General features: G+C 37.7%; 2 protein-coding genes, 2 long non-coding RNA genes and 1 other non-coding gene across 6 annotated transcripts in view; 3 read left to right on the forward strand and 2 right to left on the reverse strand.

Annotated features, from left to right (window-relative positions):
* LOC125138619 overlaps window positions 1-2,055 on the forward strand; it is a 2,650-nt gene extending 595 nt beyond the window's left edge. The window contains exons 2-5 of the long non-coding RNA XR_007137867.1: window positions 920-1,021; window positions 1,240-1,354; window positions 1,558-1,608; window positions 1,915-2,055. This is a non-coding gene — a long non-coding RNA (uncharacterized LOC125138619). The remainder of the gene's footprint in view (window positions 1-919; window positions 1,022-1,239; window positions 1,355-1,557; window positions 1,609-1,914) is intronic.
* A 10,499-nt stretch (window positions 2,056-12,554) lies between these two features.
* On the forward strand, window positions 12,555-28,532 carry crlf3 (cytokine receptor-like factor 3). The gene is made up of 9 exons (XM_027171926.2): window positions 12,555-12,709; window positions 17,735-17,852; window positions 23,913-24,120; window positions 24,798-24,885; window positions 24,998-25,175; window positions 25,272-25,494; window positions 26,061-26,202; window positions 26,643-26,755; window positions 28,122-28,532. Exons 2-9 carry the CDS (start codon window positions 17,736-17,738, stop codon window positions 28,385-28,387), a joined length of 1,335 nt encoding a protein of 444 aa, XP_027027727.1. The 5' UTR covers window positions 12,555-12,709; window position 17,735; the 3' UTR covers window positions 28,388-28,532.
* A 2,531-nt stretch (window positions 28,533-31,063) lies between these two features.
* Window positions 31,064-47,314, reverse strand: suz12a (SUZ12 polycomb repressive complex 2 subunit a). 2 transcript variants are annotated; one of them, XM_027171925.2, is made up of 16 exons: window positions 46,740-47,314; window positions 42,787-42,833; window positions 42,617-42,681; window positions 41,270-41,338; window positions 41,126-41,175; window positions 40,830-40,912; window positions 39,950-40,151; window positions 39,434-39,533; window positions 39,219-39,324; window positions 38,861-39,041; window positions 38,638-38,723; window positions 38,248-38,391; window positions 36,870-37,027; window positions 36,445-36,643; window positions 35,621-35,700; window positions 31,064-35,045 (listed from the first exon to the last, which is right to left on the reverse strand). In XM_027171925.2, the coding sequence occupies exons 1-16, from the start codon at window positions 46,876-46,878 to the stop codon at window positions 34,817-34,819; spliced, it is 1,938 nt and encodes a 645-aa protein (XP_027027726.1). In that variant the 5' UTR covers window positions 46,879-47,314; the 3' UTR covers window positions 31,064-34,816. The 2 variants fall into 2 exon arrangements, with proteins under 2 accessions (XP_027027726.1, XP_027027725.1); XM_027171924.2 differs by having other exon boundaries at window positions 38,638-38,726.
* Window positions 47,315-49,790: 2,476 nt separating this feature from the next.
* On the reverse strand, window positions 49,791-50,693 carry LOC113659244. Its single transcript, XR_003444605.2, has 2 exons — window positions 50,226-50,693; window positions 49,791-49,967 (listed from the first exon to the last, which is right to left on the reverse strand). It is a non-coding gene; the product is annotated as an uncharacterized LOC113659244 (long non-coding RNA).
* On the forward strand, window positions 50,535-50,606 carry trnat-cgu. Its single transcript has one exon. It is a non-coding gene; the product is annotated as a tRNA-Thr (tRNA).
* Window positions 50,694-72,089: the final 21,396 nt, after the last annotated feature.

Consider the following 72,089-nt stretch of genomic DNA (forward strand, 5'->3'; position numbering starts at 1 on the left):
ACTGTACTATCATCAAACTCAGAACACACATCACTGATGTCATAATACATGTACTAAAACACTTATTTGGGAGAAATGTCTTTTTTTATTTTTTATGATTTTTCAAAAAATTAAAAAATCGATAGCTTTACTGTAATACACTGTACTGTCATCAAACTCAGATCACACATCACTGATGTCATAATACATGTACTAAAACACTTATTTGGGAGAAATGTCTTTTTCTTGATTTTTTATGATTTTTCAAAAAATTTAAAAATCAATAGCTTTACTGTAATACACTGTACTGTCATCAAACTCATAACACACATCACTGATGTCATAATACATGTAGAGAATGTGACTTTGATTTAATAGTGTTTTTACAATAAAGCAGGTTTAAATGACACCGTGTTACAGTCTAATGTTTTCTATCTAAGCAAGATCCTCTTTTTACGTGAATTAGCACAATGCTACTTACCGTGCTAGCGAACTTGGACACAGGTATAAATGACAGTAAAAATACTGAACCGATGAACTTGACTTAAGAATCTATTTTATTTTCACAACATATTTCTTCTGTTGTTTGGTGACTTTTCACAATCCTCGCTACAGGTGTTACAGTAAACCAGGTGTAACATAGTGATTAGACACATACACGATTAGCTCCGGACTTTTAGTTACAATGTGTTTTCTACCTGTAGAATGTACCTAATAATTTCATTTACACAACAGCACAGTGAGGGTCATATTGTATTTAAGGATTAATAACTAACATTACAGGCTTTTTTTAATTATAGTTTATTATCATTATACTCTCTCTCTCTCTCTCTCTCTCTCTCTCTCTCTCTCTCTCTCTCTCTCTCTCTCTCTCTCTCTCCCCCCCCAAAATAAAATGTATTTTAACTTAAATTGTATTATTATGTTTTTCTGTCTACAGGCTCCTTCATCTCCCAGTCTGCTGTTCCTGCACCAGCTCAGAAGCAGCTGACAATCTACATGTTGGAGTCAGCTGATCTGGACAAACAGATCAGGATGCTGTGTGAGTCTCACAGTCATATACAAACTTACACACAAATGCAGCTCAAATACACTTCCTCACAGCATGAGAAGTGTTTCCTTAAATACAACAGTGTATACAGTCTACTTTACACTCCTCTTGCTTTTGGAATATGGAACCAAACAAAACCAAACAAAAGACAGAGCAGCATCTCTCCATCTCACTCATCTTTTTTCTCTCTCTCTCACGTCTCTCTGCAGATGATTTAAAATCTACCCGACTAGGGCCAAACATATAACCAGGTTGGTTATCGAAGGAGAGAACAACTACGACCTGGTCAACTTGATTGCAGAGCCCAACCGTCTGCATGCCCATGTACGTGTACACATACACACACTCATACACACACTCATACATAAACACACACACAGGGGGGGTTGAGTTAGGAAGGGCTTCAGACATAAAACCTGTGCCAAATCAAAACATGTGGATCGGACGATCTGCTGTGGTGACCCTGAACAGGGAGCAGCCAAAGATGAAACACTGTAATTTACCGACATATTCATATGTGTGTGCAGGTTGAGCAGATTGCTGCTGTGCTTCGGGCGAGGGAAGCTGGCCAGGACGTGGTAAGTACTCTGATGCACACAATAATTCTTAGACAAAGGCTAAACAATTTTATTCTGCAGTTATTACTCACACTTTGCAATGATTGAATTTCTTCAATCTGCTTAATAGAAATCTGCTGAATAGAATGAGGAATGACAATTTTGTGGAATGACAATTTTGGAATATCATAATTATTAAAGACCAGAGCAATAACAGTATAATTGTTATAACATAATAAGCTGTAATTAAAATTTCGTAATTATCATTCTATATAAAAGAAATATAACAATATAATAATCAGTGCATGTCTACTTTTCTTTTTTCAGCATTTTCCTTCACTCAAGAAGAAGAGAATGAGGAGAAAGAACATCTAATATTTTCAATAAACTGTATATATTGTACATATTGTATATTATATTTTGTTAATTTATATGTAATGTTTTAATATTAAAAACTTTGAATTAAAATATTAATGACTGTGTTTGTTTAATAATAGTAATAATTGTGTAAGGGATAATTCAAACAATTTTACACTTTTTTCCTGAATAATGTTAATCTCCAAAATCAACAAAATTTGTACAACAAAACTAAAAACTTATTTTTGTAATGGGAAGTGTTGAGAAAAATCTGAGAGAAGGAGAGTGTGTGATAAAGTGTAAAAATATAATAACTCAATCTAACTACCTGAATCTAAATAGTATTAAACTCAGACTTTATAGCACATAATCAATTAAGCCTAAGTGCCTTAGCTGTAGTAGATAAGCTAATTAAAATGAAATAATCACTTAGAGAAACATGGATCAAAAGAAGTTTATTGATGAAAGGCCTAGTCAATATAAGTATAAGAACATCCTGAGAGGGAGAAGTAGGTGGGAGCAAGGAGGCATAAGGAAAGCTGCCTAAAATGGTGAAGATGCCAGGAGTGCTGAGAAGCTTGGGATGACGTAGAACTACTTTATATAGAAGCAAAAAGATGAGAAGGTTGAGGACAAATAATCCACGGAGACTGTTGTTAAAATCCACACACGTGTTCTCTTGGAATCCAGAGAGGAATGTGCTGGTTTCAGGAATTGTCAGGCTTAAGTAGTATATGTATACTCAGAAACAAGGTCGAAAATATTGGGAAATCAGAAATCGTAAATCCATAAAAGGAATAAATAAGTAGGCGGTATGAGCTAAAAGCCATAATAGGAAATTAGGAGGAGGTATGTAAAATAGATAGTAGGAGATGAAATCTTAAACTTGATAATAATGGGAAATCTGATAGAGCATGCAAATTAAGAGAAGGATAATAGAGACAGCCTGACTGAGACTTTATGCACTCGACTGCACAACACCTGGCCAAATGGACTGGCATTACTTATGAAAAAGGATCATTATTACGCATATGCGTTTCGCATTTATAGACTGCAATTGCTCTTGGAAGTAGGACTGCATTCTGGAGGTCAACTGTCAGGCCATAGTGAGTGAAAGGAGGCCAAAAACCCCTGATGTTGTCACAATGTACCAAAGTCATGTGTGACGTCGAAGGCGTACCTGCTATCAGTGTATACAGTCACAGTCTCAACCTCTCCCAACTTGCAGGCTTCTATAAGGGCAGTAAGTTCTGCTGCCTCTGCTGAGTAATGAGATGAGAGCTTACCTGAAAGTAAAATTTCATTCTGGGTAATTGGTGGTGGCACATCCGACAGGGGATGGGTGAATAATGGACAACTAATAGGTCTGTCATTTTCGGATGCAGAGCCATGCTCAACGTTACAAAAAACAAAGTGCACACCACTCCACACACTCCACACACTCCACACTGGTGTGTTATCTTATCAGCGTATGACATCTAATTACCATGTGAGCAGACAGTTTGATTGGCTCTAAAATTGCTCTCACGGTACTTTGATCCCATATACAAATCAGTGTTGACAGCCCCACCTCAAGATGAACACACCTAATGTCTGTTAGGGTGGCTGGGTGTTTAGTTTAGTTTAGTTTATTAATTTATAAAGCACATTTAAAAAAAACAGCCGTTGCAGCCAAAGTGGTGTACATCGAGTAAAAACAAACAAGAACAGTGCAAAAATAAAAACACAATCCAAAAAAACCCATCAAACAGAGTTAAAACATACAGAGTAAAAGTGGGTTTTTAAAGCAGATTTAAACAATGAGACAGTGGTAGCATATCTTAAATGAAGAGGGAGATTGTTCCACAACTTTGGAGCTGCGGTAGCAAAAGCCCGATCGCCCTTAGTTTTAAAATGTGCACGAGGTACTGAGAGAAGGAATTGATTAGAGGACCGAAGAGATCTAGGGGTAGGGTACGGAGTGAGGAGGTCACAAATATACTGGGGTAAAGCTTTAAAAACATAAAGTAAAATCTTAAAATCAATACGGAACTTAACCGGGAGCCAGTGTAATGAGGCAAGTACTGGGGTAATGTGCTCACGTATTCTGGTGCCAGTCAGTAATCTCGCTGCCGCATTTTGTACCAGTTGTAGATGGTCGAGAGATGATTTAGGCAAGCCAAAATAAAGAGAGTTACAGTAATCCAATCTCGAGGATATAAAAGCATGAATTACAGTTTGTAGGTCCTTCATAGAAAGCATCTTCTTGATTTTAGCAATTGATCTTAGTTGAAAAAACTGCTTTTCACAACAGTGCTAATCTGTTTATCAAAAGACAGCAGAGGATCAAAAACAACACCAAGGTTTCTAATATGATTACGTACATATGCAGACAAAGGGCCAAGCTGCTTTATAAGACCAGAAGACACAGTTGTTGGACCAAAAACTATTATTTCGGTTTTGTCATTATTTAACTGTAAAAAATTCAGATCCAGCCAGCACTTAATGTCCTGAAGACAATCAAACAGAGTGGACATAGAACAGTTATTGTTTTTAACAGGAAAATAGAATTGAGTATCGTCAGCATAAAGATGATATGATAAATTGTGTTTCTGAAAAATATAACCAAGTTGGTGGGGGAAGAATAAGGTGTAACACAAGCAGTTACTTGTACCATGGACTGTCAATGTAAAAAGCACAAATGTGCTGTTTGTAATATAATTTATCTTTAAAATGTATTTGTTTTTGCAGAGATCAATGCCCTGATGTTGAAGGTCAACCAGCAAGAAGCTGAGAAGGCACTGTCAAAATGGCTCACTGTGGCAAGAGACAGAGGAGGACAGAGTGCATCAAGAATGCACCAAAGGATGTCTGTTTACGGTTTTCTGAAAGGTTGGAAGTGGAATTGTTGCTTCTGACTGTGGTAGATCTTTTATTTTGTTCTTACTTTAATTTGCAAACTTAATTGAACTTGCAAATTTAATTGAACTCTAAATGTATTTTTTTTCCCAAATACACTTTTTTGTATTTTTTTTCCAATACACTTCTTATTGAAGTATATTTAAAGCTTTTCAAAACACTCTAGATTGCTTCTAAAAAAGATGTAAATATTAGAATGTTTTTCATAACTTATTTCCAATACTTCACCACATGAGTGGATAAAAGCTACAAAAAATAAATTACCTTGTTGAATAAATCATTTAGTATATTTCATGCATCAGTGTTCTCTTTTCTGTGCATTGTTTCATATATACAACTAAAAGATATGGTTAGAATGTATTGCTAAGTCACAATTGCCTTAAAATATTACTTGTCAAAGTACCACTAACTTTATATTTAAATCTAAAAAGAATGATCAATACATACAATGTTTTTCTTAAATAGTTTCAGTTTTCTTAAATATCAACAGTTATGACTAGACTGATGTACAAATGTTAAATTCATAAAAATATCACATTGCATTTAATATAATAAATGCCTCTGCAAGAGCTTTTGGTATATTTATGTCCATTTTATTAAAGAAATTATAAAAAAACAAGAAATGGCTTTGATAATTAATTGTCTTCACAATAAGATTTCTTTTCAACCTGCCTAAGTTCTCCATACCACCCCACTGCTGCAATCCCCCCACTGGCTCCTGTAGCTGCACGCATCAGATTCAAAACATTGATGCTGGCCTACAAAGCCAAAAATGAACCAGCTCCCTCTTACCTCAAAGCCCTCATGACTCCTTGCACTGCACGCCGCACCCTCCGATCTACCAGCACTGTTCGACTGGTTCCACCATCTCTCAGGGTAAGAGGCAAGTATACTACAAGACTCTTTTCTGTTCTGGCACCAAGGTGGTGGAATGAAGTTCCCCTAGAGGTTCTGACAGCTTAGTCACTGGATAGCTTCAAACGGCAGTTGAAGACCTACGGTACTTATTCAGGAAACACTTCAACAAGCACTTCTTTCCTTATCTTTTGCATTAAAAAAAATAAAAAACACAACCTTTGACACTTTTTCATTGTTTTAAACTCATGGTATCTTAAGTATGTAACCTAGTGAGCCAGCATTAATGTATCTAATGATAGATGTGTCACTCTGGATAAGGGCCTCTGCCAAATGCTGTAAATGTAAATTACATTAATAGTGTTACAACTTCAGATACCTGTCCTGATCTCAGGTTTTTCATGTCAAATTACATTAATATGCATTGTAAGAAGATAATAGGTAGCAGAGGGTAACACTTTACAATAAGGTCTCATTTAATAACAGTTAAAGCATTAACTAACAGTGAGCAATACATTTATTTATTCATGCAGTGCCTGTCCCATAATGTTCTGTTTTTCTTTCATTTTTAATTTTAATTGTATTTTTCCTCATAACAGGTCTGATGACAGTCACAAAAAAAAACAGAAAGTCAAGTCAAGTCAAGAAGCTTTTTATTGTCATTTCAACCATATATAGCTGTTGCAGTACACAGTGAAATGAGACAACGTTTCTCCAGGATCAAAGTGACACCACAATGTCTATTCAGAACATGTCCCACTCTCTGTGAAAAGATATATGCTTGTCAGCATGTAAAGAACTACAAGAAGACACCCACAAAAGATGATTTGGTATGTATTGCTACACATTTTGTTCACCACACTGGTTATGAATTCCATGCGGAGGGTGAGTAAGCGACAGAAATTTCATTTTTGAGTGAACTACTGTAACCCTTTAGTGCCAAAGATGTTTAAAAGTACACTATGTAATTTTTGCCACTCTAGTGGGTTATTTTCAAAAAGAAAATAAACAACCAAAAACGTTTTTGTATAGCCTATGCATCTTTCCACAGTTAAGTTATAGTAGTTATAACTATAACATAGTTATAACTTCAGAAAACTGTCCTGATGACAGTCACAAAAAACAGAAAATGGCACCACAATGTCTATGGAAAGTAGAAGACTATTCAGAACATGGAAAATAAAATAAAATAATAATAAATAAAATTTTATGCATCTAGCGGAAGAACATTGCAGCTAGAGCTACTCCACAGCAATTGGTGTCTCACTTGGTCTTAAATAGTATAATATGAATACGTAAACACTTAAAAGATTACAGGTGTACAGTACTGATTCAGGACAAAAGACAAAAACATGTTTGAGTACAACATGAACACCTCTTCCAAACCATTATATAAATATTGTAAAAAAGATATATAGTGTGCCTTTAAAATGTAAAATCATATATTTGCACAGTTTATATTTGTCTACATAACTAATTTGTACCAATTGAGCATAAAACATTCAATCTTTTTTTTAATGCAGGGAAACAGGGTTTCTGCAGTCATTCAACGAATTTATATACAGTGCCCTTCATAAGTATTGGAACAGTAAAGACAAAATTCTTCTGTTACCTGTGGTGTCAAGACATATATTAATATGAGGCAGAAGTACAGAATGTCACTATGTAGTACAGCACTTTCAGCACTTTTCATCAAAATTTCATCCCTCTGCCTAATGTGAGGATTGTATTGGGACGGTTTAAGTAAATGTAAAAGCTAATATTTAATTGTAAATCCCTTGTAAGCAATCACAGGAGCGAGTCTGTGACCCATAGACATCACCAGACTCTTGGTTTCACACTTTGAAATGCTTTGCCAGGCCTTTAATACAGCTATTTTCAACTGTGCTTGTCTGGGGAGTTTCTGCGTTGTCTCCTCTTCAACTGGTGAAGCTCTCCCGCAGAGTGAAGAAGAGGTGGAGTTATGAGATTTCTCAGACACTGTCCAATGGAGTTAAGAGATTTGTGCTCAAGCTATTTTCAAGACTTTAGATTGGTTAATAACTTGTAAAAATATCAGAACTATGTGGGGACTGGCCAATAGCATCGATATGTGAAAAAATATGAAACTGACAAAATTTGGACATAGGAGGTTTCCGCCCGACAGCAACGATATCCTATAAAATATTAAATATACTATAAAAAAACAGCTAAAAAATAAAAAATAAATCAGTCTGTCACTGTCTGAATATTTACGGACTGGCTATGTGTTTATCATTGTTAATAATCCCTCTACATGTCATCGAGAGGAGACAATGACAGTCCCTTAATTGTGAAAAGATGGATCTCAACATCATATAATTGTTGTTGGAAGTGATAAATATGCAGAAGATGCTGGAAAAGTAAAGAATGTGCAGGATGTGGAAGATTTTTCTGAAGAACATTGGGTTTAACGGCTCAGGACAAACAAGAAGCTCATGAAAAACTCTCACAAAAAAAATAAAAAGAGTTGATCATCCAGGTAACAACACACAGTACTAAGAGTCAAATATGTGTAAACATTTAAACTGGTTCCTTTCTGTAAATTCAGTTATTATTGGGACTGTATGGAAACATCTGCTATGTGAAATGGCTTATTTGGGACAGAACTAAATAAGAAATCTACTGCTCTGATTTACATGAACTTAATCCTTTTAGTTGTCACAAAGCGGTCATATTTCATGTGATCATAAACTGTAAACAAAAACCCCTGTGTCTAACTGTACTGTACCTACAATGTACAATGCTTCTTCAAATATTTCTCATTCTTGTGGCAAGAGCTTGGATGAACACAGACCTATAATTAAGTTTCCTGCATAGTTGTCAAATTAGAGGATTAAGTCACAGCATAATTACTAACAAGCAGAGGAACCGGGAAGGGAAAGACAAATTCAATTCTCTAAACAGCAGAAATGTTTAATTTGAGTCACTTTTTTTAACAAAGACGTAGACTTACCAGTTCATGCTCGTGCTCTTTAAATTTCTTAAATATTGTTATAATGTCTGTCTCTATATTCAAGCTCTCTGTGAGCTCATATCCTCATATGGGCCTTCATACCACAGCTATGCAGATAATACTCAAATGATCTTCTCCATTCTTCCTATAGACAGGTTTCTACAGGATGTATAACAGACATCTGATCAGATTATACGTAATCCCCGAGCTGCAGAACATCCTTGGAGATGTTTCCACACATCAGCAGGATCTTGGGATCTCCCTGAAGAACTTTTAGATCTCACCATATGTCACTACACACAACCTTGGGGTAACTGTGGGCAATCAGCTGTCCTTCTCACTTCACATTGCTATACTGACACTCTGGTGCCTCTTGCTCCATCAGGAGGATTTTTGTAGTTCTATCCGCAGAGACCACTCAGGTGCTTGTTTACTACATCATTTCCAGACCTGTCTTCTGCAACTCCATCTTGGCAGGTCTGCCTCTGCACACTATTTTGCTTTTGACTGCACAACATGTTTTCAACCTTCCCAACTTCTCCCACACAACTCTATTGCTACGGTCCTTCCTCTGGCTTCCTGTAGCTTTTGATCAGATCAGCATCAGATTTTAAAACAAAAAACAGACCACCTACACCTGCTGTGGGTCCTCTGATTGACTGGACCCACAACTTCTCAGGGTACAAGGAAGGCATGCATCAAGACTCTGTTCTGGCGACTATGTGGTGGAATTAACTTCTCTTGGATGTCTGAACAGCTGAGTCTTCCATAAATAAAGACCAACCTCCTTATGAAGTAGCATGGAAAAAGGTCCCTGTTTTTTTTCATACAATACAAACTCTCCCATTTCCTCAGAACCCTAAAATCCGTGAAGTAGTGAACAAGCATGAGAATCTACTTATGTATAGAGACTTCAAAGCACTTCTGTAAGTCACACTGGATTAGGGCATTTGCCAAAAGCTTATAAAATGAAAATCTGAGTGATGATAAGATTTAATTTGTTATACAATATTAAATGTAAACATAAACTGATCAACATTAAAATGTGTCATTCTTTATTTAATAAAAAATGGTTGGCAAGTTGCTTTGCAGTGGGCTGCATGACATCACCCTGTTATTGATTATTTTCCCATAACAGCATTGAACATAATTAAATGCTGTAGAGCTGTTTACAGACAGATTTACAGAGAGATTAGTACTGTAATTAAATAGAGGAAATTTGTGGTAAGAAGAAAACTCAAAAACATATCACTGAACCAAATTTTGCTTTTGTATACATAACTTGCATATGAAATAAAATTATTAGTATTATTTAAGAAATATTAATTTATTATTAAGAATAGTGAATCATTGAACCTCCCAATATACACAATATGGCGAACAGTATGTGGACACCTGACAATCCCATTCCAAAATCATGGTCTGTTACCTGTGCAGGCCCTCTGTGTGCAGCTATAACAGCCTCTGCTCTTCTGGGAAGGTTTTCTACAAAAATGTGGAGTGTCTTTGTGGGAATTTGTGCCCATTTGGTCATAAGAAAACATGAGGTTAGGCACTGAAGTTTGGAATAAGGAGGCCAAAAGATTCATCCCAAAGATGTTCAATGGGGTTGAGGTCGGGGCTCTGTTCAGACCAGTGGAGTTCCTCTGCACTACACCCATTATTCCCTGGACATAGCAGGGGCAATGTTGCTGGAACAGGAATCAGTGTGACCAAATTGGAAGCATATAATTATATAAAATGTATTTACATTACATTACTGTATATTGTCCTTCACTGGAACTAAAAGGGCCTAGCCCAAACTCTGAAAAAGAGCACAAGATAATTATTCCTCCTTCATCAAACCCCACTCCACTGTTGGTATTTTGTTTTCTGCTAGGTAGCATGTGGTCAATTTATTAAGGTGGCCTGTATGACAGTGCCTGGTGAAGAAGCACTGAGGCCTCACTGAGACCCACTGTTTTTCTATGGTGAGTCCGTGTCTATGTGCTTCATTTTCTGCACCTGTTAGCAATTTGTGTGGCAGAAACACCTAAACTGGTTGTACACATACTTTTAAAAATAGAGTGTATATTACAATAGACTATAGAAATAAGACTGTTTAGCTAATATCCTTATGATATATGTGATTCTGCTCTCAATGTCCTAACAGTATGATTGAATTACATAAGTCAGAAAATAGAAACCTAAAAAAGCAAAGCAGCCGGTATTTTTTATCTGTATTTGTATTTTTGAGGTGGTAAAAGTATTTGTATTTGTATTCGAGTAAAATTCAAAATAGGCCTAAAAATTCATTTATTTTGCATTACACTTCTAATTTACGTTATAGTGTAAGTATTCTTTAATTATATTCATTATAATAATTATGGATATGCAATATTGGTTGATGTTTTTGAACATGTAACAAGGAACGTCATTGAAAAGAAAATAACATAACAGCCATTACCTCATCCATGGTTAAACCAACAACTAATAAAATACCATTGTGAACATTATGAACCCCATCACCACCTGTCCTTGTTGGAGGATGCTGAACAGACAGAATAAAAACAAATAATACTTCAAAGAACTGTTCTTCTTCTGCAAGAACTTCTTTCTAATGCACAGAATTCCAAGAAATAATCTTTATCAACCCCTGACTGGGAGATCTGGCAGAACAGCAATATTACAATATTAGATACAGCAATATTATTGTCAACTGTCTGCCAAAAAAAGACACAAAGGTTTTTTTTTATGTTTTAAATTTTTTATTTATTTTTTATGTTTTTAATTTATTTTTTTAATGTTTTATGTTAACCATAACTTAACCATATTTCACTTGGAAGAAGATAAATGCTTCCACACAGAACTTGAGCAAGTTTTTTTTGGCAGGTGGAGGACCAAGAGATGGCTCAGCAGCAGCCACACTCTTTTCATCTTTTCAAGATGTAGCCTATTGCCTACATCTTGCTGCTTGCGAAAGACAGAGTAACTTAAACGTACCATATAACTTCCACAAGTGCATACAATTCGACACAAGCATGGTTTATCATTTTTAACCGAACGTTAACGTTACTCTGACAACTGCCTATTGTCTAAATTACCGAGCTAACAGAGCTACTGTACGTAAACAGAGCGAACATAAAAGCACCCGAATGCATACGTCAATAATGCAGCGTAATGAAATAAACTCCCGATCAAACTCCGCTTCCTGAAAGGTTTAAACTGCCTCTGGAACCCAGTTAAGGTACAAAAATCTATTCAACAAAAATGGTGATGCAGTGAAGTCTTTTTTCGCTCAGCCGAGACATCTCTGTTGCTGTGTGAGCAGCCTGTGTCAGTCACCTCTTTTACCCCCCGACTCCTGAACGTCACTCACTCACTCACTCACTCATGCGGGCTGCACTGCGGTCTCATGAGAAAACGCAGCTTTTTGATACCAAGTTTTTCTTGTTCCCGAATACAAATATTTTTTTTAAGTATTTGTTCGAAATAAGGATTCGTAAAAAACACGCTATTTGTGCCTTTCCGAATACCGTATTCGGCTCCACCCCTACTTACCATCCATCTATCTATCCGTCTATCTATCTATCACATTTTTAGCTGCTACAGTTAGCTACATTAGCAAAGCTATATATAGATAACTGTTATCCTTATAGCATAAGGGCATATGATTAGACTACAGGTGCTTTATTGCCGTAATATAGTTTCAGAAATCAAAATTATTTAACACGTAAATGAAGGTATTAGTAGGAAATGAAGATATTTAACAGAACGACTTTAATCAGTTTTTTGTTTGTTTTTGTGTTTCTTAACCTCTGCGCACGCGCACTACAGATCTGGTCGCGTCCTCTATCGAGGCGGGTCGAAAGAACAAATCCGAGTTGTTTAATTGGTCAGAACATAAAAGGGGCGGGTTTTAATGTAAGCTATTCCGGCTCGCTATTGGCTGCTCATCTTAGCGTTAAAGAGAAAATCTCTTTTGCTCGGAGTTGCTGTTTCAGCTGTGTAGTTGAACGTCAATGGAGGAATCCGAAGGCTAAAGTTAAGAGTCAGAGAGTAAGTTCATTTTCTCATTACATTCTCTGGCAGATTAATAAAGTTACGTTTTGACGGAGGATAGTTTCCTGATGTAAAGTATGCATCATAACTGCATGATGATACTGTTTTTTCTCCTTTTTTTCTTTTCTTTTTTTTTGGGGAAGTTCATTTTTAGTCTGTTTAAAACGAGTATCAGCATGTTGAGGGTTTGGCAAAACATCTCAGCTCAGATAAATAAAAGCAGGCTGATAGAATTAAAGTCTGCTTTTGTTTACTTACTTTTATTTGACTGTTTAAGAGTAAACACTCGATTAAGGCAAGACAACTTTTTTATAATAAATATAATAATAATAAATACTACTACTACTACTAATAATAATAATAATAAATAGAATAGATATTTAGTAGGTTGTTGATATTCTTACGGATTTATTTTGTATTTGAACTTTTCCAAAAATGTCTTTATACAAATGAGGCTTCATCCATTTTAATAATGCACTTTTATACACTTGATAAATATCCTTTATTTATTTATTTATTTATTTTTTAAATCCTTTTATTATCATGCTCTGGCTGATAATATGTCTGATGAATTAAAAATGAGATTATTTTTATTTACATTCTCCAGAGACTTACTTTTTTTTATTTGTAAACAAGGAAATATCATGCTTGTTATCATTTTGTTTTTAAATACAAAAAGTAAAAATCGATAGGAAATGTTTAAGAATGATGATATGTATAAAATCTGTAAACAAGTGTTTGAGTGTCATGGTGTGATTGTGAGTGGGTGGAGCTTAAAACTCTCAAAATGTGGCTATAGGTTCAGATAATGTGGACATGAGCATGTAAAAAAGTGAAGTAAACAAATGTCCATAGCTTTAGTTTAAGATATGTTGCAGATGCAATCAATCAATCAATACATATGTGATAACTGAAAAATGATGAACATAACCAACGTTGTACTTTTTACGTGTAGCACCTTGCCTTTATAAAATGTCTAAAATATATAATACAAATGTGTAGGTAGGTAAAAATGGGGAAAATGCAAATCTCTATGTATGTTAATAGTATAGTAATTTCATTTTTATAACGTGACCATGATATTAATTAATTACAGAGTTGTTGTTGTTTGTTGTTGTTCTTCTTCTTGTTCTTCTTCTGTGCTATAGACAAAATGAAAACCTGCTTGGTGTTTGGTTATATTATTTGATGCTTTCATCTTCATGATGATTTGGGTCACAGGTCCATGTATCTCATGTTTAATTGAGTGTAGAATATTTGTTGTCTTAGTCACGGCCCTGACTAACAGGCCCCAGGGGTTTTCCTAGATTAGTAGCCATTCAACATTTTTTTAGCCCAAACATTTAACAGTATGTCACTAAAAAGACATTGTGTGTGTATGAGCAGCGCGTTTGGATGTTTAATGGCCATTACGTGAAGAATTCTTGGAACAGGTGACAACCTGTAGATACAAAACCATTGGTGACAATGCCGCCTTTTTTCTGACTGAAGAAAATTCCACTGCATTTAAAATCACAGATGCTTATTGCTCCTAATGGAAGGAGGCAAACACACACACGCGCACACACACACACTTATTTTTCACCAATTTTCACAACTCATTTGGTCAAAAAGCACCACAATTTTAAAGAGTAAAAAAACATGAGTAAAAACTCCTGCCGTGCTAACAGTAATTTCCTAGAGGTTTCTACGAATTAATAGATTATCTTATATTATCTTACAACAATCAGCATGTGAACATCACCATGAAAACCTTCCAAAATACTCTTATATGGTGGGGCACAAAGTGGCAGGTTAAGAAATTAGTCATGGTAGATTTCTGCTAAAATGTAAAATTCACAACCTTACAAATTTAGTTCACAACTAAAATTGAGGTTTTGTTGGCTGAGGTAGAGCTCAGGGTAAAATATGGTACATTAAGCACTAACTGATTTAAAATACTAATCAAAACTGTGTTCTCTGTCTAACACACCATTGACACTGGGCGATTGGTCAGAAGGTAAACTAATTCACAGGAACCTGTAAGATGGCCATGCCACAAATGTATTGTCAATTAACAAACAGCATATAATTGCTGACATAATAAAGTGCCTTGTAAGGAGACTTCAGTGTCAGTGCATTGTACGTTGTCAGTTGGTTCAGATTTCCTGACATGAGAAAGTCAACAGGACAGAAGACTTTGTGGTTTTCCGGTTTCTCAGTAACATGACAAGCTGATTTATTTTAACTTTACTTATTAGGATCAAAAAGGAGAGAATTAACCAAAAACAGAGTTGCTATTGACGGAGTAAATGTTTATAGCTGTTATAATTTAGTGCACTACACAGTGCATGGATCTTGTGATTTAAGAACGTTGTTTCTGTCATTACAGCGAAGCCAAAAGTTTTGAGAATCTAGTCTGTATTCGAGAACTATGCTAAATGAAGGTGTGATATGTGTGTGTGTGTGTAATTGTAAATGTAAATGCGTTAACATAAAGTGCAGCTTGGGTCACTTCCTTTAGTCATAACTGCAGCTTATTGCATCATTATCCTCTTTTACTAAAATGACTAAACACACACCGACACACAGACGACAGACACTTTTGATAGATGTGTCAGAATTTGATGCCTAAATTTCAGTCTCTTATTAAATAGACAACAGCAACAATGAAATTAAAGACTACTAAGAGTGGGTGATATAACAATTTTATAGCATGATCCTTTCTGAATTTCGAAGTTGTCTCAAAGGTATATTACCAGCATATCAGAGTATACACACTAATATGGAAATGCAGTCTTCAGTTTTGACTCTGATTTTATAAGGAAAGGCTTACAAAGAAACTGTCCTTGATTTAAAAATATAGACAATTAACACTAAGGTAAAACAATTAAAAAAAATGTAATAATAAAAAGAAGTTTATAAAATATACAATAAAATAAACTGTGTCTCCCATATAGCAATTTGGAAAATAAAAGACACATTTTTTTTTGAGAAATTTGAATTTTTAATAGAACAAACTCCGTTAAAAGTAAACATTTACAACAAAGCCGTTTTTTCATAAACAATCAGATATAAAGAGATCAGAGAACCGGTTTGTCAAAGTGAAAAATTCAATAGAATTCCACTCCTGTGTTTTTATAAGCAAGATAAACAGTGGTAGGACTATTGGGAAAGCTTGAGCTACCGAATTATACCAAGATATGTAATTATAGCCAAAAAAGAACCCAAAACAAAACATGCTAATAATAAAAGATGGGAAAAAAACACTGAAAATTACAGAAAGTAAAGAAAATACACATGATAACATCACTAACAATGAAGAAATGAATGAATAGATGAACGGAATTGTTTGCATGTCACTGCTGACTGAGTCTGTATTCTTTCACAACAGGTCTTTGTTCGGCTGATATGAGAGGATGAAAACTCTCGCATTCTAATTTAATTGATGAAATAATGAGCACGTGTATAGCCAGGCCTATCTAGCAATTTGGAAAATGAATGTCAATAAGACAATATGTAGGGAATAAACTATGACAGTGTGAGTGTGCTGTTATAGGTAAATAATTGGGGTAGTGTTGAATCATAAAAACAAGTTTGTTCTTGTTATAACTTATGTTTTAGCAGGTATATATAAATAGTTGCTCCCTCCCCAGACACTCTTTTTTTTGTTGTTTTGGAAATTTACTAAGACCAAAAAGAAGCTTTGAGTGTTGCAAAGATACCACAAAGATCTCCTTCCTGTATTCTTTCTTGTAATGGAACATGCATATGAATAACTTTATCTTAGACTGCCTCTGTAAGTGCTAACATTGTGGACTATAACTCAAAAGTTGTTTACAACCAAACAGCTCAGATTGTACTGGTTCTGTTCTGTTCAGTTCAGAATGTACTGGTTCTATACAGTTAATTGGCAAGACTTTGTACCTTGCTTAATGTCTATATGCTTTATATACTATTAAGACAGGAAGTAAATGTACCAAACAAAGAATTCTTTAAAAAAGGTTGTCCTCTGGTGGCATGGTAGTAAAATGTCCTGAATAGATGTGACCGAAGCTTCCCTCCTGATGGGCAGCTCCCAAAGCCACACAACCTCGGTTGACAGGGCCTTGTGGTCTGAGATCTTCGATCAATGAGTGGTCAAGAATGTCCTTTGCTGGGACCCAAGATCTCTCTTCTGTCTACACAGCTCACCAAGTAGAATAAGGTGTTGCTACATTGCTTACATTCAAGGGAGTGTGTTATTATAAGTAGGTGCTCCATCAATCTTCAATGAATAAAGGTGGCTCAGCTCCAGGTACCTGGATTTAGGCATAAGAGACTGCAGGATGTAGGAGTTGTGATGCATGAAAAGCAGGAGCTCCACCTCAGGTGTTGGGTGGATAACAGTACCACCAGTTGTAGGTGAGGATATGGATGACAACATCAGATTGCAGGCCTCCGATATAGAAGAGTGGGTAATCGAGTTCTGGTTATCAGAGGTAGTTGTAGGAATCTTCGGATCTTTTGATTTAGATGATCGACCAGGCGTTTGTCTTGAGGATATATAAGTGAGACTAAAACTGATAAACCAAGAAACAAATGGTTTTCCAAAGCTTAGATATGAACTAGACCCCCCAGTCTGAAACAATGTCTTCTGGGAGACAGAAGACTTTATTTTCCACAAATCTCTTGGCTTATAGGATGCCTTATAAACTATTCAGACAGTAAGTGAATGTAACAAAGAATACAAGAGAGAGCACCCTCTGGTGGTGTGGTGGTGTTTGTTTTTAAAATGATTATGTTTGTTTTCCTAGCATAGGTTTGTGCAATTCAATTTATCTAGTGTGAAATACTTTTATATAAGCAGCTGCTTTCTTTTCTTTTCCACTGTCCAGATTAGTTGTCATTCACACTGGGGCAACAAGTGAACGCATTACTCGACTAGGCCGTGCAGCCCCTAGTGTGTATTTGTGTTCTTTTGTGTACATTGTAATAGATGCGTATCTCTGTGTATGAGCAGTACCATATGACCTTCTATGTGCTTTTGTCTCTTGTGGGTAGGATGTCTGTGGAGGCCGAGTCATTGCTGCAGGAGGTGAAGGAGTGCATAGAAGCAGCTCAGAACTACAGGACTGAACTGCAGCAGAGAATACAGGGACTGAGCCAGGCTCGCAAACAGGTAAACGCAAACAAACACAGTACCTAAGCATTGAAATTTAGACATTTAGAATGAAACAACAACACCAAATAAAAAGAAGATAAAATAAAAATAGGTGAGAAGAAGTTAAGAAAAAGAGGTAAGTAATGTCTTGCTGTCAGTTTCTTTTTTAACAAGCTGAATTGGTTGGTGCTACATTGCTAATGGTAGTACTAACAGAATAAGCAGGCAACAGCAATAAAACTGTAAGCCATGTCTCTGTCTGTTTTTTTCGATACTAGGTGGTAAATTTTGCTCTCAGATACAAAAGTACAACCCTCCAATAGTGTGAAACCCTCCGTTAGCTGTTATTTTTACACTGTGCATTATGACGCACCCAGATAAGCAGGATGCTTAGTAAAAAAAGTCTGCAGGAACTTATGCAGTTAGAGTGTCGTTTAAATAAGGGCTCAGTGTTCAGAGTGTTCAGTTTAATGCACACCATGTGTGCTTAAAGAGGCATGAGCCAGAGCGGTCAGCTGTGTATGTGAGGCTAAATAGTGAATTAAAGTTTGGCAGGCTGGGTACAGAAGATTCTCTGTGTGTGTGTGTGTATGTGTGTGTGTGTGTAGGTGTGTGTGTGTGTGTGTGTGTGTGTGTGTGTGTGTGTGTGTGTAACAGCTTCCTCTCAGAAACGCTGTGCTTACTGAGTGTAAACAACTCTTATTTCCTGTAGAGACAACAGACACACTTCCATACACACATGTATACACATACTGTGTATAAATACACATTCACTTTCTCCTTTGATCCTTCTCTCCTGCTATCTCCCAGCTTTCTCTAATTTAAATTTTTTTTTTTTACCTTTTCTTTCAGATTAATGTGCAGGATTTCTGGTCTGACCTATTCTACAGGGTTACACAGGGTTATGACTCAAAATACTGTTTAATAATAATAATAATAATAATAATAATAATAATAATAATAATAATAATAATAATGGATGCATCCATTTACATTTACAGCATTTGGCAGATGCCCTTATCCAGAGCAATGTACAAAAGTGCTTTGAAGTCTCAATGAATAAATGAAAACATCCACACTGGTTCACTAAGTTACAGACTTATCAGTAACATAAAATTCTGTTGTTGTGAGGTCTTCAGCCAATGTTTGAAGACAGTCAGTGACTCTGCTATTTCTAGGTGAAGTTCATTCCACCACCTCTGTGCCAGAACAGAAAGGAGTCTTGTTTTATCCCCACCTCTTATCATGAGAGGTTGTGGGACCAGTTGCTGGTATATCTGAGGGAGTGAGGTGCAGCAGCGAGCAAGGAGTACAGCAGCAGGGTTGTGTGGGCATCAATATCTGCACATGGACAGCTTAGAAATACATGAGATTCCTGTGGCTGGTAAGACTTTCAAACCATGAAGATAGTCTCCAGTACTGACCAGTTGACTTCAACTTCAAAAAAATCGACTTTATGCTTAAACTTGTATGAATTTCCTGGTTATGCAGTCGCACCGTACACTAGACAGTTTTTGACCATACACTAGACAGATAAGAATCCCTTTTTGAGTCTGGTTAATAAGATTTCTTTCTTATATCATCCCAGGGAGTTTTTCCTTACCAGCGTCACCTCGGCTTGCTCTTTAGAAATGAATAAAAAAATGTATATTTTATATAGATTTCTATAAAGCTGATTTGTGACAATGTCCATTGTAAATATCACTATACAAATTGACTGAATTGAATCAATGCTAGTGTTAGGGATGGATGAGATACTGTGCTCATTTAATAATACCAGTAACCACACGATACCATGTAATACTGTGTGACATAAGTCTATTGTACTTTGTCAAGCAGATGAACAGAAGAAAAACGGAGTGACCGCAATCTGCCAAAAGAAACATATAGTACTGTTTGAAAGTATCAAAAGTATATCCTCTTACCATACAAGTAATAAAACAGCACTATCTTTAATAGAGTCTATTTCTGCATGAACTCAATGACCCAAAGGTATCGTGAGTATGTAGTGGTGACGTGAGTAAGCAGAGAAACACATGAGCATGTGAGCACTAGGGTTGGTTATCAAAAGAAATTTTCCGGTTCCGATTCCGGTTCCAGTTCTGCCTTACGATTCCCGGTTCTGATTCCGATTCCATAATAAAAGAAATGTGAAAAATAATGCACAATACTTAAACAATTCAGTTTGTGTTTATTAATCACTCTTTAAATATTTCAATTCATATCAATTTAAATTTAAATAAATCCAACATCAATTTTAACATCCAGAATTACAACTTAGCAAAACAGTTAGCAATTTTTCTGAAGAAAAATTTACGTCTGCTTTCTCTGGGAGAAGACAAGACCTGGCTTATTGTATCTCCAGCTGTGGAGAAAATCCTCTCAGAGGGGGTAGATTTGCTTCATTGTTGTAGCTTTGAAAATGAATCCACACTTTAGACTTTTTTTTAGACATGTTTAACACAAAGCGTACCTCAGCACAGCAGCACGAGTGACTGATTTCTGTGGTAAGCTGCGTTAATATGGTTGCGTGGCTGTAAACAGTGTAAACAATTAATATTCATGAGGTAAGACATGGCTATTTAAAGTGACCGCTCCCATCGCTTTGCCTGTCATCGCATCAGAACCGGTTCTCAACCCTGGTGAGCTCAGTTCACTTCTGTGAGCACTGAGCACAGAGAAATAGTAGTTGTGAGAAGTCTAAGATGAAATACCATTAATAACCCTGTTGTCATTAACAATAAGCCTCTGGGATGTGGTAGAATAGTGTTTAAGGTGTTGGACTACTGATCAGAAGGTCGCGAGTTTGAACCCCAGGTCCACCAAGCCACCACTGCTGGGCCCCTGAGCAAGGCACGTAACTCTCAATTGCTAAGTTGTATAAAATGAGACTTTATGGATAAATGTGTCCATGGCAAATGTCAGAAATGCAAGGCAGTGTAAAACCCCAGTGATTACAGTAATATTAAAAATAGCAGTAGCAGTAATAATAAAAATGACACTATATGCAACGTTTTATAAAAGAATGTAGTAGCAACCCTACTGATTATAATAATAATGACTACAGCAGCAACATCAGGGTTGATGAAGGTTTAGTGTGCAGGGGCACAACATTATCACCAACCATGAAAAATATTGACCCCGCAATTGAGGATGTGTGTAATCAGTTTGAACTCCAGCCATGTTATCTGTGTTATTTTAGGCTTTGTGCTTCCGTTTCCTGCTCAGCACAGACAGACAGCGCTGTCCCTCTGTGCACAGATACACGTATACACATTCAGAAAGACAGACAGACGCAGTTTGTAGGCAGCTTGTGTGTGTGTGTGTTTGTGTGTGTGTGTGTGTGTGTGTGTGTGCGCGTGTGTGTGTGCGCGTGTGTGTGTGCGCGTGTGTGTGTGCGCGTGTGTGTGCGCGCGTGTGTGTGCGCGTGTGTGTGTGCGCGCGTGTGTGTGCGCGCGTGTGTGTGTGCGCGTGTGTGTGCGTGTGTGCGTGTGTGTGCGTGCGTGTAAGAGCTGGATCCTCCTCATTCCAGACAGATGACAGATTAAAACGTGTACATATAGTTTGTGTTACCTTTTAAGTACATGTTTGACCTACACCTAGCCAGCTTCCTTCCTGTATTCTAAATGTCACTAGAAAACATGTGATTCATAAACACTACAAATCTGTACCAGAAGCAAAGCTTTTAGAGATTATTTTCCAAATAACAAGACAAATGATGCCTTTATTCTGACCTACAGGCTTCTAACTGTTTTGGCATTTTATGTCTGTTTGCTACATTGAAATACGTTGTGTTTTACCTCAGTGCTTGTTTTAGATTTCTCAATATGATGGAGCCTGTGAAGTTCTGCTAGCATTCAGTGCTTGGTGTCAATACAGTATGAAGTCCTTTCTTGTTCATTTTTTATATTTCTCCACAGTTATTGTATTGTATTTCCACAGTGTCACTAAATAGTCAGCCTTGAAGCCGATTTATTTATTTGTTTATTTTTACTTCAGCCAGATGGTGAGTATCTAGCGTGTTCAGATTCACAAAAGGCTTTTCATCTGAAGGCAATGACCGTTGAGACTTGTAGAGAGTTCTTCTCAGCTGAGGGCTGTCTCATTCATAATACAGCTACTTTACACACTCCTTGTTTTAAATGCTGTTAACGGAAGCATTCCTTTGTGTTGCTTTTGGTTAAAAGAAATCCTAAAATTCTTTTATAGGATCAGCTTGTGGCTCAAAATGGTGCACTGACTCAGGAAATTTCTGATTTGATTTGTGTTGCCTGTATGAATTGCTTATGTCATGGTATTTCGTTCGTGAATGAATCAGCTTTTAAGTGAACGAAAAAAATGTAGATCCACGTGCAGGTTTAACAAATGGTGAACATTTCCTTACACGACTGAATAAAGTGTTGTTTTGTTTGTGAACGAATTGAGCAAATCTTTAAATGAATGAATCATTCTCGTACAGTTCCATATACTGACTCAGTCTAAGTCTCATCTGTGTAAACCTGTGACTGCTTCGGCAGCTTTTTCCTGACTGTATCATTGTGCAAGCTGTGAAGAAGCATGTCATTGGAGTGACCTAATGAACGAATACGCCTCAGGTTCAGTATGAACTGAGGGAACTAGTTTGTGAAGGAGGATCGAACTGAGACTTGTCTTTCGTGAATGAACTGAATGAATGAGACACGTCATTCATTCAGTTCGGAGGTGAGTCTTACCGGTTCAACAAGTGGAGAAGGAGGTAGAGCCATGCTATGGCACTTTGGAGAACTTTTATTATTTGTTGGACGTATTGAATGAATACGCTTCTTTCTTTGTGTCTGAACCCGAGTGGTTGACCTACTGATTCTGAGTGAACTAGTAATTGCTGTACGTAACTGAAATAAAAACAGGATCTAATGACTCAATGTCGTTTCGCCAGCCTTTCAACAAGAAAAAACTGACTAAACTGCTGATGGACCAGACAGAGACTTTCAAAAGTTTTAAAGTGTGTGTGACTCTTTCTGTTACGGTAATAACAGACAGATCTGATTTGAATCAATAATAATATTAATATAAATGTCGTCTGCTCTCAGGATCATCTCTCGGTTCCTCATACCCAGTAAGAAAGGACACTCAAAGGACATTTTGACCTCGTGGGACACAATCGGAATAACGAAAGCATTGCAGCTGACCTCTCAGATAACATGATGAGCTACTGGTTCCACTCTGACTCTCAGTAAAGTCTGGCTGAAACATAAACAGAGAGGATATAAACAGATTCAATTAGGATGAAAATATATAAATAAGTCTAAGCATTTTTTGAAATATAATTCTGTATATAAATATGGTTAGTCAAATGAAGAGAGAGGGGACTGGTATTGTATTAGTAGTGGGCATTGGTCGTAGTTTCATATGATACAAGAGGAAGTGTGTGTGTGTGCGCATGCGTGTGTTTCTCTCTGTTTTAAAAGCATGAGAGGCAGGAAGTGCGGTGGTTCTGTCTTGGTGAATCTTAGATTGAAACGTAAAGAAAGGCCCTCGTCTTATATCGTTTCCTCTTTTTCAAAGTCACACATCATCTTGAAGGGATTCAGTTCTCTATGCCAAAAATATACACTCTCTACAATCTCATACATTTTAACTGCTGTATATTTGTAGTCTGCAGCCTGCAGTCACTCGTGTAGGTGACTGAGATACATGGTTATGTAAGATAATCACTATACTAAAGCACACACATCCATCAATCCATCCATCCATCCAACCGTCACAGGGAACCGGAATCCTGTTCCAGGGGTGTCATGGCACATGACACCCTGTCCAGGGTTCAACTCATCACAGGTCTCAATCACACACATTCACACACTATTACGGACTATCTATTACGCATGTCTTGTGACTGGGGAGGAAACAGAGGTTGGTTAAAAGTCGTTGTGGTACATGTGGCTTTCTAAGTTATCCATCATACCAGAGTAAACATTTATATTACAGCACACAGCTATTTATTAGTTATACTAAGGTAGATTTAAACAAACCTTCGACCAACACTAGCTTAATGCCGGATCATGGTTTCCTTTCTAACCCTACCTCGTATCTGTGTTAAAGGTGCGGGGAAGCTCCACTCACACTCGCGAGGTTTTGAAACGTCATTTTCAGGATCTCCAGGTGACGCTGAGCCGTTTGCTAAATGAGCGGCTGAACGCACTCCTACAGGAAGTGGACACCATCGAGCAGGACAGCATCAGTCCACTAGATGACTGCCAGAAGCTCATTGAACATGGCGTCAAAATGGCGGACGAGCTCTTGCGTGAAGGTGAGACTGAAAGTCTGTGAGGGAAAAAAAAGAGAAGTTTAACTTTCTGTAAATATGCAGTGATTCGATGCAGCGACTATCAACGGAGAGACTCTAAACACCAAATAACTATGCAGCAGTTGGGTTGACGGAAAACAACTGCATATTTATTTTATTTAATATAAAACACAGCTGTATTGTGATACACCCTAAACCTGGAACACTCCCAAGTTCATTATCTTCCCATAACAGCACATCCACCACATAAAGTGGTTTATTTCTCATAGACCACAGCAATTTGCGAACGTTGTCTATTTATAAACTACATATTCTACTTTAAAATTACATTTAACGTTGAGGATCATCCTTTAAATAGGTTAGTTCCTGTTACCAATTACATTATTGCAGCTTTCCCCAGTCTGTCTTTCTCTTTCATAAGCCTCTTAGCTTTTTCCTTTGTCTTGCATGAACCTTACAAAAATGCTAAATACATGCTTACTGACAGACAAACTATATTAACCATATTATTTATACACAAGAATCAGCAGCGATGGCGTAAATCAGCAGGCGTAAAGTGTGTAGATATCTGATTATACCGTAGCTTAGCATTAATGGATGTCGTACTACAGTATGAAGTCATAAAAGAGACGATTTCCTAAAGTCTAATCTGTAGGATTTATTGTGTCCTGTTTGTGCAGGTGAAGCTGCGATACGCTGTGGGATCAGTGACCGAGAGGACAAACTGTGCAGCTTCGCTAAAAAAGCCCTACACATCCAACTAGACAGGTGGGAAACAAACACATACTCCTCAGAGCCATTGCTTGATTTCAATTACATCATTTGTACAGAAACGATTAACTTGCATACGCACTTAATTAGTGTGTTAATTTGTGTGTAGCCTCCCCGAGGTGCCGGCGCTGGTGGACGTGCCGTGTGTGTCGGCGCAGTTAGACGACTCGTTGCTGTGTGTGATGCAGGAGCGAATGGTGCGTCATGGGAGTGTGTCGTCACATCCGCCTGTACAGATAGAGGAGCTGGTTGAGAGAGCAGGTGGAGTGCTGGTGCGCTGGAGCAAGGTAACACACACACACACACATCACCTATACATTGAGTGTTTATTTAGTGTTAGTAACTCAAGTGTACACAGTATGTGAAAATTTGTGTGTGTGTAGGTGGATGAGGACTTCTTCCCTCAGGAGTACAGACTGCAGTACAGACGCAGTAGCTCCACCCACTATGAAGACGCCTACATCGGGAGCGAGTGTGAGTTTCTGCTGCTGCACCTGGACCCTCACACGGATTACCTGTTCCGAGTGTGTGCGCGTGGCGAGGGACGCACCGAATGGAGCCCATGGAGCGTCCCACAGACCGGATACACAACACTCACAGCACACGGTACATGTACACACACACACACACACACACACACACACACACACAGTTGATTTAAATAGAAACGTATTAGAATAAAGGAGAAAACGTCTTTTTTTAATTAGGGTTGTATAGACTTTTTATATACTGTACATTTAGTATAGAACTGGGGGTTAAAATCATATTTGCTGCCAAAGACCACTTCAAGTGAAAGACTTTTAAAGAAACCCCATAAGATGAGACTCCCTGAAATTTAACTATAAGATAAACAGAGCAGACACTCTGTATAGCATCATATGGACTTATTTGCTTTATTAGACATATTTATTCAGACTCTTCCACTCCTCCAGATGGGGATTTGAAACTGTTTGTAACAGAAGCTCTAATTAGCAGATTAATTATAAAATCTAATTATAAATTGTTGGGGAGGAAGCAAGCAGAGTAAATAAATCATGGACAATGTAATGACGTGAAAGAAAAGAAAATGTTTAATTAATACAGTTCGTGCAGTAGAAGTAAATAATTGTGACATAAAAGTGATCATTTAATGACTTACTTAATTCTTAATTTACTATAACCTGTGTGTGTAGAGTGGAGTTCAGGTGTGGACGGCTATATTCTGAGCAGCAGGAGGAACATGGCCCTGCGCAGTGACTCGTCTTCTTCAGGCAGCACTTCAGTGCTTTACTCCAACTCGTCGTCTTACTTCTGTGGACAAACTCTCACCTTCAAGTACGACCCGTGGCACTGCTGAGTATCTCTATTCCATCGGGTTCTTAAAAACTGACCCACTACACAAGCACAAGTGGCTGATATTAACCGAATGAAAGAAATTCATATTAAATGAATGAGAAATTAAGCTTAGCAATAGAGGAGACTCTAAATTTTACACCCCAAGGTTTTATATTTTATATCTTTAAATATATATTTAATGTAACTAAATGCCCTCCTATGTTTCTGTTTACACCAGTGCTGCTAAACTGGTTCATCGTTGTTTTATGTTGTTTTTTTTAATACATAAAAAATTCACAACATACCTGCTGCTAAAATACAACACTGTTGTGGACTGATATTGGTGAATATTGGTGTTTGATAATGGATAAAGTGAGTGTTATTCTACACTCAGACCGCTAGACTTGAATATAGCTAATTGTGTATGTGTGTGTTTGTAGGATTACAGCAGCTGGACAGATAGATAAGCGTGACAGTGTGGGGGTGTGTGTGGATAAACGCAGTGATTCAGAATCTCTGCAGAGGGACCAGGCTGTCTGTATCTCCACTAACGGTAAGTCTGGTCTTCACTACCAGTGATGGAGAATAACATAAAGTTACTCTACAAGCCCAAACCAAAGCTTCTATCTGTTACTATTGTTGTATAGATTTAGGTGGGACATTGTCGTGATTTTCACCTTGAACTTCATTTTGTTTACACTTTTACTACACTGATGGTGTAGTATTCTGCACCTCTATTTCCTGTCTTTTGAAGCTTAAACTGACATGTTTACAATGGCACTATGAGGCTAACTCACTTTTTAGCAACAGAGACACATTTACAGTCATCATAGTTCTTGATGGGTATTGGTTTGTTATAGAGCGTCGATGCCTCACACATGAAGCTCACACATGACAAAGATTGAGAAGTATGAGTTTGGTGGTAAAAATAAAAAAATAATCACACTCCCTGTCCACTTTAATAGGAACACCTGTATACCCGCTCATTTATGTATTTATCCAGTCAGCCAACCAGGTGGCAGCAGACGTCTCTTTGGTGCCATATGGGCTGGTTGGAGTACTGTAGAAACTGCTGATCATCTGGAATTTTTACACACATCAGTCTGTAGAGTTTGCACAGAATGGTGCAAAAAATACACTGAACGAGAGACAGTTCTGTGGGTGGAAACAAAAAAAACGTCTATAGTAAATCAGATGATAACCATTTACAAGAGACTTAGGTCCTCTGCCACCGGGTGATGCATTTGGCAGCAAGGGGTTAGCATATCACTTTTGTTGGTCGTGACCGCTTCAGCCTCATCCCATGAGATATCACAGGTTGATAAAGGTTTGTGTCTAGGTGATTCGGGGGCATCCTTGCTTGCGCGTCCCACTAAGTGGCCTCCATAAGGTCTTGGCATGCCGTTGGTGAGGCGTCGTTTGTTGACGGTATCATAACTGTCATAACAGCATCTCAAAACATCATACTTTGTGATTCCACCACTGGATCTTGTATGATCAAAACATCATACTTTGTGATTCTGAGGTTGGTTCTTCCAAAGCAGTACACCACCATGCTCTCTAAGTGATACAGGTGATAATGGTTAGTAACATCGGACATTCAATCACTTGACGATGGAGTGTCTAGAAATGGTCTGACAGAAGGCCACTATGCAGAAAAAACAAGTGCCACCTTTCTCAGCCATCAGAGAGTCCATCAGAGTGTTGTAACTAAGTGGTCTAAGGCTCTGCATTCAGGTCGCATGTAGGAATTGGGAATGGAACCCAATTCTCTAACAACTTCATGGGCGTTAAACAATTAAGGCTTTGGGTTACTGATCAGAAGGTCGGGGTTCAAACTGCTACTGCTGGGCCCTTAATCCTTTCTGCTCCATGTTTATAGTTCTCATGGCTTTTATTTATTTTCGTTTATTTCGCAGGTGCTGTGTTCGTTAACGGGAAAGAAATGACCAATCAGCTACCTGCCGTCACCATCGGCTCGGCCATCACCTTCGACATGGAAGTGGTCAGCATTTTTCCCGCCAACAACAATAACCCAAATGATGCGAGCAGCTTCAAACTGCGGGTTACGATTGGTTCAGGGAACAGAGAGGTGGTTTTCGATTGGCTGCTCGACCAAGTTGTGGACTGCCTCTTCTTTGGCTGTTCCTTCACACACCCGGGCTGGAAAGTGCTAGTTTTCTAGATGCCGCACTTCCTTGTTTTGCTGATTTGCTTTTCTTAGATTTGTATCTTGATGTCAAAGCTGTTTACAGTGTTTACTCACAGCACACAGAGTTTTGTTTTGGTTTTTATTTACATTGCAGCCACCATGTAAAATGTTGAACTTCTACCTTTTGTTTGTCTCTTATTTCATTTTAACCTCAAGCACAGGATTTAAAGAAAAAAAAATACACAACTACAAAACATTTATTGTTTGGGCTACTGGGTGACTTATAGAAGGAGAAGCTTGATTGAGTTGTAACATTGAATGATTTGTCAGTACCAAGAATAGTATAAAGGTTCTTCCCAGGTTAACTTGTAAGAACAAACACAAGAACAATCGAGAGATGTGCTGCATACTCACCTTCAAATGCTAAATCTTTCAGCTTTAAGATTTAAAGAGCCAAAAGCTAATCCTACAAGTTACTACAAGATGTGATTGCTAACTGTCCTAAGCTAACCTGAATTTGCTGTGATGACCTTGCCATTGTCATGCTGGTTACAAATACTGTATCAATCTCACAGTTTATATGAAGGTGCCATGGATTCATGCAGCCGACCAGGGTTGACGTTTACTGGTTCTCTGCTCTCCTACTTGTTTCCCTTTCAACATAGTTTAGCTCAGATAACAAAAAAAACAATTTCAAGTTCAAGTTCAAACATCCAGCAGTCTAGTTGGCTTCTCTGACACATATCCAAAGATATAACCAGTTCGCTTATTAAAAACAGGAACACACATTCACTGCTGAAAATAAAATCTATGTAAAACTACGGAAGAAAGGGTCAAAGACGCATGTTAAGAAACAAAGCTAAAGAGAAGTAAGAGAAATAAAAATCATAAAGACTTTATTGTGATTATCATAAGATTTTAATGGTGTGCCTGAAAATTAATTCCACAAAACATTTGCACTTGTCTCTCAAGAACAGGTGTGTTTGAGGTTTTTAAAGTTCAAACAATGTTGCAGACTTGGTTGCAGAGCATATGCTGGTTTACCACACAAGCTCAATCGCGCATCTTCGAGGTTGCATCGTTATTTTTTGTTGTTGTTGAGCTCCAAGGTAATAATGAATTTTTCCCCACGCTAATGCTAATCTGTGGAATCTGGACTGAAATGAAAGTGGTGCAAAACAAATGTGAACTGTGTTTCTCTCACCGGATGTTTTTTTTTTTTGTCATACTAAGTCGAAGTTTAGTACAAGATTCTAGCTGGTTAGCAGAATAAATTGTTTTCAATTTTAAGAGCTTTTTGAGAAAAATTCTTTTAAAATGGTGGCATTCTTGATTAGTGGCCGTAGCCGAAATGCTAAATTCCAAGATTGGACAATTTGCTAGTTGTGAAAAGATGTGCAATTGTCATTTACGGAATGAGGAGTCAGAAGAATAAAACACAGTTTCAGTGAGTCAGTATTGGAGGGGAAAAAAAACTAATTCAGTTATTTAAAAACTTCTAAAAGGTACTTAGATATTATAATGCTGTTGAACATGTGACCAGACGTGTGGCATCACTTATCAGACTGTAACGGTTCAGTGAATTTATATCCTCTTTGTACCTCATTTGTGTCTGTGCCTTCTAAATACACCTGTTAGAGCACAAGCAGAATATTTTGCCAGTAATTAATAAACAATTCAATTCAATATTATTTGTATAGTGCTTGAAAAAAGAGACAACCATAAATCAGATTGAAATAAATTTGCATAGAAAAACTCTATGGGGAGAAAGAAATCTGGAGAGGAACCATTATGAGAGCTTTAGAAGAGCTTAGACAATACGAAACCCAACTAAGTGTGCTGAAAGGATGGTCAGTGTAGCTTTTTATTAATTAATATGACTGGACTAAGTGTTTATGATTCTAGCAACAGTTCTTAAGTGGTACAGCTCGACAGTATCCTGGTGAGATTATTCACTGAAGCAAGGGCTTGGGAATAAATTGGTTATGGGAAATGGAAATTTTTAGGGTTTCCATGTGGGACCATCCACAGTGAGCAGGAAGCTCCATGCAGAAGTAGAGTATCAGGATGGATCAACTTGGTGTATGGCACCAGGTTGCACTATGGGAAGAAGACAAACCAGTGGAAGCATTGTAATGCTCTGGCATTCATGTAGATGTGACATCACTGCAGTCCACCTATGCCTAGTCATGGCAACAGTATTCCCTAATGGTTGGGGCCAGTATAATGCCCCCTGCCACACTGCTAATGTAGTGGATAATGTAGATTTTTGTCCTTCTAAACGAAAAGCAGTTGGTTCCAGATACTACAGCATGCATCAGTCTTGTAGTCAATGCCTCGACATGTCAGAGATGTTCTGGTGGCACAAGGAGGATCTACACAATATTATGCAGGTGGTTTTAATGTTATGGATGATTGGAGTACATTAACAAAAAAAAAAAAAAAAAAACAATACTTATTTCCTCTGGTGTCATGAGTACATATGAATATACTAACTGGAAATGGAATTAACCGGACAGTTAAATGCTAGTAATCATTTAGTAGACATGAAAAGGGTTTCTTAGCAATTTAAAGAACCATACCGAAAGCTACCAAAATATAACAGCTCCAATTGTTTATAGTGTTGTGTGTTGTCCAAGTGCGTAGTCCCAAGCCATGAACTTTACTCTGTGACCACTTGTAGTCAAAATGATCAACAAGCAACATGGATTATTGGCAATGAAAAAATCCTTTATTTTTTTTTTAAATAGAAAACAAAACAACTCTTTTTGAACTAAAGCACCAACAAGCTGGCTCTTTATACATCCCCCCATGGCCAACTGTATCTTGTGCAAACAACACTTGTCTGAAAAATGTTTTTAACTGGTCAAGTTACAGTCCAGAACTTAAGAACTCCTGCACAGATCCAGCAAAAAAAAAAAGTAAAGCCAAAGCTTCAAAAATGGATGCAAAGCATTTCAAAGAACTACAGTAGCTTCGCTCCCTTTGGTATATGAAGTCGACATCATCGAAAAAACCTCATCCTTCTCATGAGATATAATCCTTTTTTATTTACTTTTTGCATCTGTTCCCCAAGTGTACAGTAGAGCTATGTGCCGCTAATCAGCTCCACAACAAAATAGTGATATTTAGCGTGCACTAAACTGGAGAGCTCCTGTGCTTATGTTAATTATAGCAGTAAGAATTTTTTTGAACACAGCATGAACATTTAAAAAACTGTAATTAAAAACAAAATAAAATTAAGATCACATGGGTCTTGTTGTCTGTCTTGTATGCATGTTCTGAAAATGCTTCCTTTGTGGGCAGAGTTTACTTAAGATCATACAAGATTCCAAATGTATCAGGGTTTGTGAAATGATCACTAGTTTAACTGCACCAGGAGCATCGAGTCTGTGTTTTTTTTCAGTCTAAAGTAAAATACGGAACAGCCTTCTCTGCTAAAAACTAGGCTTGAAATTGATCCAAAATAAGGATTTTTTAAGACAATTGGAAAGAATATTTAGATTGTACATGTATTGTCACAGAATATTGTGATTGTATCGTCGACCTGATTAACAGCACCTGCGCATCACTGCATTTTGGTTAAAGCAAAGTAAAACAACACAAATACATTGGAAACAAATCAAAACAATCAGCAGGAAAGAAAAACAAACTGCTATTTAAAACAGAAATAGAAAAAAACAAAAACAAAAAAAAAACCCTGCACTTCTCACTACAGATGCACTGATCTGACATGGAACAAAGACATCGGACAGGATCTGATCTGATCCACTCTTCATTTTCTTGCATGCTACAGTGATATGATGTTTACCTCTAGCTGTCATTGGCTAGGACTTTTCCATGTTTCAACAGATCTGTGCTTCTCATGATGCGCACACATTACACATACTGGAATGTAACTATAATAGGGCATAAACAACAGTTTAAGCAAGTCCTGTATTTATGCTACACTATTGCCACTCAATTTAAATGTGCAGAAACGAGCATCAAACTTAAAAATAATAAAATAAAAATAATATGTATCAGTGCATTCCTAATTTGTTAAAAAACAAAACAAAAAAAAAACCACCCCACACGACTAAAATATCCACACAAAGACTGCATCCTGCATAAAGTACTTATTAACCAAGTGTAAACATTTCTACAAGGTGTCCCCCTGCTCACAAGGCTGTGTTACCCTGTACTGTATGTATATATGTACAGGTGTGTGTGTGCGCGCGCACGCACACGCGCTTTAGGCATGTGCCGATATTTAATTGTCGTATCAAAATGTTTAGCTTTAGCCATTATTATTACTGGCCAGCCTTCATTTTTACCTCAGAACACCACCTTCAAGTAGACTTAAATTTTCAACAAAAAGCTGTACTTGTGCTAGCTGAGCAACTCTAACTGGAGAACAATTCTAAATGGTGTTATTCACCAGGTATGGTTGTGATAGATGCCCAACATCTTTAAATGCTAGACTACCAGAAAGTGCAGCCAAGTAACTAGCATTCATTAGCGCTCATCATCTCAGTTTAAAATCCTACACCGTTAAGCTAATTAGAGCGTGTGAAAAAATTGGTCACAATTAGCAACTTGAAACCGAGACCTAGCAAGTGAACTTGTGCTGTTTTATTTATTTATTTTTTTGCAACAAGCGCTAACTCTTATTTGGTATTCAAGCTAGGAACTGGTGAGAAGGGTAAAAGGATGAAAGGTGTAGTTACGTTTAACTAACTCCTATAACGCAATGCTGACAGACCGCATATATGACTCCTACCTAGCTAGGTAGGTCAGTTAGAAAAAAGCTAGCCAATGACAGCACAAAAAAGGAAAATATACTCCAAACGGAAAGCGAGAGAGAGAGTTCATGCAGATATTTCACGGCATCATAGATTATATGATTATAAGGTGTATCGATTACCGGCACATGCCCAGTTATGTACCACTTGGTTTCAGTGCAACAGTTACAGACATTCACACTTCAGTTTCAGCACCTTGTAACCACAGTGTGGTGTGAGAATGTGTTAATTAACAAGCTAAGTCAGTCATTTACAAGAGAACCGAGAATACATCCTCCTCTTTTGAACTGACTAACAGACATGTCTAGGTCAAGGGTAAGAGATTTACCAACTCCATGATTAAAAAGTAAAACAAATCAATCAGTCTTTCTGTGCCACATCTTTGACTTGTACTACGCATGTGCAACACCTGCCTGATTTTAAACATGTACCTCATATGAAATGTTCAACAGCTCAATATTTTAGCCTGCTGCAGGTCAGGACGCTGGTTAAAATCCTATACTTCACAGTGTTGAAGAAAAAAAACAACAACATTGTTTACTGTGGAAGCTTCATAAGATTTTGTTCAGGTCCTGATGCAGACCTCCAGCTCGGACACCACTACAGGGAGACGACCACTTTTTTTTTGCATTACCCTGAATTATGATGAGCTTCTCTCACATTTCTTTAGCAATCACAGAAAGCAAATTATCAACCAGTAGCAACATCCTTTCAAATAAAAAAGCCACAACATTTGTCAAACGTAACTATTCGGACTATTAGGAAATGATGCCCCTGTTCACATTGTATTTATTCATTTATTAATCAGTTAAACAAGACCCCTCACTCCAGCACACACACACACACACACACACACACACACACACACACACACACACACACCCACCCACACCCACACGTCTTCCAATTTTCCCAAAAATTTAATTTTGTTTGTGATGTATTGACCGATCATCAAGGATGGGGCTTGAACTAAATTTGCCAATTACAAAGCTAGATCATGACTTCTTCACTAAATTCCTGTTTACATCTTTGGCTCAACCTCCAGCTAGGCAGAAAGACTTTCCCACTAGCGAGCATGCTAGTGATTTTGTCTATTGCTAGCTACTGTGCAAAGTCGCTAGCTAGGTACTCAACATGCTACTAATGTTTGTGCAGTGTTGTGTTCAGGTAGTCAGTTTGCTCCTTTTATATAGTTTACTACACAGCAGGATTTGATGCTCATCTGGACACTGAGCTAAAAAGAGGCAACATCATGATATGTAAGCGAATTTAACACAAGCCCATCCCTTGTTGAACCCCGGATTTACTACCAGGACAATTTTTTGTCACATCGCACAACGTACACACAGTTTCAATAGCATCAGACAAAATAATTATACAAAACAGCTAACAAAAAAACTAATAATAATAAAAGTCGCCAAATTGGCCAGGTCTTACCCCCACTTGTCACGCTGTTTAAAATATATTAAAAATATTTCCATCAAAAAATTGGCGCCCCAAAAAAAAAAAAAAAAAGAAAAAGGTACAAAAATAGCACCCATGTTTATTTCAAAGCACGGCGTTGTTCTTTATCTCCAATGAATCAGCGGATCTGTTAAAACTAATGATCTGGCATCCAGAGGTCTGGCAGGTTTTGTGGTCTGAGAAAGTTTATCTAAAGTTTTTGTCCTGCCAGGTTTCAGGCGTGTTCCACTGCCAGTTCTGCGTTGTTGTTATTCCCCGCCGGTTTACACTGGCGCAGGCGAGCCATGGCCCTGTCGATGGTCTGTGTGCTCACCAGCCCGAAGTCGTGCATGCTGACCAAATGCAGCAGGAAGTTGCGGCACAGGCTCTTCTCCACGAGCACAGAGCCGAAGTTCTCCACAAACAGCATGCAGGCCTGAGTCATCTGATTATCAGCTATAAATCTGATAAAGGAGAAAGGGAGGAAAGGAGAACATTTGATACCTGATCTAATAACCAGGCATTCAGTGGGGCCGTGTCACCTTCAGTTAGCCAGTGCTCGACTTGATTAGGAACACAGACAGTCAGACATTTAGAAAAGCCTCATCGTGTTCATTAGTAAGGCAGCACGTAACCTGATTTGAAACAGTCACTTGATTGGGAACACAGCCAGTCAGGGATTGAGATTCGCCTCATAACATTTCCCAATGTCTGTGATGTTTAAAACCCTTTTCAAAATCGGATTTTCAGAGCTTTTAATGGCTTTTGTCCATTCATCCCTTTCTGAAGGGCTCATGGTGGTGTTCCAAATTGGATTAACGTCAGTGAGACGCCTTGCAGAATATTACAAGGCATTATTTAAGGTAGGACAGGATGAGGTTTAAATCAGGGTTTTAACTTCAAGTGCTGGCTTGCTGAACATTTCCTGACAGGTATGTTTGAATGAAACGATCATCAAATCGGGTGAAAAAACATTTAATTGGATTGGGAGCTTTTGTATATTTGTATCTTTAATATTTATTAATATACTAATACATACCCATGTTTCATAACATGAAGGTTCCACAGTTTCATCACCTCCTTCTCCCCTTCGTTGACATCAGTAAACTCATCGATTTGCTACAGCGGGACAACAAAAGCGGAGTGTAGAACCGAGTCAGATCAGATTGCTAACTAGCCAGCCATCATTTTTACTTCCATCTGCTTCCAAAATTCTAATTGAGAGGCTGCATTCACACCATCATGCGAGTATAGGCATGCACTTATTAAATAAAGAAATAAAACTGCTGCATGTGTGAACATAACATGAACAGAAAGCAGCTTAAAAATATTTTGATAGTATTAAGATAGCCATGAAGATGAAGCCAATTCTACAGCCAACTGCACACCATGGAAGATTATTCTGGGAAACACTGGTTTATCCTCAGATCAGTTGCACGCACCACTGATCATTATCAGCCTGGAAAAACATCTCCCAGACGCTACCGTAGACACAGCATTCGTTGTCCATGGAATGCTGTTCACTGAGCTTTGTATAAAATGTGTTGATGGACATGAAGCAAATAAGTAGAAGAAAATGTTATGCCATTAAATAGTCTAATATCATAAATAAATTTCTTTTATAGCTTTAATTATATAACAGTATGACTACTTAACTAGTAATAATAAAAAAAAAAACAATGCTTGATCTAACAAATCATTTGGATTGTACACTCATTATACACTGCATAATTTCTGCATATAATTAAAAAAGCCTGAAATTAAATGCTCCGTGTCAGTGTCTGTACGTCTCTGAAATCACAGCTCTGTCATGCACTTGTCGCTTTTGCTTGTGTGAAGGCAGGGTAAGTGTCGTTTCCTCACCATGACCGTTTTCTCCCTCAGCCACTCAGGGTCTTTCTCGTCCTCACTGTCCACCTCCATCTCGTGAGGACGCAGAGGCGTGCAGCTGTCACTGTGGAAGTAAAGGCGGTTATGGCCACTCACTAGAGGCCTCCTCTGCTCCAGTGGAACCTCGTCACACTCGGAGAACTCGGAGAGACTCGGCTTTGTGCGCCTTGGCCTGCAAACACACCACCGTGATCATCTTCATGCTATTATAACAGCTCAAATCAATTACAAAGCCTGTTGATTATTCTACGGGATTTCCTAAAACACCCACACACTAGCTACTTGCCCAACTTTTCCCCCTGTTAGCTAACATTCATTTTAGCTCTCAAGAGATCTGCTTGGACTTGGACTTGGTACAGTCTTAATCTTTCTCACACACACACACACACAAAACTGACCTGCATACAAGGATGTGTGTGACACAGGTGCGTTTAACAGGGCCGTTGCGACTGAAGGCGAAGCCTGGCTGGCAGTGCAGGTCGTGAGGATTTCCAACATAGGATCCATCGTAACACTCGTTCACTGACACGTCAATCTGAGCTCCTTTAGGGTGATCCTGCTCAACACACGCGCATTGTTTTAATGTCAAACGACAGACAAAATTCTCCATCATCTGAAAGTGACGTGACAGTATGGTGACCCATACTCCAGGGTAAACGCAGAATTTGTTCTCTGTGTTTAACCCAACCAAAGTGCACACACACAGCAGTGAACACACACACCGTGAACACACACCCGGAACAGTGAGCAGCCGTTTTATGCTGCGGCTCCCAGGGGGACCTCGGTTGCGGCCGGCCCGAGACTCGAACCCCCAACCTTAGGGTTAGGAGTCAGACTTCTGGCCACGACTTCCCAATCCTTTATACATTGCAAATATTTAGCAACTCTGAGCAGTTCACTGATATACTACAATATTCAGAATGCACGGTTTTGTCAGTAAATGAATAAACAAATGTATTAAAAATTTGCAATATAATTAGCTAAGTAACATAATATAAGCAGACAGGCCATGTTTTGAAAAACATGCTAGCTAGAGTTAAGAGCAAACATCACATCAAAGGGGTTAAATCCAGCGTAGACATGTTGAGGATTTTAGATATGAATGACTCAAATATCTTTGCTAAAAATAGTCAGCCATGGCACCATGAGTTGAGAAGAAGCCTTTGCACCATATAGAGCTTTTCTTCACATACCCACCCTTGTTAGGATGCTGGAGTCAGACCACAGCATCAGTTATGGAGGAGAGACTGTTACGTAAGCAGCTTTAACAATTGAGTCTCCACCACCGGCTTGTGCCCTCACCGACAGACATCCTAAACTTATTACACGTTGTTATTGGTGTACATAATCAAGGGTAGCTGGTTCTGTAGCTAACATCTGACGTTGAACAAGTCAACCATCAGTTACAAGGAACCGTTAGACACAAAGTCTTGCTTATTTAAGCTTTTTGTAAATATTTTATCTCAGATGAAGGAGCAGATCTGCAGTGTAATGTGAGGAAAGCATATTGTGAGGAACTCAGATTTTTGGCTGGCTCATGTCTGTGTTATGTTATGCTCCTCTTTAGTCACAGCAGGTTGCTGGAGTCACTGCTAGCCTTCTGTACACAATGTACACTGTACACTATTTCTCATTTTCTTTGTCATCTCTGGCATGCTCGACAGGAATATATACTGAATTGAATTATGTGAAAATAACAGATCCAAAATATTATGCACTTAACTACAGGTTTAGTCATTGCACTCTGGTAAAGATTGCTAGAGTTCTTTTCCTCACCACGTAGTTGAAGATGAAGCGGCTGTGAGACAGTTTGAGGTGTTTGAGGAGGCTGTAAAGTTTGCGGCAGTTAAGCGTACACCAGGGACAGTGCAGGTCATCTCGAGCCTCCGTCTGCTGCCGCGTGTTATTGTTATACAAGAACTACACGGAGAACAGAGATAAAAACTGCTTTTAGCAAACAGCAGCACATAAGTTAAACCGTATTTACTTATTTGCCTCGTCTCTCTTTCTGTGGGACACTAACAATATCTGTTAACATGTTATTAACAAGGGCTTTTGCTGTACTCCATTAATTGGGATAAATGAACTTCACGTGAAACAAATGATAAGCTAGAAGAATGAGCTTCCGAGTGTGGATATTAATTCTCTTAGTCTTTCTGTCTTTACCTGATAATAAACACGGAGTTTCTGCCGAGGCTCAACATGAAGCTGCTCTTTCCGCAACAGTGCATCTGAGCTTACAGGATCTTTAACTGCTGGATTAAAAACAGAAAACACACACACAAACCCCAGATATATCAGCATTAATGTGGCACTACAGGCTACTAATAAAGTAAGAAATCAAAGTTTATAGTGAGTATCATGATAGGAAAGTTTACTGTCGCCATACCTACTGTTTGTGACGGTTTAGGTGTGTTAGTCCTCTGGTTCTCGCTGCCGCCAGTGTGTGTGTTGCGTGTAGCGAGCGGTCGAGTCACCGGCGGCGTCGTGAGGTCACTTTCCTCGCCTGTCCAGCGGAGCGTGAACTGCAAAGTCGGGCCGTGAGAGAACGTGTCGAACGGAGGAACCCACTGAGAGACGGCACACACAGACATGGCAGGTTGATATACAGGGCCATGTTTTTATACAGTCCTCTTACGATTAAAACTACATCGGATTTGATCCTTAAAATAACTAAACTAACATGACACACTGTTTCTTTATGACCCAAGACTTGAATACCGATGCATGAATAATAATCACCACACCTTCCCATCCACAATGGTTTCCCACGTGGCTCGTTTCTTGCTGACGGGACACTCCTCCATCTCTTGCATTGACACCTCGTATTCACCGTCCAGCAACTGCAGACGCCTTCACAAACACACACTCACTAATGTAGACTAATATAGAGTGGTCAAGCTCTGAAATGACACTTATTAAACTCAATAGATGTACACTCACATGCGCACACACACACTACCTGTTCTTATCAAACACGGTCATCTGTGCTACAAATGTTGTCTCTCCGTCATCTTGGTGAGAAGAGTAACGCTTCTTCCTGCCAGGTATCTCATCAACGTCTGTACACACAAACACACACACACACACACACACACGTTGAATGAGCACACACTGATGTAACAGTAACAGTCCCACAGCGAGTTACTACTGTCACTATAACCAGATATGATGCATGGCGTACAAGATCTGTGTACTTTTGTCAGCTCCAAGGAAACTTAGACTTTGATTATGAATACATTTTGAGTAAATGTAAAGATCTTTTGGTTCGTTTCTCAATACAGGGACATTGTGCTGTCTTCTGACCTAAACATTTTCCTGTTTAATAATAACTAACAAAACACTGCTATAATGAGTCATGTTTGGAACGGAGATCATTCATGGTCTGCACCGTAATGATGATCTCTCGGGGAGGCCTGAGTCGTGTGTGTGTGTGAGAGTGTGTGTGAGAGTGTATATATGTATATATATGGCGTACTGTTGTCTCGGGTGCTGATCTCCCTCCCTGCAGAACATGTGACCCTGAAGAGCAGTGAGTAAGATTTCACCATGTGGCTGTTACTGGGCTCAAACTCCTGATTGGTCACCGTGATGGTCGGCCACGTCCCCGTCTTTACTCGCGGGTTCAACGGCACCTGTTTCTTCCCAGTAGGCACCTGTTTTATGGGGCAACTCACATCCTGGTGAGGACAGAGACAAATACAGTCCAAATCAGTTGTTCAGGAAGTAAAACAGCCCACGTAGGTTTTTAGATTTAAGCTGATGATACCATCACGTGTCTATTGTGAGTTGCAGGAGCACGCTGTGAGACACTGCATGTATATTTGTAATAAGGTGACATGAACACAAATGCACCAGGGGTTGACAGAATCACATAATTTATCAAACTGGAACATTCACACACTGACTCAGCTGTGCAGCAAACATGTACAGCATGAAAAGCATCCAGATAAACCTCTCGTCTCGTAACCAAAGCCACGTTCAACCTGGTTTGTGTGATTATTACATTTATCCTGAAGTTTCTACACAGTGGTACGCACAACCTTCATAAAGCAACAATGATGTTATGGCTGGATCCAAGGGAGTTTTGTCTGGACTCCGATGTCGATACACTTATATGTAAACAACCAACATTGTGTAAGATCGTTACTAGTGAGCTGTGAGTGTAGAGCAATAACTACAGGCTGTATACAGGGGCCGTGTGGATGCGATAAATCATCAAAACATCTTCAGGTTTTCCCATAAATACACACCGAATAAAGCACACAGAAGTAAGACTAATTTTGATTACACTGGTACTTAAATGTAGCCTTCTCTGGAACATGGTGATGTGTGGGTGAGAGTGTGAACGCGTTTACCTTCCTCTTCTTATGACACACTTTAATGAGTAACACCTCCAGTGAAACAGAGCTCTCCTCATTTTCACAGTTCTGTGTCTTATCTGAAACAAATAATGATGTCATTATTATCCACATGAACTCCCTAAAAAAGATAAAGAGGGACACAGTGAGAGACAGCGGTTTTGTGGATTCTTTGTTAAAATTGTGTCCTGAATCCAAATTTGTTTTATCACTCACTAGACAGGTACACACACACACACACACACACACACACACACACACACACACAGATCTTATGATTTCTCTTCTCTTACCAACTTTATGGAAGAATCCAGTGAAGGTGAGCTGCAGGTGTGACGCCAAGCTGAGGAACAAGTAAACCACATGCATCAAATTCTTCATACCAAACACCTTTATTTTAAAATAAATCGACTTTGGCTAAGCCGAGATCGGCTTACTTGTGTGCCTCTTGCTCAGTCTTCATCCTCTCCACCTTGAAGAGCAGATCTTCCACACTGAATTGTTTCCTGACAAAAGGAGGAAGACACGAAACACTGAGGCTTCATCCTTAAAACTACACCTGCTTCGTCTAATCCGTCATCCTTTCTGTAGTAACAACTTTATAGCAGATGCTCTACATTCGTGCATGACAAATAAAAAAAAAAAAGCTGGTATGAAACAAAGGAATAACAAAAGGATTCCAGTGTGAGTGCTTTATAACAGGACGTCATGGACATGGTGTTTGAGGAAAAAACATTCAACACTGAGGTAGCTAATAAAATCACACCAGTCGTTTAATGATTAATTTCTTTAAACAGCATGTCCCCAAGTGTTCGGCTGCTCATTTAGCCGTTATATATAGGATCTTAAATAGAACTGAATGGAATTCTCAATGCCTTGTATTTTGCGCTGAGAAATCGGTGTTGTTTAGACACCAAACACATCTCGCTTTCAAGAGGTGACGTTTGCCGATATTACCACGCGTGACGAGTTATGATCGTTACTCAGTGACTTCACTGTAACGTGAATGAAAGCAGCTTTGAATTCTTCTTGCACGTAGCTATGAGGAACGCAGACTGCCTCGTCTGCAACTCCTGAGGCTTTTGTTTGTCGGTTAGTGGTTTTGCCTGTTAATGGCAACAGAAGTGCTGATACTACAGGTGGCAGAGAGTGTAGGGCTTTACTGTGTGCTGTATTACTCAAATTCACTTCTCAGTTCATCATTTATACATGTATACAAGCGTGACAATATAGCCATTGTGATTATATAGCCGAGAACTAGATTAGATCAGAAACCTAATGAAAAGATTCAAGTAGCTACAAGGCTATATAATAATGTATGTACAAAAAACATGCATGTGATGATCAACCTCGTCCCATAAAGTCTTATTGCATTTGTTCCCCTGAACACGTAAGTTACTTCATTACACCTCAGAGTTAAATGCTTTCCACTCTAACATGTTACACCACCATAGATAACATGGTGTTACACCACTAAGTTTTACACCACCACTAAGTTACACCACTTAGTTTGCAAAAGCTAAAAGCAGTGCTGTTTTTTCTTCTCTGGTTGTTAAACATCTTATCGACTGTGCAATTACTACTAAAAAAATTATTAGCTTGAACACACAAAAAACTCACCATCCCCCGACTTGTCCAGCAAAATTATGAAAAAAATGGCTAGAAAAGTGTTTCAATCTTCAGTATTTGGATCCATGTTACAATATTACCCATATTCCACCATGCTTCCTCATTACTGTGTAACCTACCAGCTCTGCTCCAAGCTACTAATCAAGTCCCGTTACCTTTTGCCGCTAGTTCGTGAGTTGCGGTGGGACATGTACGTGAGGGTCCTGTGCAGAAAAATGGGCTGGAATGAAAGGAAACATTAAGAATCATTAAATACAGCCGTGTCTCATCGATTTCTTAGCTGTGCTTGAGTTTCTGCGTATAACATAAGATCATATATACTTACAGCAATGAGGTTCCTCGTTCTAAGGAATCGGTATATCTGAGTTGGTTCTGAAAAGAGATGAAGAGAGTTTAATAGTCAACATACGAGTCGAACATTCAACAATATGACTGTAATGTGATCTTTGATTGACAGGAGATAGTTTCATGGTATCCCTCCCACTCAGAGTAGCAAGGCCAGTATTGTTCTCATGGTCTCTTGGCCATGGATGGCTGTGCCACGGTCAAGATTCAATCTTACATCCTTATCTCCTGACATTAGGAGCGATGTGTCCAGTCACTGAAATTTTAGGTTTAAAAACAAGGAAGTAGAATAAAGGAATGACGATGAAAGCAGAAGTGAATATCTTTTTTTTGAAAATGTTAACATCAGCACTACTGTTTAGTTTATGACTGATTCCCATAGTGGTGTGAATAAATCTCACTATGGCTTATCATAACTCGGTTTACCAGTCACGTACTACTGTGATTTACCTATGGTATGGCATGGTATGTTTTCTTTTTTCCTGTGGTACATGATTTAACTATGATATATTATGCTTTCCTTCAGCACACCATGCTAACCATAATACTGTGGATTAACTATGGGTTTACTACAGTACCACTTGGTACTCAAGGTACTACTATGGTTTACCAATCATACAATATGTCCAAGATTGGTTTTACTGTGGTAATTCATGGTAAATACTACACTATATGTATCTATGGACCTATTGCTACTACTATGGTTTAGTCTAGTACCACATTGCTAAGTATGCTTCCAGTACTTCATGGTATGTCGCAGTAAACAAGATACGACTACGGTTTAACTGTGGTATAGTATGTTTACATGTGGTTTGACTGTGGTAATTGTAACAGTACTCTGGTAACTATTGTATCGTATTGGCAAGTATGATTTTGGTAAACATAATCCTACTATGGCTTAACTGTGGTACTGTATAACTGTCATGGACTGATATCGACGAAGTTCATCTATGAATCTATGGAGATACTTCTGATAGTTATCTAAAGAACACAACCAACAAATTATGGCATATCCTAACATTTCCTATGTGTAACTGACTTTCCTGCAATAATAAGGAAAAAAAGAGGTACTAAGGTTTTGTCCTCAAGGGTTCACATTCTGTACATATACAATGTCTTTCCTGAAAAACAAAAGGTTCCCTCAAAACCAGAGGTGTACAAATACTTCATTACTTTACTTAAGTAGAAATTTTGAGTATCTATACTTTAATAGAGTAATTATTTTTAGCATACTTTTTACTTCTACTCCTTACATTTTCACACAATTATTTGTACTTTCTACTCCTTACATTTTAAAAATAGCCTCGTTAATTCTAATTCATTTCAGCATGTATTCATAAAAAAAAAACCTATCAAGATAAATCGCGCCATCCGGATAGAGTGAATTTGATTATGATTGGATGAGAAGTATAAACATATACCATTCCGAAACCCTGTTGGTTTGTACGCGGCCCAACACACCTGCACGACACAAATCACGTGACACTTCAGTTACCCCAACGCTGGACATAGCAGACGGAGCCAAGTATGTCCGTGGCAGAGGCTCAAAACTCAACGTCTCAACAACAAAGCACCAGCACCAATGAGGAAGTTGGTAGCCAGGAACAACAACCGACCCCAACCCTTATACATCCATGGCTGTACCTGGAAGAATTGTTTTAAATGGTTGGATGGAAAAATAAGTCATTGCACATGCGCTGTAAGCTATGCGCACCCAAATACCACGAGCTAATGGTTTTCAAAAACTCGCCGTCTAATTTAAAAAAAGCATACTGAGGTAAGCAGAAATTTTGTTATCAGTCACTTATTAACAAATTTGAAATTCGACTTTAGCCAAATGTTATCTGAGCTTAAATTATTGCTATATTTGTAAGTTAATTGTGCAAAGCTATAGTTTTTGCTATTATCAGTCGATTATTGACAATATTGTAGTGACCTAGTAACGTACTAATAATGATAAATTTGCAATGTTTGCTGTGGCAAACTTGGGTACATGCCAATGGTTTGCTTGCTACCAATAGGCTATGATTCAACATTGCAAACTAGTTTGGTGGCTCGGTGTGAGATTTGAAATTCAACTTTAACCAAATGTTATCTGAGCTTATATTGTTACTATATGCAATATTTGCAATTGTGCAAAGCTAAAATCTACAGCTGGTTGATAAGGTATGTACTAAGGATAGTCATGATCCTGTCTGTGTACGAGAGTGAACGCGCCTGTATGGGGCCCTATGGGTCCTTGTAAAGAGGTAATAGGCCCAACTATTAGCCAAATGCTGTTTAAAATGATTTTACTGCTAATTTTCAGTCATGGCAGCAGCTGCTTGTGGTCCCAAAACATCTTTAAAGCAATAGTTCACCCAAAAAGAAAAATTCTGTCAACATTTTCTCTCATTAAATCTGTATGAATTTCTTTATTCTTTATATCTTTTTCCTCCATGAAGAAGACCAGCCTTCTTGAAACAACCCAGCAGTTGGATGCGTACCTGGGGTGCCCAGGAGACACAGTAGAGGTATTGAAGTCCTTCCAAGCTGTGTGCCAGCTATCACTTAAACTTAATACGCTCTCCCTGCCTCAGCAGCCTGTGAAAGACTGTTTAGTGTTGCAGGGCTGATCTTCAGGCCAAGAAGAGCATGCATTGGCTCAAAGAACTTTGAGAACCAGCTGCTTTTGTGGATGAACAAAATTTTGCTAACTCTTTGTCGCATGTTCTGTGCTTAACTGATGTTGATTACCCTGTTGTTGTTTAAGACCAATGTGTTTGTTTCAGTAAAGGTTATTGATGACATGCCTCTGAAGTTTGACTTTTTTGCACCATTACAATACTTATAGCCAACTAGTGGTATCTTCTGCTCCATAAAATACAGCTCAGTAGTACACATATATGGTTCTTTAATGTATTTGCATTGTACGAAAATGCATTCTTTTTCAATGGGCGTTGAAATATAAGTGTCATTAATATAACATTATAGTCATTATGGTCTTCAGAATATGTTTTTAGATGAGGTTTGATAGTGCACAATAGGCCCCTGTGGCACAGCCTAAGCTTTTGTTACTTTTATAGTAGTTTTGAAACCAGTACTTTTACACTTTCACTTACAAGCTCGAGATGATACTTCAACTTCTACAGAAGTCTTTTTAAACCCTAGTATCTATACTTCTACCCGAGTAATGAATGTGAATACTTTGGACACCACTGCTCAAAACTAACCCTTGGTCCGGTTTATGTACCTTGACCCTATATTTGCGTGTCCAGGTGAAAGTCACGTGCTTGTTTTCGTCTTAAACTTAAGACTCCGTCATAAAAGGGTCACGTGCGCCTTAAACCAGTGGTGTTTAAAGAAAGTTTCAGCTGTACAAGATACAAAAAAATGCGAGAAAACATTTGTGCTCCTTCTCGTTTATTTAAAAAGAGTAAGTCGAGAGAGAGAGTTCACTTAAACACACATAAATGACAACATTATGTGGAACACGCCGAACGCACGTGCCGTCTTATTTTTTTCGTCCTTTCTTTCTTTTAATTGCACGTGCCCCTTAATTTACCTGTTGTGTTATTTTAAAGCAAAAGAGCAAAAGTAAAGAATTACTCCGTTGTTGCTTTATCAAAAACTAGTAAAAAATCGTTATTTAAACAGACATGCATGCTGGCTTACTTTCCGCTAGCTAGTCCTCCCTTTAGCTTGATACACAACTTTGTATAAAAAAAATATATTTTGTTGTTTTCGACATTTTACAGTAAATAAAGGCAAGAATGTTACACAGCGAGAGGAAGGCGATGATCACAAGTGTTAAAAGAGCAAAGAAAGACCGTTTGTAAAAGGCGAAACGAACAGGATTGTTAGCCACCGGCTAATTAGCTCAGAATCTCCGGATCTAAACACAGTTGAATTGTTTAGCTTCTGTAGATATGAGCGCGAGCGCGCGAGACTCACTCTCGAAGGCCTGTAAGAAGAGCTCGTGATCCGCTTGGAGATGCTCCATTCTGGGTCTCCTGGCAGCGCTCATGCCCAGGCTGCTGGCGTGTGTTTTTGCGGATCTGTAGGGATCCGAGCCGGGCTTGTGAGGTGCCATTATCCCTGCTCAGAAACACCGACACTGTGACAGAATCCAACACAAACTCCTCTGAACAAAAGGCAGCGCTCTAGTGGTGACAGTGTTTCCGCCAGCACGCGCTCGTCTCCATGGTAGCCGCGTTAGACAATGATCAAAGGAATAATGTTACAGAGATGTTTTTCCGCGTTCGCTTTGTTTAGCGTTTATTCAGGTTTAAACGCAGGTAGATGCCAAATTCTCTGTTTACACTGTGGGCGATTTTTAAACAATTCAACAACACCGTGTTTCCGAAAGCAGGCTATTCAAGCACCCTGGGGTTTTTCTTACTGCCTTTATATATAGATACGATAAATTATTAATTCAAAACATTTCGTTAAAAATATAAAACTTGGTGGCGTCTTGAATCCCGCCCAACTCGGCGCAGCGCTTGCGAACACGATGTGGCTCGGTCCCAATTCACACACTAGTGCACTAGATAGGGCGCACAAGTCACTTTTACATACAGGGTGTATCGAGTGAGCACGTACAGGGACCATGTAGCGGTTTGGTATCGAGCCCATCGCCATAGCCAATCGCAAAGGACTTGTAGTTTGTAGAGCGGTTCGGAGCTCATTTCCGTTTTTTAGCGGCCCGTTTCATTACTGCACTTACTTAAAGTCCCCTTGATTGTGTCCACTTGGTCGCCATCTTAAGGGAATTTATGTTGTAGTATTTTGTGGTTTATTTTACGGGAAAGGAGAATCAGCAACAAGTTTATAAAATGTATACCGTAAAAGTGGATGTTCTGTTTATTTAAAATGAGAAAATACATTTCTATTAATTTGTGATCTGATATGTTATAGTACACAATCAATATATACAACATAGAACAAATGTGTTGTAATAAGTCTTTCATTCATACACTTCATTATCGAAATATCAAACAATCACACAAAAAGTTAAATGTCAAACTGATTGAATTTGTATTAAAGAATGACAGTGTAGAGACTCAGCACATGTAAAACATCATGTACCTGCTGGACTACAAGACACTTATTATTGTTACCAGGTACTCTACCACAAAAAAAAAATAAAATAAAAATTATATATATATATATATATATATATATATATATATATATATATATATATATATATATATATATATATAAAATAATAAAACATTAAACAGCAAAAGTACCAGAAATCTATTCTGTTATAAAGGGATTTAGTGTTACACCTGAGAAGAAAAATCTTTAATGGGATATTAATTTCACTATTAACATCTTGCTCATTTTGAACAAACATGTGTAAGTTTAATCTATGTATAATATATGGGGGAAAAAACCATCTAGTCATCTTTAAACCTTGAAGCAGTCACCAGTACCACCAAACTGACCTCCAACCATTATGTTCATTTTCATTTAACTTATTTCTGTGCATCTTTTTTCCTCATGTTCCTGTATCATAGCTTGTCTGCAAACACACTTCATCTTAGACAGTTTCTCAAGTGACATTCCAATGCAAACTAACTCTGACTCCAACTAACTCAAATAAACTGTATGGCATAAAGTATTTATATTGTGCTAATCTTTTTAAGCAGCAACATTTTCAAGTCTCAGAGAAGGCCTGAAGGTTTCCTTTGTATTAAAATAGTCATAATGGTTTTCCTTACCATTATGTCATATCAATGAACACTGAAATATCCTAATCATTTGCATTAAATTTGTGCAACAGAGCAGTTAATTCTAAAATAAAAACAACTGAGTAAATTATGCCGGATTTGTTTAGCTGTGAAAGGATACGTTTAATACTTAGTTTTAATAGTTTTGAGTTTGTCTATTTAAATGAAAGAAATAATGAATAAGAGTTACACAGTAATATTTGATGGACAACTCACACATGGTATTCTGGTACCATGCTCATTTACCTATTTTTAAAAAAGAAGAAAAAAAGCCACGTAACAGCCCAATTTCAGCTGTTACGTGATAAAACCTAGCTGTGCTCATGAAAAAAAATGATAGCAATCTGGATATATTTCTCAATGAATACTACCAACCAAATCTAAAAATACTACTTACAATACAAGTAACCTATAAATGATATTTTAAAATTATTTTTATCATATCAAATATCAACTACTATAAAGTGCTGAGCTGAACGCACAGATCGGACAGTGTCATTATTAAAAATGAGAACAAGGTGTAAAAATTTGAGCGAGAGCACTTCACTTCGGCGAGAAATGAGCTCCGAAAAACATCAGCCAACTCAAGATGGCCTGTCTCATATTGTCTATTAAAGATCCTGTTTAATAGTAATGATTAATACTCTAAGTAGGTTACAGTATCCGTATTGATGAGTACTAAAAAAACATGTATTTGAACTTGGTTTGAAGGGAAAAAATGTATTGATATATCCCTAACCTAACTGTTTTTGAGAGCTCTGATTAGCAGCTGTAGTACAATAGTAGTTATGTAGTGCGATAGAGATCACAGTTATGTGACAATCCCCTAAATTCCACAAAACATGACAAGATAAACATAGTAGACAAAACATTCTCTGTAGAAACATGTTAGCAATGCAGTGGTTCTTTGAATACAACATTGTAAACTTTGAAAACGTTTCTCATAATTTTTTTTATATTGTCAGACAATCTGACAAAAAAAAATCTATAGAGTCATCCTCATACACAGAGGAACATGGTGTTTGTCTCGTGGTTCTTTGAAGCTTCACAGAATGTTTCTGGCATGTTATTTTCTCTTAAAGATGATGTATGAGATAAGCAGGGCGAGGCTTGCCGTGAGGAACACAATAAGGAACTGGTGGATGGTGAGAACATTCTCCAGCGTGTGGATCCTCTCCTCCATGGCACTGGTGTGGAAGTAATCGTATACAGATGCCCCAATGCCCCACACCATCCACACTACATCCACTATCAACTTCATGGTTCAGTCTTTTAACCCCCTCCCTACACACACACACACACACACACACACACACACACACACACACACACACACACACACACACACAATGTGTTGCAGAGAACCGTAAAAGCTCCACCTTATCAAGTGTTACAGAAGGCTTTTCAGGAGTTTCAGCATCTCGTTTGGAGCTGAAAACCCCTGCTGAAAAACAAAACAATAATACATATGAATTGATTTTGTTGTACTATAAACAAGAACGTCATATCGACATAAGCACACGTTAAAGATCTCAGGAATTAGCATTCATACACACACACACACACATATATATATATATATATATATATATATATATATATATATATATATATATATACACACACACACATTAGCTCTTTATTTACATCTACAGAGTAATAACAGAGACGAAGAAAAATGAAGAATAAACTCTTTACTCACCTAAGCATGGCAAACAAACAGCACATCAGCTGTTACTGTACATCAGCTGTTCTATTTTTACAACACGCATGCGCGGTGTCATGACACCGCTCTGGCCATGTCTCAATATTATCCATACACACTACGCGCGAGCTCAAGAGAAGCACCACTAGCTAATGTATGTATTGTATCACGTATATATCTCTATACAATGTCTTATACAATCTACCACTTTTTTGTCATGTTGTATGCATCTCGGAGGCGTTTGATTTCAACGAAAGAACGTGACTAACTCTTGAACTGAGGTGATTTTTGCCCGATTGCTTGTAAGGCGCGGTGGCCAAGTGGTAAGGCGTCGGTCTCGTAAACCGAAGATCGCGGGTTCGAACCCCGTCCGTGCCTTTAAGCAAAACACTAAAGAACACGAATATTTTACATAGAGGTTAAAAAATCGAATCAGAATCAGGTTTATTGGCCAAGACGCAAACAAGGAATTTGGTTCCAGCTGTTTGTGACTCTTAAAAGTACAGGTATAAATAACACTATACTATACATTTAGCTTGGACTATACAAGACAAGACAAAACAGACAATACTAGACAATACAGACGATGTGATACAATATACACAGTACGAGTCTAATGATCAATGATCAATCACATGCTAGCTTTACAGGAGATACGACAGGTATTTCTTAAAATGTAGTTTGTAGTATGTACATGTAACTTGGAATAGATGACACACTAAGTTATGAAACATCAGAATACAATTCTTGTGTGTATTTTTACCTTCCCTAGAATCTTCTTGCCAAGTCACTTACGTGGATTGCCAAGTCACTTACAAGAGCAAACAGAGGTGCAAGTTCATGTGGTAGCCTAGTGTGAAGGTGTTGGGCTATTAATCAGAAGATTGTGAGATCGATCCCACCATGCTGCTACTGTTGGGCCACTGAGCAAAGCCCTTCGACCCTTAATTGCTCAGCTCTAAAAAAATTAGATGATATAAGGGCGTCTGCCGAATATAAAATGTTATTTATAAGATCCTGAGAAGCATGCTGTTTCAGGTCTTTCCTGAGAGACCTGAAAGCTTATTAATCATTCTACCTAGCTAGTATGAGTTAATATAATATTGCCACAATATTTACATAAGAATGTTTGTTACAATGCAAACTCTCCTCTATCTCAGATCTGAGATGTGTTCGATTAATTATGGATTAAGATTGTGAATAGCTACTAAAATAATATATGTATTATTATTATTATTATTATTATTATTATTATTATTATTATTATTATTATTATTATTATTATTATTAATAATAATAATAATAATAATAGTAGTAGTAGTAGTAGTAGTAGTAGTAGTAGGTTAGTAGAGCAGTTGTAATACTACGACGACCACAAGGTGGCGCTTTAACGTAAGTCTATAACCTGCAGTAAACCGTAATAAAGCAAAAAATGTCACCTGGATGTGAAATATTAGAACAGTGACACAAGTCTTTCACAGCTCAATCCTACATTAAAACATATCACACACATACAATAACATCAGAGGTGTGCAAAATATTTTTTCTTTTAATAAACCCATTCTTATCAGGAATGTGCTAAAGTTATTTACATCAGCAGTGATGTCTGCATACAGTGAGTCAGTATTAGTACAGATGCCTTTTCACTCACTAATTCACTTATTATTGTTTTAAATTCAATTCAATTCATATTTGATTCACCACTCATATATATTTTTAGAAGTGCTTACTAGGACAGTGTCCAAATCATGGAATTTGGTGTGAAGCAGGAATAGACCACGAATGAGACAATATAAGCAAAAGCATTTACACATTCACACCTAAGGTGAGCATCCACCACTAAATGTTCCTTGGAAGGTGGGAAGAAATCGGTGGACACAGAAAAGGTAAACTGAGCTCAGGGTCAAAACAGGGAACCTGATGCAGTGAGGCATCTGAGCCACAGTGCCAACCTTTCTTCTTTATAGTGATTATTTTATGTTAAATGTTTATTCAATTGGGGCAGGTGGCTTAGTAGTTATGGACTATGAGTTAGGTTCCCACCTCTGCCATGCGTGAATGTTCTCCTCTGGGTTCTCCAGTTTTTTCAGACATGTGTGCTGTCTTTAAATTCATCCATCCATTGTGTGTAAATGGGAGTGTGAGTGTGTCCAATAGTGCCCTGCCTTGTGTCCCATGTCCCCAGGAATATACTTCATGATCCCTGTAACCCTGCATAGAAAAAAGTGGCTCAGTTTCCCATGTAACATTCAATTCACTATGTAATGAGCAAACCAAAGTAGTGAGTGGAAAAGAAAAACTCTAATGATATCTGGCCAAAAGTTTGTGGACACCAGACCATATCATTCATTGCTTTTTGGGCATCCATTCATGATTTAATTCATCCTTTGTAGCTATAATAAGCTCTACTTATCTGTAAAGGGTTTTACACTAGACTTTGGAGTGAGGCTGTAAAGATGTCACAAGTGCATTACTGAGAACTATCATTGACATCAGGTGAGGAGATCTGGGGTGCAGTCTGCATTGCAATGTATCACAAAGGTGCTCAGCGGGTTTGAGGTCAGGGCTCTGTGCAGGATACCTGCGTAAAAGATTGGCCACCGGCAAACCATGTGGTCATGGAGTGGCTTTGTACAGGTCTATCCTTAAAAAGATAGACAAACAGATAGACAAACAGAGATAGATAGATAGATAGATAGATAGATAGATAGATAGATAGATAGATAGATAGATAGATAGATACTTAGTATAACACTAATTTAGTGTAGTCACCTCATAGTGTGAGATTTATTCCTGAAGACAGCACATAATTAAATGAAATTAAGGAATTGATTTAAAAAAAAATTGCTATAGTATTTGAATGTCGTTCCTTGTGGCTAAACTGCAGTGTTGTTGTTATGACATTGTAGGTCAAATAAAAAAAATTAAAAAAAACAACATTTACAGCAGACACCCAAATCCAGAGTGACAAGAGTTCTTTTTTTAATATAACAGAGCATTAAGGGAATTGCTCAGGGGGCCAAAAGAGGCAACTCGGTGGACCTGGGATTCGAGCACACGCCCTTCCAGTCAGTAACCCAACGCCTTAACCTCTAAGCTACCACATCCCAACATGGTGTATGCAGTACTGTACGTGCAGATTATATTCATACTACACACAGCAGCATGCAGCAGGTACAATAAACCCACACAATAACGACAGCTGCTAATGCACATGTCTTAGGACTTTAAATGTCTTAGAAATTAAAGCACCCAGAAGAAAAAAAATGACAACTCACAATCAACCCTCCACCGCTGCACTCAAACGTCCTAAAAACACTCAAAGAGTCGTTCATAAAGAACCGAACCGAACTTACCCGATTCATTCTCAGTGGATATTCGAATCTTTAATGACTCGTTACTCTGTTGTACAGTTTCCCTTTAAAGTTACACATGACAGCGCGCGCAGGGGTCCAACGTGCGCGTCACCGAGCAATTAGCGGGAAACACACACACACACACACACACACACGCACACACGCACACACACACACACACACACACACACACACACACACACACACACACACACACACACACACACACACACACACACACACAGTCAGAACCTACAGCACGCATTTCTCTTCATCACTGAAAGGATTTCGGAAGTGAGAGACGCTCGCGCGCACTTACACCAATACAACTGGACCAACAACAGGAGATATACACTGACATTTTTGTAAGACTATTTTTTTTTGGTTCCAAACTGAACAATTTGGGATAAGAGGTGTGGAAAAATCCAGCACAGGTAGGACCAGATCCGCAGTGTGCACACACATGTAATAGATCTCTCCATGCGAGGTACAAATGCAATACAAATCACTTATTATAAACAATGCACTGCACCGTAACTATATATAAAATGCATAATTACAGTTAGTAACATTGGTTAGTATTAAACTAGCCTAAACATTCATATACGTCACTGGGAGTGAGCAGGACACTGATGCCTCTGTGGTCATCCAAGTGGACAGCCCATAAAAAAAAAAAAAAAGAAAGAAAAAAAGTCATTTTGATAGAAATGAATCACTAAAAATTATAATTTTTTTGTGATTTATATATATAAAATGATATTTCTAAAAATGATATGCACAAGTCGTAATGCAAATCTGAATGTTTGTGACCATGACATGATTAACAGGATGACATTTCTGCATTTTTTTTCTTTTTTCTTTCTAAAAATATATGAGAACAAACGAGTCACAAAGAAACGTAAAGAAAAGTAAAGCAAACAACGTGCAAACTGTGTCATGAGATTATATTTACTCTGACTCATACAAATAATCATGATACAACATCAACTAGTTTCCATTTACACTGACTTTTACATTCCTATTAATATAATTTCAGTAGTTCAGTGTTGGGATGTTTCCAGGTTTCTGAAGATTTCTGGGGAAAACAATGGTTTAAATGAATATTGTACTATTGCTATTGTCTTTATTGTACTATAACTTTTTGCATTTTGAAATATTCATACGCTCCTTATTTTTTATTAGTCAAATTATAAAAATATCTGAATGATAGAAGTAGATGGTAGAATTTAATACCTTTATGAGTCAGAAGTGAGTCATGGTAAACAGTGTATGTGTGTGTTTGTGTGACTACGGTGAGGTGTGTTAGAGGTTGGGTCTTTGTAGGCAAGGTGAGTCCTTTACCACGCTCCCTCAACTGGCCTACAAAGTCCCAGTTTCTGGCTCATGTGACCTTCTTTGTGTTTGCTGATGATGAACTATTACCACTCATCAACCGTGCAGTTTCTCTCTACTGTACAGAAAGCACAGGGGTCACTAAAACCTGTTGCCTTTTACATCCTACAATGATTTATAATGATTTCCTAAAAGTCCTTAGGTAAGAAACTCATTCACATTAATGTCATTTGTGTTGAATTTTCATGTCAGGATTATTGTATAATCCTCTATCGATCAAACGTCAGAGAGAGAAAGAGAGAGACAAATTTTCGGATGGATATTGTTCATGTTATTGAATAAAGGACTCGTAATGACTCTTTCCATATTTCTACCCATGCGGCTTTCTTCTTAGTGGAACATTAGCGTGTGACAATATTTCTGTGGCATCCATGTTGAAAACCCTGAGCATTATAAATATTACACTGCGTATATTGCGTTTCTCTTGCAATTTGAGCTTTCTGTTATTTTCTAATAATATTGCCGGTTCTATTATTATGCTTTATGATATATGATCACGAATTTCTGTTAATTTTTTCCTTTTTACATGAACTAGAACTTTCTGAATAACGTATGATGCTGCAATTTATCAACAGTCAAATTTGATAAATTTTTAGCCTTCGAAAGATGAGTTAATTTGAATCATGTATATTGTTCTGATTGATCAGGTTTAGGAATAAAAAAAAGTTTATCTACCATCCTTAGCAAAAATCCTGAAAAACACAACATTGTGCAAAATAATTATGAGCATATTTTCAGAGCGCTATCGTATCGAATAGGCAAGACTAATTCTCAATTCCCTTTTTTTTTTAATAAGTAATCCACCGTGTCAGTTCTTTGGCATGCGGAGATACAGCACACGATAGATACGGATATAAACTACAGAGTATAAATAAAACTATTAAACAATATGTCGACTGCATTCGGTGTTAGTAAAAGCTTGATCGATGAGGAGTATTCAAGAACTTATTCACCGTCTACGAATATAAATCTGCAACACTACGGGAAGGAGTTCAAATATAAATACAAACAGTGTAAACCGCATGAAGTAATTGGAGCAATTGGGAAATAAATTTGAGAAGTCGGGAAAGACGTTTTCGAGTAATGTGCAACTTACACAAGGCTTACACAACTTATACGAGGGTGATATCTTACATTATTACACTATCCTGTCTGACAGATTCCTGGCACATGCCTGCTGTACTAGACTGTACCAAGTCACTAAGTGTTTTACAGCTTGCTGTGGACAAGCAAAAAAATGTGTACGATCCAACAAAAAAAAAATGCAGGGTTTGTAGAACCATGAAGCTGAACAGGGCTCAAGTTTGAGTGCCAAAAGTTTTTCAAAGGCATTTAACACACACTAAACACCGGTGTGTGAAGTGAAGAAGCACGGCAGCGTCAGCAATTCTGCTTCAGCTATTCGAGGAGTGTGTGCAACCCAAGTACTACATGGCCTGTTTTTATAATTACTGTGTGTGAGTACCGTACTGTTCTCCCTCTTCTTTGTCGCTCCTTCACTCATTTTATATGTAATAAGACCGCTTAACGTACTCAGAACGAGCAAAATCAATGGGATCATGCTTCATGCTTTAGATACACTCATCATGATCACGATCGTCGTCTCCTAGCCAGCCCTGCCTTGTTTTTATGCAGACTTGTCTTGAAAGATCTCATGATTCATTACAGGGATTTTTTTTTTTTCATGCCAAAAGCTAGAGCCAAACAGTTTAACTACCCTCTTGGCTCAGTGTTATGGAGTTTAATACAGAGGAGATACTGTACAGTTATATTAAAGCGAAGTCATATAATTATTAGGGCGATAATACAGTTTACTGTGGATTAGCTATATTTGTGAAACAGAGCAGCTACACAGAATGGCCCTGTTAATATAAACATAATCTGTTAAAAAGACAAATTACTAATAACTCTATCTCTCTTCCAGGGTCCGAGAATTCCACTTAGTGGGAAATTTTACAGGATGATAAATAAGTGTAAAAATATTATGGTTTTCTTAAGCTTGTGTGAAAAGGGAAAAGACACAACAAACTGTAAAATTAAAAAAAGAAATGATAACGAAAAAGAGAATAAAATAATTCATAATCATTTCAAACTATACTCATAGACTCAGAGAATTTATTTAGTGACTTACTAAGTGAGGTAACAATTGGAACTCTCTTTGTTTGGGTAGATTTCATCCCATCATGTCATTTTTTAATGTAGGTAGTGTGAGTAAAATTATACTAAGTCAATAAAATGACTATGCTTCTAAATAATAAAAATAAATAAATAAAAATAAATAAATAAATAAATGTATACATTTTATTTGTTTGTTTGTTTGTTTAAAATTTAGTTAGTTAGTTAGTTAGTTTTAATTAATGGGGAAGAGATCAGATGGCTTAATTATTCTCCTTTCTTTTAAAGTCTTTAAAGATTGCCAGTAATTATTATTTTGTCATTATAAAGATAAAAGAGAGAGTGAGAGAATGAGAGAGAGCGAGAGATAGAGAGAGAGAGAGAGAGAGAGAGAGAGAGAGAGAGAGAGAGAGAGAGAGAACGGCTATAAGGAATGGTGGCACACAGAGAAAAAAATATGGAACTAGCACAGCGGAACTGCTTAGCCAAAAATAGATAGCTTTTTCGTTCTTGCTTAGTTCTTCTGAGTATTTGATAGCTGTTGTGTATAATAAAGAGACGAACATGACTACAAATGCTAGCAGAGGCAGCGATGGAACATGTTTACAACAGCAATCAGATGGAACAGCCGAAGGGTTTTTCAGAGGTTGCTTTAATTTGATTTAAGTGAGTCCAGAGGGAGAAGGAGAGAGGTGAGAAATTTTTTGGGAGTCGTAGCCAGACACACGGGAGGTGAGAAGAAATACAATAGTGTTAATAAAACAGTGTTATATTTTTTACAGCTATTTTGAAAAGTGAGGTCCAGTGTCTCCTGTGACTATCCTTTTGAGGCCCCAGTCATTCTGTGAAGATTTTGGTTTAAGTCCCCATGAAGTTCAACTTGAGATAATATTTAAATAAAGAAAGAAGAAACTGTTCAAACACTATTCTCAGGCATCTTGTTTTCTTATAACGCTTTATTAAGCATGCAATTAAAGCTCAAATAAAATAAAATACATCGCGACTGATCGGCATTTGGTTTTTACGCAGAGTGAAGCGATTGTTTCTTTCGCTGCGTTTATAAAATACTGTATAACATGCAATACAAATATCTGTAATGATTAGAAGATTATTCTAACGTGTATTTGGAGAATGTTTGATAAACAATGAGATTGTAGTAAATATATAAATTCAAGATGACAATTAGAAATGTTACATTTAGCCAGAGTTGACGGCTGTGAAGAAAAAGAAATTTTGAGAGGAACTGGACTCAAAAGGGAAACCATGCTCACCTGGGTGTGATTATAAATCATTTCCTTTCTATAACTCTGTATTGTATAGTCAAAGAGTGCAATTGTGTAACCAGGAAATTCATGCGAGTTTTAACATGAAGTCAATTTTGTTGAAATCTGTTCGTATCAAATGTAGTCCAAAGTCGTCTGTATGATGTACAATCCACAGTAATATCACGTATCCTCAAGCTGCCCATGTGGGGTCATCCTCAGCAGCCACTAAGTGATGAGACTCCAATCAGAAGTAGGGCAAGTAGAAGTAGGGTCTGGAGGACAGAAGGGGGTCAGGATTGCTATCTAACAATTAATCATGTAACAGTAGAACTGTCATTATGTTATCTGGTGTACATACTATATATAGGAACCAGGAAGCCTTTTGTTATTCAGTCTACTTTCTACTGTGACATCACCATTACCATAGAAACAGCCATAAATATGGTTGAAATTGTTGTGCCATAGATCATAAATTATTTTTATGACGTGCTCAACAAACATCTCCAAAAACTCTCTAGATTCAGTTAGATCAGGAACGGAGTTCTGTTTGATTGGCAGCTAAAGACCCAGGAGGTTGTACTGCGTATCACAAATCGCTATCAAAAACGTGATTATTTAGTGCCGGTGCAGCCAAAGCTAGCTGATGATAACGTGATGAAAAAGTCAGAAATTTTGCATTAGTGTGATCAGTTCCAGCAAAGCTACAAATATGCTGTTGGTGATGGAGAAATGCAAACAAAGCATACCGATGTACATGAAATGTTTTAAATAGCTAGAGGATTGTTACGCTGTAAAACATGAGAGCCTGGTTAGGTTATATGAACTCGTTTCTTCTCTTTAACTTGCCGTCATAGGTTTTGGATATTTAACCGAACTTGGAGTCAGATCACAGGGTCAGCTATGATACAGCACCCATGGAGCAGTGAGGGCTAAGGGCCTTGCTCAGGGGCCCAACAATGGCAGCTTAGCAGTACTGCGGCTTAAACCCCTGATCCTCTGATCAACAATCCACCGCATTAACCGCTTTTTTTGTGTCCTAACTAATCATTAGTCGAACCATCAAGTAGAGTTTGTGAATGTTTATGAACTTTCATACAGTAATAATTCATTTAACCAGCTTGGAATGGGTTAAAGTGTAAAGGGCATCATGGCTGATTCAAGGGTAGCACATTTGCCTTGAATCTCTGACTCTCAAACTCACTGTGTGCAGTTTGCATGTTCTCCTGTTCTTCAAGGGTTTCCTCAGGGTTCTCCGGTTTCCTCCCTCAAATCAAAGACATGTTGTTTAGTGACTGGTGTCTCTGAATTGTCTGTAGTGTGTATGAGTGTGTCCTCTGATGGGTTGTATCTTCAGATTCCTTGAAACTCTTGTCTATAATAAAGCAGTAGAAAATCTGTTGGATGGATGGATGGATGGATGGATGGATGGAGGGATTCATTATTGTATAAGAAGATCTTCATTGTATAATGTTGGATCTGGGATCATGTCGCACAGTGTAACACATGATAATCATTAAATAGATTGGTTTTCGATGTTAAAACAGAGGCTCTACTTTAGAAGCTTTTGTCTTTTGTTGCAAGCATTGACAATCTGTCTGTTTAGGATCAGTGAATGTGTATTTCCAGTTTTAATAATGGTCCTGTTTTTTTGTTAAAAAAAATACTGCAGATAAAAAAAAACAACTTCCAGCTTATGAGGTCATGATGGGGGATGTGGTAGCCTAGTGCTTACGGTGTTGGTTTACTGATCAGAAGGTCATGAGTTCAAATCCCAGGTCCACCAATCTGCCACTGCTGGGCCCCTGAACAAGGCCCTTAACCATCAATTGCTCAGTTGTAGAAATTGAAATAAAAATGTAAGTCAGTCTGGATAAGGGTGTCTGCTAAATGCCACAAATTTAAATGGCATCATAACCTGCCGTCCACTCAGAAGTCTTTGAAGGAACCGAACGCTTCTCTTTATGTACCTCACTTTTTTTTTTTTACATTTCTCTCATTCTTTCGTTTTTCCCCTTTAATATAAATTCTATTTTGTTCTCTTTTCTTCCACCTCCCACTTTCTCTTTCATCCCCTTTCCCTCCCTTTTCTAACACTTTCACATTGTTAAGCTTTTTTAACCTTAAAAGAAAATCCTTTAAATCTTTCTTTCATTCCTGCATCCCTTTTAAATTCCTTTGCAGCTCGCTGTATTTCCTTCAGGAAGTGCACATCTAGGTCAGAATCAAGCTTTGACTAAAAAAAAAAAAAGAAATGAAAAGAAAAAAAAAGAAAAAAAAGATAGGAAGTATGTCACAGTATTATAGGACATAAGACATGGCGGATAAATCTGTCTAAATTTATTTATTTGGTTCGTTCCTATCCAGAGCAGAAAAGAGTTTAGAGCTGATAGAAACGATTATAAAGGTTTATAGTCTGGCTTTAAACAGGGTCCAGCGACAGCTCTCTGACAGCGACGGGATTTGAACTCAGAACCTTCTTCTGCTGGCATTTTGTTTTGTTTTTTTATGTCGTTAGAACCTCATCTTTCATCTTGTTGTACTAACAACTGTTGCCTATTTTTATCGTGCAGGATGGTGAGTGCAGTCCAAACACACAAGGAAGTTTTGCTGAAGAAGAAAAAAGAGCATGTTGAACTCAATAACCTCTCCCAGCTCGGCGTTCAAATCCCAAAGCAACCCCCACTTTATAAGAGCAACTTATAAAGCCTCTGGCATATGTGTGTGATTGGAGGCTGTGTGTGTGTGTGTGTGTGTGTGTGTGTGAGAGAGAGAGAGAGAGAGAGAGAGAGAGAGAGAGAGAGAGAGAGAGAGAGAGAGAGGAAAATTCTCTGCACTCTCTTTCTAAAGTTTCTCCTGTTGGACGGCTGACAGCGGCGAGAGAGAGAGAGAGAAAGAGTAAGCGGACGAACGAGAGGCAGCAAGAAAAATGAGGGACTTTTAGGGGCAGCTGTGTTTTATTAACCCAGTCATAATGCCCCTAAAAATCCTTATTGCTCTTGCAATGTTCAGCGAACACGCTCCATCTTCGCTCCTATCTTAACACGTCTTCTACAGAGATGATCTATGATCTAACGCTCGTGCATCCGTGGCATACGGGGGGCAATGATACAGCAATGTCACCACACACACACACACACACACACACACACACACACACACACACACACACACACACCCATAATTTGCTACGACAGAACAGAAAAGCTGCACAATTTTGTTCATATGCTACATTCTTCTATATATTTTCTAATTATTTTCCCATTTAGAGCTAATTCCTTTCATTATACGGTTTAATTTGTTTTTTGTTGTACTTTGAAATTCAAAGTACAAAGGTCAATGGTCAAAAATGATTTTACTCTGTGTATTAGTGTGTATATAAATTTCGAATTATAATTTAGTTGTGAACTTATGCTACACTGCAACAAACCCATCACGCTACATGACATTCGTTGTTTACTTCCTGTTTACGTCACTGTTCCTTATTATCACTAAAAAACCTCATCGTCCTCATCATTTCAGCTTGTTCTGCTGACATTATCTAACATTAAATTGATAAAATTGAGTATTTAAATAACTAAAAATAAAGCTATCAGCTGTGGTAGAAGATGTGGGTCAAGAATGTGGATTTTTTTGGAAAGGAATCGACTACAATTATGTACCTGATGATGAGAGTAAATAATTGTATACTTCCTGTTTACTTCACTATTCCGTTTTTGTCATGTTTTTCTTCTTATGTGATCAAAAATCCACATCCAAAGAGCCTCATCATCACGAACACATGTTGAAGCAGAATCTACACGATGTACAAAAAAAACAAACAAAATCACGGTGTTGTGTAACTCATCTGCTTGACAGAATGCTTGAGATATCTGAAAAAGTTTCACTTTTACGGCGTGTCACCTGACACCGAATAAAATGGTTACGTGCATTGATTCGGTCCATCTGTCTGATGCTTTTTTTTTTAAAAATACAGAGACATTTTCTCAACAAGTAACATCTGCTTCAATGGACAGAGGAGAGAGCTTTAATGAACAAAGTAGATATTTATATTTTTGAAAAAATTCAATATATATGTTAAAAATAAAATACACAGCATAATTCTTAGACGCTCAGCTTTTATTTTTTTTTAGGATTTTATTTCTTCATTTTTATTTCGAAAGCCACCTTTGCATATTATGTAGCCCGCCGTGTATAAATGTGAAAAGAAAATTCAGCATACGTTTAATCCTCAAATAGAAAAAAATGAGTAAAATATGATCTATTATATAAATGACATCTTTATATTTAAAAATGTTTATTCTTCTTATAGGAGAATTATAGGACACATACTGTCTTTATTAGACACTTGGGATCTACAAAGATGAGATCATTTCCATGCCAAATTGAGCATAAATCATTGTATTAGTATAAAAATCCTTAATTGTTGCTTATAGCAAAGGACATGTGATTTGTCTATGGGTTCAGTGGGAATGTTTGCACTACACACCCAGGTCAGGGGTTGAGTCAGTGCACGTAGCAGTGGACGAACTACAATTATTAATCCCTACAGAGTGACCTGAATAATGTGTGGACCTGATAGTGTGTGGAGCCGTGTAGTTACAGCGCATGGTGACTCATGCTGTGTAACTACACCTCGTTATAAAGCCCATGGCTTAAGCGTTTTGCTCCACTGGAGCTGGCTTGATACCAGAAGAATAAACTCCAAGTTGTCTGATTGCTTGAGTGTGTGGAACCTCGAGCCTCTCTCTCCCTAATTTACACACACACACACACACACACACACACACACACACACACACACACACACACACACACACACACAGATCACTTCTCAGTGCTGAGAGTCATCCATAGCTAAAAAAAAACCTCACAGTGTTTGGATGGCACGTTATAATATGAACCACACTTACGTACTAAGATCATAGAACGGAAAGCTGACCTATGGCTGCATCGATAAATCGCGATAAATAAGCAACACGATGTAATCCGATCATCCGATAATAGTATAGTATAGCATTTTTGTAATCTGACTGGTCAGAAAGCGTTGATACATTTTCTGTATTCTGTTTTCTGACAGGAGAAATAACACAGGCCAAGAAGCTTCATGTGAACGGATTGAATGATACAGGAAAGATTTTGTTGTAAGAAATGTATTGATTGATTGATTAATTCATTGTATGGAAGGTATCTTAAGTGTCACAGGTAAAGTTTCCCCTGTTCCTTTCTATCCTCGACACACAGGATGATAAAGAAAATGACATTAAGTTTACAGAAGTAATAATAAAAAAAATGATAGAAACCAAGTATAAAAACAGAATAAATTTTTTTAAATGAAGTTACTATGTATCTCTAACATATATCGCTTTCCCTAATGATCAAGCCAATGATTCCCTGAGGCGAGGGTGGAAAGGAAAAACTCCCTGAGATGTTATGAGGCAGAAACCTTGAGAGGAACTAGACTCAGAAGGGGACCTCATCCTCATTTGGGTGACACTAACGAAACAAAAACTCATTGGATTTACATATGTCGGTTTCACATGATTGAATTGCGTAACATTAACACAATTAGTTTGCGTTCTTCCAACATGAAAAATTGTACAGTGAGACTATAGTCATACATCCATTCAGTGCCAACATTAACATTTAGCTCAGTATAAACAATTTTGTTAAGAAACATAATATTTTTATGTAAACTATACGTGATTCATTTTTTTATTTCTTAAATCGAATTGACCACGTATTTCTTTTTTTTTCTTCAGGGTAAACTGATGAAGACTGAGAGCAGATGCGTAGCTACAGGGCTGGATTCTGAAATTGTGAAATATTACATCAGTTCCAAATGCTCTATGTTGGAGATTATAACTCTTTACATGGGCCTCTAGTTATGTTTGCACAGTACTTGGGCTTTTATTCTTATTAAATTCAAGTTCAATTTTATTTGTTACATACACAATCATACACAGTATGACAGTGAAATGCTTTTTATGACTGTCTTTCAATGAGTTCAATTCAATTTTATAGTAATTGTATTCTATAGGGGGGGCATGGTGGCTTAGTGGTTAGCACGTTCGCCTCACAAATCCAGGGTTGGGGGTTCGATTCCCGCCTCGGCCTTGTGTGTGTGGAGTTTGCATGTTCTCCCCGTGCCTCGGGGGTTTCCTCTGGGTACTCCGGTTTCCTCCTACCGGTCCAAAGACATGCATGGTAGGTTGATTGGCATCTCTGGAAAATTGATGACGCCTGAGATAGGCACAGGTTCCCCGTGACCTGAGTAGTTCGGATAAGCGGTAGAAAATGAATGAATGAATGTATTCTATAGCGCTTTTAACAGTGGACATTGGTATTTAGCCCCAATGAACAAGACTAAGGTGACCGAGGCGACTGTAGTGATGGAACTCCTTTAGATGGAATAACCAGACCCGAAAGTGAACCTCATCCTCATTTGGGTGGCACTGGAGGGTGTGATTATAAATTGTTATAAACACTAAATAGTGTTACTATGAATAATGTCCTTTCTAGAATCATATACAGTCTGACAATTGTATATTGATTAGGAGGCTGTTGTCCTCAAAGACTACATGGAGTAGGCATCGTCTCTTTGAACGTCCAGTCATCGTTACAGTTCCATGCACACAAACACTTTGTTTAATGACCAGGAGCCTAAAATCCCGAACATTATCAATACATCATTTGAAGTATTTAGAACACGAAGGCTGATTGTAACACCAGCTGAAGAGAAAACGTTGCAAGCATATTCTTTCATCATAAGCCACGCCCCCTATTGTATGCTCCACCTTCTTTCACTTGTCACTATGGAAACCGTGACTCATACATAATACAGGACTAGAGTGACATCTCCAACCCTCCACCCAAACACAACAATGGGGTGCCCCCTACTCCGAAAAAATAAATAAGTAAATAAATTTATGACATAAAATATTCCAAAACTTAATATTTTATATTATATATATATATTATTATATATTAAATTATGCTGTTGGTTAGTAGCCTTATTTTTCTGAGATTTAAGTACACAGAATTTATGATAAATTCATTATTTTATAAAATGTCATAAAGCCGGGGCCCTTGCCACCGTCTCAGGGCCCCCAGTTTGAGAACCACTGGCCTAGGCTACTTGTCCTGAGCAGGTGTTGTCAGTCTAATTTACAGACTCTCATGAGAAACCGATGCTGATTATCTGGGAAACATTTCTAACAGCAGTCAAAATGTCACTGTTTGTGTCTAAAAAGTTGTGAATTTGTTGTAACATTACAACAGGAGATCATGACTTACTCTGTGCTCAAAGTGATGCTCGCAGCGCCAGTGCTTTTCTCTGTGGGTGAACGAGGATGATGCTGAACAAATCCAGGATATGCTTTTTTTTCATTAGTTGTTGCATTAAATCTTGCCCAGATACAATAGTGCTATTTTCTGATTGGCTATTGTGTAGCCTCTTTTTTGATTGGCTGATAAGTGACAGGCACGACTAAGAACTCCAGGGGAGACACGCTTGATTCCTGCCCGGTTCTATAGAGACAGCGGTGCGAACAGATACATTTTGGGTGCTGCGACTTATTAAATACACGATAAATATTTTTTCAGCGTGACAAATACAATGTGTGGTGGGAGAGCGTGACAAAAGACCAAAATGAGTGACTGTCAATGTGTGACACTTGAGAGCCCTGATAATATGATAATTGATAATAGATCGTTGTAGCTGAGGACTGAGAAGGGATGAGAAGCAGGCTAACATTTATCACTGTGTTCATGAGGAATACGTCATTTTATACTCAGTTAAAGAATAAGATCCTATTTACTTACACTAGCTTAATAATTGCTAACGGAATGCTTGCTTATCTCTTCGAATTTGGTAAAAAAACTTTTTGAAGCTAGGGTGTAGGGTGGGTTTTCATGTAGGGTGGAGTTAATTGTTCATGTTGTCAGTAATTGCTTAAATATGACCATAAAACAAGGGGTTTCCAGTAAAACAGTAGCTGGTTTTGCCTGTTTACATTGGTAAATTCATGTAATTTATATCAAAGCCCTTTAAAGTAAATTAAAATGTAAAATTTAACGAACGAAATGATCTACATTAATGTTTTTTACATAAGATTCCTGAAGAAAACAAACAAGACCAATAAACACATAATAAATACTAAGAATTAATTACTACTAAATTATATAAAACAAACACTTAAATAATTAATGAAATAAATAAATAAACTATAAAATAATATTAATAAAAACAAACATGATACTAATAAATACTGAGAATAAATTAAATACTACAAATGATATAAATAAGCAAATAATGATTATAAAAACAAATCAAACAAACAAACAATTAAATAAATATTATTCCCAAAGCCTTCAGAATAGAATGCTTTGGTTTAAAAATATCTTTCTCTCAACCCCTCAGAAATTTTGGTCTTTTGCTAGCAACAGATTTGAACCAATCACAATCAGGCATGTTTTCCTCCACTCCTATCACGGGTCTAAGCCACTCACAAAATGCAGGACTGTTTCACATTTCTCAAAAAGATGTTGTTCAGTACATTTCCACTCGCCCTTTAAAACAAACTCCTGGCTGTGCCTCGGGCTGAGAGCGATCCTCTTGACCAATTCACTTTAAACAACATTCATGCAGTTTCACATGCGAAGTTGTAAAGTGGTATTGTGATGCACTGGCTACAACCCTGTACCATTTTATAACTCTGACTTTTTAACTGGGATGATATTTGATTGATATTAAACTGAGTGAGTCATGAGTGAAGAAAAAAAAACAAAACATGCTCATACACAATTGTTATCTATTTCGACCTGATCTGGTATGCATGGGACAGAGTGGTGGTGGGGTGGGGTATAGGAGTCTGGGGTTGTTAGGGAGATGACTCAGAGTAGAACCACACCCTGACTCTGACTCACACACACACACACACACACACACACTCGGGAATTTGACAGCAATACAACCATTTTCATAAACTTGCCTGCAGCTAAGTGAGTGTGTCACTGTGAAGTTGATGGACAGATAGTTCGATGACAACAATAATATTCTTTTAACATGATATTGACATGTGGTGAGTAGTGATGGAGGCAATTAAACTGTTTCAATAAATCACAGATAAAAACACTGGATTTAAAATAACAAAACAAAACCAAACAGCAATAAACTACTCTTCTCTGAGCAGTCTCATACCCAGAATTCCAGGGACCAGCTCCAGATTCTTCGCTAGTCAGATCAGGATAAAGCACTTGTACAAGATGAATGAATAAATATTACAACACAGTCGTATTGTATAATATAATAAGGTGTCGTTATTATTTTTGAAGACCTTACACATTAAAGCAACTGACCATTTTGCCTTTTATTTTGTTTGGTTTGTATTGACTGACTGCCTCTTTACATCAGATTCATCTCCGTCAGTTTTTTAGGCTACATGTTAAACAAGTACACAACCACACAAATTTGCACTTTATTATACAACTATATGGTTACTGCCATCAGTCTGTATTCCTATATTCTATTTATATTTTTTTGTAGATATGTTTTTCCTTCCCATTTCCATTTTATTCTAATTGTAATTTCTTTTTTTATTTCTATTTTTATATCACAGACATTCTGCTATGCATGGTTGTGTATGTGACCAATAAAATTTGAGATTTAAGCAAGCATATTTGTCTGTGTGTGTGTGTGTGTGTGTGTGTGTGCGTGTGCGTGTGTGCGTGTGTGCGTGTGTGTGTGTGTGTGTGAGTGAGATATAAAGAAAGTGTCGACAGTAAGTGCCGACAAACAAAAAGGTGCTGTGTTTTACAGGAGCAAAAATAAAGTGTGTGTGAGGCTTTCAGATTTCCATTACACTACAGTATATACAGTATATACAAACACTGCACTTAGCTAAATGGCAAAAGCAATTTGATACGGATCAAAAGAGTACAAAACCAATGTGTTATTTCATTCATTCATTTACAGTGAGGGTTTTATTCTGGTTAGAGTTGCAGTGGATTGCTGGAGTTGCAGGAGACTACAACTTCACATTTACATTGATGTGAAAATGTGTTTGCCCCCTTCCTGATTTTTTATTTATTTTTTTTGCACGTTTGTCACACTTTAATGTTTCAAGATCAAACAAATTTAAATATTAGTCAAAGATAACACAAGTAAATATAACATGCAGTTTTTAAATGAAGGTTTTTATTATTAAGGGAAAACAAAATCCAGCTCTACATGGTCCTGTGTGAAAAAGTGTTTGCCCCCTAAACCTAATAACTGGTTGGGCCGCCCTTAGCAACAAGAACTGTGATCAAGCATTTGTGATAACTTGCAATGAGTCTGTTACAGCACTGTGGAGGAATTTTGGTCCATTCATCTTTGCAGAATTCAGCCACATCGGAGGGTTTTCGAGCATAAACCACCCTTTTAAGGTCATGCTGCAGTATCTCAATAGGATTCAGGTCAGGACTTTGACTATGAAACTCCAAAGTCTTTGTTTTGTTTTTATTCGGCCATTCAGAGTTGGACTTGCTGGTGTATTTTGGATCATTGTCCTTCTGCAGAACCCAAGTTTGCTTCAGCTTGAGGTTACGAACAGATGGCTGCACATTGTCATTCAGGATTTTTTGGTAGACAGCAGAATTCATGGTTCCATTTATCACAGAAATTCTTCTTGGTCCTGAAGCAGCAAAACAGCCCCAGACCATCAGACTACCAGTAAAAGATGGTGGTGGTAGTCTGATGGCCTGCGGCTGTTTTGCTGCTTCAGGACCTGGAAGACTACCACCACCATCTTTTACTGTTGGTATGATGTTCCTTTTCTGAAATGTAATGTTAATTTTATGCTAGAGGTAATTGGACACACACCTTGTGTTAAACTTTTGTCTCGTCAATCCACAGAGTATTTTCCCAAAAGTCTTGAAGATCATCAATATGTTTTCTGGCAAATCTGAGATAAGCCTTTATGTTCATTTTGCTCAGCAGTGGTTTTCGTCTTGGAACTCTGCCTTGCAGGCCATTTTTACCCAGTCCCTTTCTTATGGTAGAGTCATGAACACTGACCTTAACTGAGGCAAGTGAGCCCTGCAGTTCTTTGGATGTTGTTGTGGGGTCTTTTGTGACATCTTGGATGAGTTGTCGCTGCGCTCTTGGGGTAATTTTGGTCGGCCGGCCACTATTGGGAAGATTCACCACTGTTCCAATTTTTTTGCCATTTGTTGATAATGGCCCTCACTGTGATTCACTGAAGTCCCAAAGCTTTAGAAATGGCTTTATAACCTTTTCCAGACTGATAGATCTCAATTACTTTATTTCTCATTTGTCACTGAATTTCTTTGGATCTTTCTTTTGGCATGATGTGTAGTTTTTGAGGATCTTTTAAACTACTTCACTTTGTCAGACAGGTCTTATTTAAGTGATTTCTTGATTACGAACAGGTGTGGTAGTAATTAGGCCTGGGTGTGGCTAGAGAAATTGAACTCAGGTGTGATAAACCACAGTAAGTTATGTTTTAACAGTGGGGCAAACACTTTTTCAGGTAGGTTTGGATTTTGTTTACCCTTAATAATAAAAACCTTCATTTAACTAAACTGCATGTTATGTTTACTTGTGTTATCTTTGACTAATGTTCAAATTTGTTTGATGATCTGAAACATTAAAGTGTGAGAAACGTGCAAAAAAATAAAAAATCAGAAAGGGGGCAAACACATTTTCACACCACTTTATAACCAGTTCACTTACTAGTATGTTTTATCAAATGCTGAAGGGAACCAGATAACCCAGAGGAATCCCATATGAACACGGGGAGTTCATGTATATCTCGGTCTCTCTAAGATTTTGCCATTTTGCCTTTTTCAAAATTTCCTCAGATTGTCTGAAGATTTGGGTCATGTGTCATGTGTCAAGTCATTCAGGCAAAGCCTTCTTCTATACATCAATTCAAGACGCTTTCCACAAAAAAAAACAACTTTTCTGACAGTAACTCAGGACCGACCCTGAGACCTGTGTTATAGTTCACACAATCACATATATAAGTTGCATCTCCAACAGGAAAATGATTTAAGTTTAGAAAAATACAATCACCACAGAATATTAACCATAACCTCAACCTATATATACACTGTACAGAGTCCAGTGTGAACTGCCCACTTTGTTTCAAATAATAAAGGCCAAATTCAGCTAAAATTAGTTCTGGGCCAGACAAGACTAATGGAGATAAACAACAGGAGAGAAAAGTCCAAGTCCACTACTGAGGACAGCTGGAGCTCTTTATTTAGGCTGCATTTACAGAGGCATTTACACACTCACTAAAAATGCACCGTTTGCTGTTGGATATTAAGGAGTTAAAACTTATAGAACAAAGTATGACAGGACGATGAATCATCTCATAGGAGACGGATTTAGTCAGAGCGTCCTGTGTTTGCATGAATCATGGTCAACCCCAACCTCCTTCCCTTACAAGCCTGCAATGCATATCAATGATTTCCATCATTCCCAACTGAGGAACATAGCAGGATGGAGCAAAGCAAGAATGGGAATCTGTAATTAAAAAATGGCTGAGATGCCAAAATTCACTAGACCATTTGGATCTTTCTTTATACACTGATCACTATTTTGTTTACTAATTTCTTAAAAAAAAAAAAAATAATAATAATAATAATAATAATAACAGCACGCATCTGATAGTTGAGTGAATTGCAGCAATGAACTAAACCACAGCCTCTTGTACTGGAATAAAAGCATTTGTAGTAACACTAAATGCTAGCTCTGTGTATGCTAGCTTGACGACAGGTAACTAATGTTTCCTACAGCTTAAGTATGCCGAGGCACATGATGTCATTTTTTTAAGGTAAAATATGCCCAACTTCGTTGTTTGTTTTCTTTTATTCAAAAAAAAAAAAAGGAATTTGCACCTGTTCTGGTTGTTCAGCATTGAATTTCTTTATGTCACACTCCACAGTGGTGCTTATTGACTCATCAGTCAGCGTTTTAAGAGTCAAGTCAAGTCAAGTCAAGACTTTTTATTGTCATTTCAACCATATATAGCTGTTGCAGTACACAGTGAAATGAGACAACGTTTCTCCAGGATCAAGGTGCTACATAAAACAAAAACAGGGCTAAGGACATGTAAGGGCTAAGGACATGTAAGTAGTCTTAGCCACATAAAGTGCAACTGTGCAACCTGGTGCAAACAGTGCAGGACAAGACAAGCAAGACAGTGCAGGACAAAAGACAGTGCAGGACAAAAAACAGTGCAGACATTAAGTTACAAGACAATACAAAAAGTACAAAAAATGCAATACACAATGTATAGTGTAATGTATAGTAAGTATAGTAATAAGAATGTATAGTATTTCTGTACCTATCAGAGGCAATATACTCCTAGAAAATTAAATGGTGATCTCAAACCACTCTCAGTTCTCTGAGATGCCCCAAGTGTTTGATCATAAGCATCTAAAATTGCATACTATTTATCTTCAACCATTAAAATTCTGCATAAGGCAGTTTATTCCATTCATTAATTTGTTTTCACTGAACGAAAATGTCTGATAAGTCGATGTGTTCTGCAAAAAAGGATTAATGATAATGTAAGCTGTATTTTCATGAAGGTTCAAAATTTGATGAACCATCTCAGTCTGCATAGATTACATAATAATACATAATAGTCCATTACCAGAGTCACTGCTTTTCTGATTTAAATGGGACACTGGGAAATCTGGATACTGAAGGAGAAAGAAAA

This window comes from Tachysurus fulvidraco, chromosome 15, assembly GCF_022655615.1.
Source record: "Tachysurus fulvidraco isolate hzauxx_2018 chromosome 15, HZAU_PFXX_2.0, whole genome shotgun sequence".
In the NCBI taxonomy this organism is placed as follows: Eukaryota; Metazoa; Chordata; class Actinopteri; order Siluriformes; family Bagridae; genus Tachysurus; species Tachysurus fulvidraco.

Excerpts from the sequence above, each read along its gene's own strand:
- crlf3 (XM_027171926.2), top strand. The coding sequence starts at position 17,736 with ATGTCTGTGGAGGCCGAGTCATTGCTGCAGGAGGTGAAGGAGTGCATA. Across the intron at positions 24,886-24,997 it reads CTACACATCCAACTAGACAG|CCTCCCCGAGGTGCCGGCGC; the intron begins GTGGGAAACAAA and ends ATTTGTGTGTAG. Across the intron at positions 26,203-26,642 it reads GGACAAACTCTCACCTTCAA|GATTACAGCAGCTGGACAGA; the intron begins GTACGACCCGTG and ends GTGTGTTTGTAG.
- suz12a (XM_027171924.2), bottom strand. The coding sequence starts at position 46,878 with ATGGCACCTCACAAGCCCGGCTCGGATCCCTACAGATCCGCAAAAACA. Across the intron at positions 40,913-41,125 it reads TGGATTCTTCCATAAAGTTG|ATAAGACACAGAACTGTGAA; the intron begins GTAAGAGAAGAG and ends TATTTGTTTCAG. Across the intron at positions 39,325-39,433 it reads ACCGTGTTTGATAAGAACAG|GCGTCTGCAGTTGCTGGACG; the intron begins GTAGTGTGTGTG and ends GTGTTTGTGAAG.